Below are 72,089 nucleotides of genomic sequence, written 5' to 3' on the forward strand. Positions count from 1 at the left end.
AGCAAGACCTGGGTAATATCCAGGCTTGAACTGACAAGTGGCAAGTAACATTCATGACATACGAGTGCTAGGAAATGACCATCTCCAACAAGGGAGATTCTAACCATTGCCCCTTGACACTTAATGGTGTTACTATTGCTGAATCCCACCACCATCAACATTCTGGGGGATATCATTGATCAGAAACTGAACTGGACTAGTCATATAAATACTGTGGCAACAAGACCAGGTCAAAGGCTATGAATCCTGCAGTGTGTAATTCACCTCCTGACTCCCCAAAGCCAGCCCACCATCTACAAGGCACAAGTCAGGAGAGTGATGGAATACTCTTCCCTTGCCTGAATAAGTACAGCTCCAGAAACACTCAAGAAGCTTGACACCATCCAAGACAAAACAGCCCACTCGATTGGCATCCCAACCACAAACATTCACTCTCTCTGCCACTGACATACAGTGGCAGCGGTTTATACCATCTACAAGATGCATTGCAGGAACTCACCAAGGCTCCTTAGGCACCACCTTCCAAACCCATGACCACTGCCATCTAGAAGGACAAGGACAAAAGATAGATGGGAACACCACCACCTGGAAGTTCCCCTCCAATCCGCTCACCATCCTGACTTGGAAATATATCATTATTTCTTCGCTATCACTGGGTCAAAATCCTGGAACACCCTCCCTAACCGCACTGTGGATGTACCTATGCCACATGGACGGTAGTGGTTCAAGAAGGCAGGTCGTGACCACCTTCCCAAGGAAAATTAGGTTTAGGAAATAAACGATGGCCCATCCAGTGAAGCCCACATCCCAAGAATTAATTTTTAAAGATGATTGAGGAACCATATGTTCATGAGTATACATACATAATTATCAAGAGTGCTAGATCACTCACTACTGCACTATGGTCAAATTACCAAGCAACGATGTATCAGTCCATTGCACATGGTATAATCTGAGAAATACATTTGTTGAAGCTCCAGCATTTGAGTTTAAAAGTGTGATTTACTGAAATTCTGGAACCACAAGGCATAGCATGTGGCAGCAGATGTCATGGTAGTCATGCTCTTTCTCATCTACATCAGAATAATATGACAATAGCTATTATGTATTTTGTGAATCACAGACAATTCCTTCTGTAAGTGTCACAATCATAAACTCATTTTATAAAATTAAAATTTATGAAGTAATTGCACCTACTGGAAAGAGGAAATCTTCCTACTTACCTGGGAGATAAGAACATAAGAAAATAAGAAACAGGAGCAGGAGTAGGCCATTCGGCCCCTCAAGCCAGCCCCACCATTCAAAAAGTTCATGGCTGATCTGCCTCAGGCCTCAACTCCTCTTTTGCGCCAGCTCCTCATAGCTCTCAACTCCCCAATATTTCAAAAATCTATCTACCTCCTCTTTAAATATCTTTAGTGTTCTAGTCTCCACAACTTTCTGAGGTAGAGAATTCCAGACATTCACTACCCTCTGAGAGAAGAAATTCCTTCGCATCTCAGTTTTAAATGTGTCCCCTTATTCTGTAACTATGTCCTCTAGTTCGAGGTTCCCCAACTAGTGGAAACATCTTCTCAACAGCTACCCTGTCAAACCCCCTCAGAATCTTGTACATTTCAATGAGATCACCCCTTATTCTTCTAAACTCTAATGAATAAAGGCCCAACCTGTCTAACCATTCTTGATAAGTCAGCCCCTTCATCCCAGGAATCAGCCTAGTGAATCTCTTTTGGACTGCCTCCAAAGCAAGTATATCCTTTCTTCAATATAGGGACCAAAACTGTACACAGTACTCCAGGTGCGGCCTCACTAACACCAAGTACAGTTGTAACAAGACTTCCCTATTTCTAAACTCCAACCCCCTGGCCAAAATTCCATTTGCCTTCTTAATTAGTTGCTGCACCTGCATGCTAACTTTTTGTGTTTCATGCACTAGAACACCCAGATCCCTCTGAGCTGCACTTTTTTGGAGTCTCTCTCCATTTAAATAATAGTTTGCCTTTTGATTTTCCCTACCAAAATGCATGACTTCTCACTTTCCTTTCTGCCAAGTTTTTGCCCATTCACTCAACCTGTCTTATGTCCTCATCACAACATGCCCTCCCACCTATTTTTGTATCATCAGCAAATTTGGATACATTACACCCTGCCCCCTCCTCCAATTCATTAATATAGATCGTAAGTAATTGAGGCCCTCGGACTGATCCTTGTGGCACTCCACTAGTTACGTCTTTCAACCTGAAAAAGACCCATTAATCCTGACTCTCTGTTTTCTGTAAGTTAACTAATCCTCAATCCATACAAATACATTACCCCCAAAACTGTGAGCTCTTATCTTGTGCAATAACCTTTTATGTGGCACCTTATTGAATCCTTCTGGAAATCCAAATACATTACATCTACTGGTTCCCTTTTATCAGCTCTGCTTGTTATATCCTCAAAGAACTCTAGCAAATTTGTCAAACATGATTTCCCCTTCACAAAACCAAGTTGACTCTGTTTGATTGCGTTAAGCTTTTCTAAACGTCCTGCTATTTCTTCCCTAATAATGGACTCTAGCATTTTCCCAACAACAGATGTTAGGCTGACTGGCCTATAGTTTCCTGCTTTTTGCCTCCCTTCCTTCTTGAACAAGGGCATCACATTAACGGTTTTCCAATCCACTGGGACCCTCCCAGAATCCAGTGAGTTCTGGAATATTTTGACCAACGCCTCCACTATCTTTGCAGCCACTTCCTTTAATACCCTTGGATGCAGGCCATCAGGTCCTGGTGACTTGTCTGCCTTTAGTCCTATTAGTTTCTCAAATATTTTGTCCCTTATGATAAAGACTGTTACAAGATCTTTCCTTCTATTAGCTCCTTGCTTATCTGATATCTTTGGAATGTTTATAGTGTCCTCCACCAAGAAGACCGATGCAAAATATTGGTTTAAATTATCTGCCATTTCCCTGTTCCCCATTATCAACTCTCCCATCATACCCTCCAAGGGTCCCACGCTCACTTTAGTTACTCTCTTTTTATATACCTGTAGAAGATCTTGCTATTTGTTTTTATATTTCTTGCCAATTTACTTTCATAATCAATTTTCTCCCTCTATATTAGCTTTTTAGTCATCCTCTGCTGGTTCCTAAAAAATTCCCAATCCTCTGACCTACCATTAGATTTCGCTGCTTTGTATGCCTTAATTTTTGATTGGATGCTCTCCTTGACCGCCTTTGTTAACCACGGGTGGTTCATCCTTCTCATTAAGTCCTTTTTGACCGGGATAAATTTTTGCTGAGTGTTATGAAATACCTACTTAAATGTCTGCCACTGCTCATCCACTGACCTTCCCCTTAGCCTATTTTCCCAGGCTGCTTTAGACAACTCTTTCTTCATACCTCTGTAATTGCCCTTATTTAAGTTGAGGACGCTCGCCCTCAACCTGAATGTGAAATTCTACCATGTTGTGATTGCTACACCCTAGAGGATCCTTAACTATGAGATCTCTTATTAATCCTACCTCATTACACATTACTAGATCTAAAATAGCCTGTTCCTAGGTAGGTTCTGCACGTATTGCTTTAAGAAACAATCCCTGATGCACTCTATAAATTTGTCTTCCATGTTACCCCTGCCAATCTGATTTGTCCTGTCAATATGCAGATTAAAGTCACCCATGACAGTTGTAGCACCCTTCTTACACTCCTTCATTATTTCCCGATTTATACTTTGTCTTACTGTGAGGCAATTAAGCGGGGGCCTATAGACGATTTCCACCTGTGAATTCTTTCCCTTGCTATTCCTTATTTCCACCCAAATTGATTCCACATCACGATCTATTATACCTATATCACTACTCACCACTGCACTGATATCTTCCTTTATTAACAAAGCAACTCCACCTCCTTTTCCTTTTTGCCTATTTTTCCAGACCGTCGAATACCCTTGAATATTGAGTTCCCAGTCTTGGTCACCATGCAACTATGTCTCTGTAATAGCTATCAAGTCATGTCCATTTATTTCTATTTGTGCCAGTTTAGAAGAGTAAGAGGTGACTTCATTGAAGCCTTTAAGACCCTGAGGGGTCTTGACAGAGTGCATGTGGAGAGGATGTTTCCTCTTGTGGGAGAATCTTGAACTTGGGGTCACTCAAATAAGGGGTCACTCATTTAAGACAGAGATGAGGAGAATATTTTTCTCTCGGGGGTTGTGAGTCTTTGGAACTCTCTTCCTCAAAAGGCAGTGGAAGCAGAGTATTTGAATATATTTAAGGCAGAGCTAGATAGATTCTTGATTAACAAGGGGGTGAAAGGTTATTGGTGGTAAGCAGGAATGTGGGGTTGAGGTTACAATCAGACCAGCCATGATCTTATTGAATGGCAGAGCTGGCTCGAGGGGCTGGATGGCCAACTCTTGCTCCTAATTTTTATGTTTGCAACTTCTGCTACATTTTTGCAATGTTTTGACCAAGTTTGGAAAAAATAAGTGATTGCAAAAACTTTAAGGAATCACAATGTGATGAAAGTTGCTATTTTCATGTTTTCAGCTCTTTCAAGTCATTGTTTTCATTGTTAACATTTCTATGCATGACCCAGAAACTTAACAAATTTTCATATCAGTCATCAACTGGTCATCTCGCTGTTTTGCAAAAAGATAAACACAAACCAGCTCATCGGTTCTTACAAGTGCCACCAACCCCTGTTGATAGTGGATATCATGAAATGCTAATTCATAAGCCATATGCATCATGATGCTCTTGTTTGCATATTAATAAGGCACTTAGCTGTGCACTTTTCGGAATGAGTGTAAAGATATTGAAAATGCAATTCAGAAAATCTATGCAAAAGGTACAGCTTGAGCATAACTGCACCTGTGTAGTGCTGTCTTTTGCAAATAGCCTATAAAGAACATTTGTGAGATGGATGCTCATCTGTTCCTAAAAGTCTGAAGTGTATATTAGTATTATAGATTTTAATTTGAGGTGATGTCAGTCTTTTCTTCCCTGCATTGTAGTGCAAGAGCCTGCCATCTGCTTATAGTAATGGGTCTGACAATCCAAGGAAATGTGATTTGCTGCTTCTTTTGCTCACATAATGGCCAGGGTATTGATCTTAATAGTGGAACATTTGCTGTCATTATATCTTAAAAGAAAGATAGGACATGATGGAAAAGATCTGATCACTGAACAGGAGCTCGCAGATGGGACTGACAGCCTGTCCTCAAGGGCTGCTTCCTGACTTTGGAGAGATTTTCCTGAATTTTATTATCTGAAATCTGACGGTCCTTTCCAAGTTGTTACTTTAGGTCTTTTCGCCCTGGTAGAATTTGTGTTGACAACAAATTCTTATATATGTGCAGATGAATAATATTGCCTGTTTAAAACATACACTGCTGTAGTTTTAAATACAAAAATCAGCATGAAATGAAAATTTAACCCCGCAATGTATATCTTTGATATTTTAAAAATAGACATTTAGCCAAAAGCAAAACATAACATATATAACATTTTACACAACTGAATAAAAGCTCAAATAAGTTAAAAAGAACTCAGCTTTAAAGAAAATTAAGACAAAACAAATCAAAATATTGAGTCACTTTCTCCAATGCTGCAAGTGAAGCAAATACACAACACATTTATAAAAACACAATGAGGGAGACTGTCAGATAGGGCAACGAGCATGCATGAAATCTGCAGTGTGCCCACAGCATCTGTCCAATGCCGGCAATTGAGGGGGTCACACCTTTCACTGAGCTGCAGGCACCAGTCTTACCGTTCTGTTGGGGAAGTGCAGCTGGACATCAGGTTAGTAATATTAGGAGAGGGACAAGATTCCACCTCCTGGTTCTCTTGTTCCTCAGCTACTTGGGCAATAGGTAGTGACAAGGGATGCTCCCTCATAATGGCATGGCAGTGCAGCATGCAGCATACAAGCACAAACCTTCAGACATGCTCACAAGTACTGCAGGGCTCCTTCAGAGTGGCCAGGCAGAAAAATTGTTGTTTCCGCACGCCAATTGCCTGCTGTATTACATTTCATGTTGCGGCATGGTTCTCACTGTATGCATGCTATGCACGTGTGGATGGGTTGTGAACCAGAGTCATGAACCATATCACCTGTAGATAGCCCATGTTGCCCAATAGTCATCATTTGGTTTGTCATGGTGATTGATGTACAGAGGGCTACCACTGAATGATTGTTTCCAGTGTACCGTACCTGTTGTAATATACCAGCCGCCTGTTGAGATAGTGGATATCGCTTTCAGTTCTGGTACATGACAACGTTGACATGCAGCACCTGAAAACCAAAGTATGTGTAACCAATGGCACTCTGCATCATGATGAGACCAGCAAATCCTGCTTCCCTCTGGCACAAGGGAATGAAATGAAGTCATCTCTCTATGCATAGAGAGCCTCAGGGATATCTATTAAGCTGTGAAATGTTGCTGATACCTCCAGCACCACCCTGGAAGAAACCAGCTGCATATAAGTTCAAAATCAGGGCCACCTTCACTGCACTGAGAATGCGATTCCTGCCCTGCTCTGTGGTTGGAGGTGCAGTTGCAGCAGGTGACAGATTTCAGTGAGGACCTCCATAGTGAAGTTCAACATCTCAAATACCACTCATCACTGATATTCAAGTTGGAGAATTTCTTCCTGAACAACGTGGGCAGATATAAACTCCTGCTAAGAGCTCTCCTCCTCCTCCTCCTCCCTTTTCCAGTAGCTTGTTCTACTCTGCATTACCTATGCTCATTTTCCCAGTCATACTTGATTTCAAGAAGGCCTACAAGTACATTCATGCCTTGGAACAATTGGCTTTGAAATTAGCCAGACATACTTTATCACCTGTTATGCCACCTGCATGTCGACTTCTGATACTGGAAATAGCCATGAAAAGCACCAAAAATGTGTAGGCTTTAGCAAAAGAAGAGGTCAATGAGAGACTAGCCTGTAAGTAGCTGTTAATCCCTTTAAATGAGACTGGCAGGGAGATCCTTCATGCTGCTAAATGCATGTTCAGCTGTGTGAGGTTAAGACAGGGCACTTACTGGGCAGGGGAGCTCAAAAATGGCAGTGCTGGCATTGGGCTGAGACTCAGTAACGAGTAACTCATCTCCTGACTCCCCAGAGCCTGTTCACCATCTACAAGGCACAAGTCAGGAGTGTGGTGGAATACTCTCCACTTGCCTGGATGAGTGCAGCTCCAACAATATTCAAGGAGCTTGACACCATCCAGGACAAAGCAGTCCACATGACTGGCACCCAATCTACCACCTGAAACATTTACTCCCTCCACCACCAGCACCCAGTGCAGCAGTGTGTACCATCTGTAAGATGCACTGCAGCAACTCACCTAAGTTCCTTTGAGAACACCTTCCCAACCTATGACCTCTACTACCTAGAAGGACAAGGGCAGCAGCTGCATGGGAACACCACCACCTTCATGTTCCCCTCCAAGTCACAAATTATCCTGACTTGAAACTATATTGCTGTTCCTTCACTGTTGCCGGGTCAAAATATTGAACTCCCTCCTTAGCAGCACTGAGTGTTCCTACAACACCTGGATTACAGCTGTTCATGAAGGTGGCTCACCATCACCTTCTCAAGGGCAATTAGGGATGGGCATTAAATGCTGGCCTAGCCAGCGACACCCACGCCCCATGAACAAATAAAATAAAGCATTTCATGCTGTTTGACATCTTGATGTGCCTGCTCTGCATGCTTCCGATGGATGTTATGTGTGCTTACGCTAACCCCTTTACCAAATGACATCCCATGTGCTTCACATCAGAAATGTGCACAGGTGCCACCGACACAATTTTGGAAACCTAAGGGCATTCATAACAGTCAAAAAATAAATGCTGCTTACTCAATTTTGCCATTCATCATAGTAAAACAATTTCTTAAACTTCTTAGTTCCACTGTCTGACTATGTTCAGTTCACATACTGCATAGTGTAAGAAATATTTTTACAAATTAGTGCATTATAAATGTAACAATAGGAAATGTACGGCGCAGTGGGTTAATAAGTTATTCCTTCATTTTCCTTTTTCTGTGGCGATAGGATAAACCTTTAAATAATTTGTCATAGACTAAGACACAGCTGGCTAGCTCACCATAAGAGGGCATGAAAATACTATTTTGTGGCATGAAAACATTTCAATGGCATTTTCTTGGGCATCTGGGCGTAAAGCCCAATATTAAATTAGGTGCTCAGGAGGAGCTGTACACTACTGCTGACCTAGAGCTAGGAGTACTTAATATTGACAATAAATGACAAAAATGAAAACAGGTTCCCTTCCCCAGCACTAGTATCCCTCATGTTGATTGGTGTTGTTTCCTACAACATCTGCTGCCCTGGGCCCAGCCATTCCAGCGTGACATATTATTCTATACATAAAAAGAAAACAAATTGGAAGCAGCAATCTGGCATCACAGAAGTCTAAACAACTTTCCAATTAGTTTTGTGAAGTTATGGTGTCATTAATTATCAATTAGAGCAATATGTATTGCACTGTTAGAAAAGACAAGTTCACAAGCTATAATTGATCTTTTACTTCTCCCTTTGTATTCACTGTTCACACCACTGAGCCATTTACACAGTCACCATTTGCAGTAAAGTCTCTTAAACAACAATGTGATAAATGGCCAGATATTCTGTTTTAGTGATCTTAACTGGGGAAACTCCGCTGCTCTTCCACAAATCATGCCAAGTGAGAAAGCAGGCAAGGCTTCAATGTATTTCCTCATCTGAAGGGGTAGCATCTCCAACACTGCAGCACTGCCTCTGTGATCTTTGTGTCACTCTAGATTACATGCTCAAGTCTTTGAAGTGGGGCTTGAACCCATGACCTTCTGAGGTGAGAGTGTTGCTTCTAAGCCAAAGCTGATACCTCAGGAGGCCTGCGCCTGAGCCTCTGTCAATATGACTCTCCAGCCAGTCAGCAGGTACTGAACTGGCTATTTTGATCTCTATCAGACAGCCCTGAATTGAAGTTGCAAAATCAGCATCTAGGAAATCATCAGGATGGACCTAAACTTTCACTTTCAAAAAATGTCAACTGCACTTAGAAAGGTAATAGATAATAGAAATTATCCCTTATTTTATTTCAGATAATAGTTTTGATCCTTTTATCCTGGTGCAGATCTGAAAGTAGCATCTTTGATAGATGTCAGAGCCAAATTCTACATGGTTATGTCATTTACATGTAACGTTAATTACTTTACACCACAATCAAAATCATTTCTGTTAAAGCAATGTGGTAAATCTTACGTAGTGGTTCTCCATAGCTTCTAGCGATGCCCCAATTTAAATTTAACCTGCCTGGTGGGAATGGGGTGGGATCAGGCTGAACCTTTGACTTACATCAGGCCTGGTTTTACATGTCCTAGAGAGTCAAAAGAATAATTGCCTGTAAATTGGGCATGCCAGGAAGATTGGGTGCAAATCAGAGCTTAACTGAGGCAGAGAAAAGTGCACTGAAGCTCAGTATTTCTTTGTTATCTGATTAACCATTACGTTACTGATCAACTTACTGTGGTAATATTCTCTGTCACTTAAACCCAAGTTTAAAATGATGAAAAAGAAACTCTTAATTTTGCATACAGTAAGTCTCCAATTAAAAGTTCCTTGCTTAACATTGTTTTGCTTTAACGTTGGTCAGTTAATGGGGCCTGTCAGCTCGTTTAGCATTGCAAGGTTTGTTTTAACATTGTTTCTCTCAATGCTACTGAGAACGTTCTCACTGAAGAAGTGCCATTCCAGAATTTCCTGTCATGGAGGAGCTGGACAATGAACCCACCATAGTAGAGCTCAACAAGGCCATCGATCATCCTGCCAGTGGTAAAGCCCCAGGAAATGATAGCATTCCACCTGAAATCATGAAAAGTGGAAAGCCAGCACTGCTGCAGCATCTCCATGAACTTTTTTGTCTTTGCTGGAAGGAAAAATTTGTTCCTCAAGACAAGCGTGAAGCAAATATCTTGCACAAAAACATAGGGAATTGCAGTGACTGCAACAATTACTAAGGCGTCTCCTTGTTAATTGTTGTGGGGAGGGTCTTCACTCGTGTTGCTCTGACCAGATTGCAGACCATGGCTCACATCTACTCTGAACTTCAGTGCGGCGTCAGAGCTGGCAGATGGACTGTTTACATGATTTTCTTACTATTGCAGTTACAAAAGAAGTGCCAAGAACAGCACAGACCACTCTACCTTCATAGACCATACTAAGGCCTTCAGTCTTGTCAACAGAGATGCACTCTTGAAACTCTGTGGAAAAAAAGGCTGCCCACCCGGATTCCTGGGCATCATATCTTCTTTCCACAAGAACATGCACAGTTCCATCAATTACAATGGAGCAACATCAGATGCTTTCAAGATCAGCAGTGCGGTAAAACAGGGCTGCATCCTGGTGCCAACTCTCTTTGACATATTTTCTTCCCTGCTGTTACAGTGCACTTTCAGTAACTCAAATGAGGGCGATAACCTGCATGCAAGAGCTAATGGCAAGCTCCCTCTTCTGAACCTTTGCTGTGAGTGAAGGCTCTGGAGTTGAGCAGCAAGGGGAAGGAGGAGCTGCTTTGACTTCGAACCATAGAACCATAGAAAAGTTATGGCACAGGAAGAGGCCATTCAGCCCATCTTGTCTTCAGCAGTCGAAAAACAAAAACAAAAAAACTAGCTTCCCATTCTAATCCCACCTCCCAGCACCCAGTCTGTAGCTTTGCAGGTTACAGCACTTTAGGTGCAGATCCAGGTACCTTTTAAATTAGTTGAGGGTTTCTGCCTCAACCATTAATCCGGGCAGTGAATTCCAGGCACCTACCACCCTCTGAGTGAAGAAGTTTTTCCTCATGTCCCCTCTAATTCTTCCATCAGTCACCTTAAATCTGTGCCCCCTGGTAATTGAGCTCTCCGCTAGGGGAAACAAGTCATCCCTGTTTACTCTATCTAGGCCCCTCATAATCTTGCACACCACAATCAGGTCACCCCTCAGCCTCCTCAGTTCCAAGAAAAACAACCCGAGCCGATACAATCTTGCCTCAAAGCTGCAATTTTCAAGCCCTGGCAACGTTCTTGTAAATGTCCTCTGTTCTCTCTCCAGAGCTATTGTGTCCTTCCTGTAATGCAGCAACCAGAATTGTACACAAAATTCCAGCTGTGGCCTAACCAGCATTTTGTACAGTTCCATCATTACATCCCTGCTTTTGCATTCTACACCTTGTCCAATAAAGGAACGTTTTATGTCTTGAGTCTATGAGATCACTAGTCGAGTAAATTTGAATTGCATAACTACATAAAACTTTTTAGTTGATACTCGCTAACAATAATGGAGAGAGACCGATGTAAGAACAAACTGTGATTGTTTATTGCAACAGAAGAAAGAGCACTAAATCCTTGCATGCTCCAACAACCACCTCCAGCTCTAGACTTAACCAGTAGCCCGCGTTGTACAGTGGTTGGTCAGTAGTGTCACATGGTTAGTCCACTTGCAATCTCTTAAAGGTAAATGGTACTCCACTTTACCACATCCCTTCCCCTTTACTTAAAAAACACAGTTGACAAACTTAATAACATGAACTATTTACAGTAATAACTTTTTACAAATAAAGTATCTCAGGAGGCATCCTCGGACGTGTTAAGCGTCATAGTTCAACAAGCTCAGCTGGTTTTCCGAGACCTCCTTTTCAGGGGGCAGCTGTCCTCTAGGTTCCTCAGTGGAAATTGGCAAGTTTGTCTCTCCAGCCCCTTCAGGACCCATAGGCCCCACCGGTACTTCCAAATCGTGTGGCCTGTCCTCTACATGAGGAACAGACTCAAGCGTAGATGAAGACTGCATTTCTTCCTGTGGGACTGGTGTTCTTCTGCAGAGATGATCCATGTGTCATCTAATTATTCGGCTGTTAACCGATATGCTATAGGAGAGGGATTCAGTTACTGCACCCACCTCGCCTAACAGCCAACTGAGCCCATCTCCAAAGTTCTTTGCGAGGACCGAATCTCCCGCCATGAAAGTTCTTTCACGGCCATGACCATCGTGCCTGGTCTTCTGCGCCTCTTGGCTTTTCTCCACCCTCCCCTCTAAATTCGACCGGATAAGGGTCAGGCGGGTGCGGAAATGTCTCTTCATTTGTAGTTCTGCAGGGACAATGCCAGTCATTGTGTGTGGCATGGTCCGGTATGCAAACAAGAACCAAGACAACCTCATGCTGATGGAATTTGCTTCCATCTTTTTCATTTCTGATTTAAAGGTTTGGACTGCCCGCTCAATCATGCTGTTCAATGCTGGGTGGTAGGGTGAGGTTTTGTTATGGATAATGCCGTTAAGGGTCATGAATCTGTGGAACTCCCCGCAGGTAAAAGCAGTCCCGTTGTTGGACACAAGGACGTCCGGCAACCCATGCACCACAAAAATCTGCTGCAAGCGGTCTATGGTAGCAGCCGAAGTGGGTGATCGGACTTCATAGACATCCAACCATTTGGAGTGGGAGTCAATCAGTAAAAGGAACATTGTGCTCAAGTAGAGTCCCACATAATCAACGTGGAGGTGGACCCATGCCTGCCCCGGCTATTCCAATTGGTGCAATGGAGCCAAGGGGGAAGCTTTTGCACCTGCTGGCATTGAGGACAGCTTTTGACCAGTGTTTCTATAAGCAAGTCCATGTCTGACCATCACAAATAGCTGCGTGTGAGCATCTTCATTCTGATAATGCCCGGGTGAACGCTGTGTAGCTTGGCTAATAACAGCCTTCACCCCCTCGGGGGCACGATAAACCTTGCTCCCCAAAGTAAAATGCCTGGCAGAGGAGCTCATATTTGTAATCAGAATAGGTCTTTATCTCCTTGGATTTAGATCCACCTGACCAACCATTCACGACCTGCTCCCAGACGTTAGACAACAGTGGGTCCTGGCTTGTCCACTCACGGATTTGTCTGGTCTGAACAGGGAAGGATTCCAGAAAATTTTGCACTAAGACCAGTTCCTGGGGAATTGGAGCCTCCCTGTTATTAGCTGGCAGGGGAAGGCGGCTTAGTGCGTCAGCATGTGCGATTTGACTACCCGAACGGTGAACAAAAATGTATTCGTAGACGGCTAATATTAGTGCCTATCTCTGGATGTGAGCCGGTGCGATAGGTGGTATCGCTTTATCCTCTCCAAATATCCCAGTAGACGCTTGTGAAGCTAATATGGAAATGGTGACCATGGCGATATTGATGAACTTTCCGGACGCCGAACATAATAGATAAGCCCTCTTTTTCAATTTGGAAATATCATTGCTCTGCGACACTGAGTGTGTGAGATGTATAACCAATGGGTTATTTGGAGCCATCTGCCGTCTGATGCGAAAGGACAGCCCCTATTCCATAAGGGTACATATCACTTGTTAAAATTAATTCCTTCTTGGGGTCAAAGTGGACCAACAAGGCCGACCATCTTAACAATCGCTTCACTTTCCGGAAGACATCCTGGTGTGGGGCTTGCTAACTCCATTTCTGGTTCTTCCTAAGCAGGCCGTACAATGGGGCCAACACAGTCGAGAGATTTGGGAGGAATCGGCCACAGTAGTTTACCATTCCTAAGAAGGCCTTAAGCTCTGTGGCATTTCTCAGGACAGGTGCCTCGCGAATGGCCTGGACTTTTTCTTCCACAGGATGCAGGCCCTGTGCATCAACCTTGTGGCCCAAGTAAACCTCCTCCTCAGCTTGGAACAGACACTTCTCTCATTTTAACCATATCCCCGCTTGTGAGATGCATTTGAGAACCTCTTCTAGATTTGCTAAGTGTTCATTGTTGGTCAGTCCCGCGAATAATATGTCATCCAAGTAAACGATAACATGGGGCAATGCTTGAAGAAAGTTTTCCATCATTCTTTGGAAAATAGCACATGCCAAGGAGACCCCAAAGGATAGATGTGTGCATTGATACAATCCTTGGTGTATATTAATGGTGACGAATTCTCGAGAGTCCTTTTCCAACTCTACCTGCTGGTAGGCATGGTTTATGTATAATTTTGAATACGTGGTGCCCCTGCCAACTTCGAATACAATTCCTCAATCTTGGGTATTGGGTGTCTATCAAGTTTGGCCACTTTATTGACAGTTTATAGTCACCGCATAAACACACGCTTTGGTCCGGTTTCAGTACAGATACAATGGGTGCTGCCGACTCAGAAAATTACACTGGTTGTAGGATGCCCAATTTTTCCAGTCTGTCCAGATCAGTTTCAACCTTGTCCCATAGAGCATAAGGGACTGGTGTGGCTCTTATAAATCTGGGGGCTCGCATTTGGGTCTACATGGACCTTGGCCTGTAGCCCCGAATCCTTCCTAAATCGTCATTGAAAATGGAAGCATACTTTTACAACAATTCCTGTAAGCTTTTCATTGTAATTTGAAGAATTTTGACCCATTTCAATTTAATTTTTTTGAGCAGTTGCAGCCTATTAAGCTGGGGTCCTCTCCAGCTACCACTATCAAGGGTAACCTTTCAGATCGATCTCCATATGTCATCAAGGCTTGACATAACCCTTTCAGTCTTGTTTCTTCACCTGTGTAAATTCTCAGTTTAGTGTCTGAAACTTCAAATCTTAAAAGACGGATTCCTTTATTCAAGTATCTGAATATATGTTCTCTAATGACGGACATCGACGCTCCAGTATCAACTTCCATCTTAACGCGTTGTCCATTGACAATAATGACTACTTGGTTTGGCTCGGTTCTACCCACTTTCAGGTTATATAACGAATGGATGTCTGATTCTATTTCTTTTGGTTATTCCATGAGACATATGTCACAATTTCTCCCTTTGTCTTTAAAACGCTGTCTCAGCCTATCTCTGCAGTGCCACATTATGTGACCATAGCGGTGGAAGAAAAAACATTCGACTTGTTTGAATTGTCGATCACCCACTGGATGCCTGGATGCATTTCTCTTATTCATTTTGTGGGTTTTCAATGTGGTACTGCTGTTTTTTACTGATCTGTACACAGGGGGCATTTCAATAAAGTCTAAACTTTAAGATTTGAAGTTGCGGACACTAAACTGAGAACATACACAGGTGAAGAAAACATACACGGGTGAACGGCTGCAAGGGGACTGTGCTTCTGATGGCTTCCCAGTTAATGATAAATTCAGGTGTTTGGCTTACTGTGGCTTTCTTGACTGCCGTCAATCGATTCATGTTTTGCCTTCCGCAGAATTGCCCTCTCTCAGGGGCCTCTGATAATTTTCTGTCCATAGCCATTTTTCTCTTTTTTTAAATGTTTTGCAACTTTAAGAACAGTCAGCGTTTTTTTTCCAATTCCGTCTCTGCAGCTGTTAGCTTTTCTGTGCTGTGTTTCACGCTCTTTTTGAGGTTTGGCAGGATCCCAGCGATCGCGATTCTGCTGGCTTTTTTTTCAAAGTTAAACTGCTTTCTGCCCTGATTGCCGCCTATTTTTCAACTTGAGTACAGACTCTCTTTCTAATGTTTTGCTCACCCATCTTGTGGATTCTCACTCAGGGGTCTTACAATTTAGCTATTTTCATCCTCGTCGCCAGTTTTATGTCTTGAGTCTATGAGTTCACTAGTCGAGTAAACTCGAATTGCACACCTCCATATACACTTGTTAGTTGATACTCGCCAGCAATAATGGAGAGAGAATGACATAAGAACAAACTGTGATTGTTTATTGCAACAGAAGGCAGAGCACTAAATCCTTGCACGCTCCCACAACCACCTCAAGCTCTAGACTTACAGTTAGCCAATAGCCTGTGCTGTACAATGATTGGTCAGTACTGTTAAATGGTTAGTCCACTTGCATTCTCTTAAAGGTACATGATACTCCACTTTACCACAGAAAGCATTCTATATGCTTTCTTTACCAACTTATCCACCTGCCCTGCCATTTTCAGGGACCTGTGGACATGCACTCCGAAGTCTCTCACTTCCTCAACCCCTCCCAATACTCCCATTTATTATGTATCGCTCGCTTTGTTTGCCCTCCCCAAATACATGGCCTCACACTTCTCTGGATTGAACTCCATCAGCTGCTTTTCCGCCCATTCAACCAAACCACTGATATCATTCTGGAGAGAACAGCTATCCTTTTCACTATCAACTACACAACTAATTTTTGTGTCATCTGCAAAATTCCCAATCATGCCACCCACATTTAAGTCCAAATCGTTAATATACACTGCAAACAGCAAGGGACCCAACACTGAGCTCTGTGGAATGCCACTGGAAATCGTTTTCCATTCGCAAAAACATCTATTGTCCCTTTGTTTCCTGTCACTAAGTCAATTTTGGGTCCAACTCGCCACATTCTCCCATATGCCATATGCTTTTATTTTTCTGACCAGTCTGGCACGTGGGACCTTGTCAAATGCCTTACTAAAATCCATGTAGACAACACCCACTGCACTACCCTCATCAATCTTTCTTGTTACTTCCTCAAAAATTTATATTAAATTAATAAGACATGACCTTCTCCTAACAAAACCATGCTGACTATCCCAATTAATCAGTTTCTTTCTAAGTGACAGTTTATTCTGTCTCTCAGAATTGATTCTAATAATTTGCCCACCACCAAAGTCAGACTGACTGGCCTATAATTATTTGGCCTACCCCTCACATCCTTTTTTAAGTAATGGTACATCGTTCACAGGCCTCCAATCCTCTGGTACATTGCCTGTATCTAGTGAGGATCAGAAAATGATCCTCAGAGCATCCGCTATTTCATCCCTGGCTTCCTTTAACAACCTGGGATACAATCCATCCGGCCCTGGTGATTTATCCACCTTCAAGGTTGTCAGTCCCTCCAATGCATCCTTTCTTTATGCTTATTATACCTAACATATTTCACACTCCTCCTCTTTAACTGGAATGTCTGCATCATCCCTCTCCTTAGTGAAGACAGACAAAGTACTCATTAAGAATGCTGCCCACATCTTCAGCATCAGAGCACAAGTTACTATGTATATCTCTGATAGGCCCTACCCTTTCCTTAGTTATTCTCTTGTTCTTGATGTATTGATAAAACATCTTTGGGTGTTCTTTGATTTTACCTGCCAATATTTTTTCATATCCTCTCTTTGCTTTCCTAATTACCGTTTTTACTCCCTGTATTTCCTATACTCCTCTAGGCTTTCTACATTATTAAGTTTTTTGTGATTGTCATAAACTGCTTTATCTTACTTCTAGATCACGAGGGGGCTCTAGATTTAACAGTTCTGCCCTTTTTCTTTGTGGGGACATGTCTAAACTGTTCCTGCAGAATCTTGCTTTTGAATGCCTCCCACTGGTCTGTTACTGATTTCCCTTCAAGTGGCTGTAGCCAGTCCACTTTCACCAGATCACCTCTCAGCTTTGTAAAATTTGTCTTATCCCAATTTAGAACTTTTACTCCTGTTCTATCTTTGTCCTTTTCCATAATTATGCTAAATCTAAGGGTATTACGGTCACTATCTTCAAAATGGCTATCCACTCTCGTTGGGCTTGTTACGTACTGGCTAAAAAAAGGTCTCTTGAATGCAGTTCAAGAATTTTGTGCCCTCTGTGCCTATTGCGCTGTTCGTATCTCCTTTGATATCAGGGTAATTGAAGACCCCAGCTATTACTGCCCTATTTTTTTTTTGTACCTGGGGGTCGGTTAGCTCAGTTGTCTGGATAGCTGGTTTGTGATGTAAAATGATGCCAACAGTGTGAGTCCAATTCCTGTACCGGCTGAGGTCATCCATCAACCTTGCCTGAGGTGTAGTGGCCCTCAGGTTAAACTCACCACCAGTCACCTCTCTCTCCAAAGAGAGAGCTACCTATGGTCCTCTAGGACTACAGCGACTTTCGCTTTCATTTTGCACACATAAATTTACCTACATATTTGCTCTTCTATCTCCCTCTCACTATTTGGGGGTCTATAGTACATTCCTAGCAGTGTGGCTGCCCCTTTTCTATTTCTGAGCTCAACCCATCTAGCCTCATTTGATGATTCGTTTAATATATCATCCCTCCTCACAGTTGTAATTGATTCTTTCATGCTACACCCCCCCCCCATCTTTTTTAGCCCTCTTTCTATCCTGCTTGAAAACCCTATATTGAAGGGTGTTGAGTTGCCATTTTTACCCCTCTTTAAGCCAAGTTTCCATTATAGCAATGATGTCATGCTGCCATGTGTCTATCTGTGCCCTCAGCTCATCAACTTTGTTTGCTGTACTCCTTGCATTTAAATAAATACCCTTTAACATTGCCAAATTCCTGTGCTGTAAACCTTTTAAGCTTTGCTTCTTCTGTCTTTCAGAGTCATTTGCTAATTTTCTGTCTTCTGCTTCCTGCTCTGAATTTGCCCTATCTGAATCTGCCCTCAGGTTCCCATCCTCCTGCCAATCTAGTTTAGACCCTCCCCAACACTAGCAAATCTGCTTGCAAGGACTTTAGTCCCAGTCCTATTCAGGTGTAGGCCGTCCGGCTTGTACAGATCCCACCTTCCCCAGAACCGGTCCCAATGCCCCAGTAATCTGGAGATTACTGCCTTTGAGGCCCTGCTTGCTAACCTTTTTCCTAACTCTCTGAAATCGGCCTGCAGGACCTCATCCCTTTTTCTACCTATATCATTGGCACCAATGTGAACCACGACCTCCAGCTGTGCACCCTCACCCTCTAGAATTCTCTGAAGCTGCTCGATGATATCCATGACCCTCACGCCAGAGAGGCAACAAAACATCACGTCTGTGACCACAGAGTACCTGTCAGTTCCCCTAACTATAGAATCCCCTACCACTATTGCTCTCCTCTCTTTTCTCCTTCCTCCCTGCACAACTGAGCCACCCATGGTGCTCTGGTCATGACTCTTGCTGCCCCCTCCAGAGAAACCCTCTCCCCCATTGGTGCTCAGAAATGAGTGCCTGTTGGAAAGTGGAATGTGCCCAAGGGTCTGCTGCACTACCTGCCTTGTCTTTCTTGTCTGTCTGACAGCCACCCAATCCCTCTCTGTCTCTTCATTCTTAAAACTGCAGGGTGACCACTTTCTGAAATGTGCTATACACGTAGCAATGATATCATGCTGCCATGTGTCTATCTGTGCAGAAGGTAAGTTCTCTTCAAGTGGGTTTGTGATCAGCTTCACCCCTTTTCGATCAGAAACCTCCTGGTAACAGATCCCTGATCCTGACAATGAGACAATTTACTCAACAATGGTTTGAATATGTTGGGCCACCGGGCTGGGACATGACTCCTCTCCACTGTAGTAAAACCAGCTGGGCAGCGGCCTTGGTTACTCTGCCTCTGCCTGAGCTATGGACAGGGGAGCCGCTCCCAGTGGCTTTAAAACCCCAGGCAGGGGTGGAAAGGGAGATTTCTGCAGAGCAGAAGGATTAGGGAGCATGAGGTTCAGTGAGAGGAAGGATCAGTGAGAGGGTGGATTAGGGAGTGGGAGAGGCCTCAAGTGCAGAGTGTCGGCAGCGAGAGCGTGGGTTAGGGAGCCAGAGAGGCCAAAATTCTGAGGATTGATGAGAGGTTGAGTCAGGGAACGACAGAGGCTGCAAGTCTGAGGGGCGACAGCAAGAGGGTGGGCAAGGAGGCCCAACAGGCCGCAAGTCCGCGGATCAGTGAGAGGGTGAGTCAGGGAGTGACAGAAGCTGCAAACCAGAGGGCTGGTGAGAGGAAGGGCCCATACCGAGCAGGCAGGTCAGAAAGCGGGATGTGTGGTGAACAGGATTGGTAGCTAGCGGGAGGTACTGTAAGTAGAAAATTACCATATTTCTTTTATATTTTTAAGTTTATTTTATTTTAAAAGCTATTTAATTTACCAATATAAGAATTTAGCAGTGTAAGGTATTTCAACTTAAAGGGTATGTTGTTTTATTTTTTATTTGATGAGGAAAGTCCTACAGAACTAACTACAGCTTTTACCTTGGTTTTAATGGATATATGCTTGACAATTTGGACTTCTGTTTATCACTAAATTGGGCAGTCACATTCATACAGCTTAGTGGTTGTATGAGAACATTTCAAATAAAATGACTTTTTCTAAAGGGTTTGTCAAACAAAAGTGCAAAATCTAGTCGAGTGAAATATTGGGAAGTAAAGTGGTTTGAGCAGCTACTCCAGCAGTAGAAGAGTAGCATTATGTTCAAAGGTCCAGGTTTGGTCATTTTCCTAACAAGTTTGATTCTCTTTAAAGGATATGCTCTGTCAACTCCTGGTCAGGTCCCTATATGGATGCTTCTTGAAAGTGCCTCTTTCTGCTTCACAGGGGCAACATAGCCAACCCTGCCAAGTAGACATGTGACAGCAATCAGTCAATCAAGTGTCAGCGTTAATGGTGGACATGATAACATTTGTGGTCCTCCTAACTAAAAGAGGAAATATGGCAGTAGGAGGCAACAGTGGGGATCTAATGGGTCTGGGGTGGGGGGGCAAGTTGGAAATATAAAGGAAAGAAGTAAATGTTAAGGTTGATACTAGGGTAGAGTCAGCAAGCTGAAGGCTTGTCAATTTGCACAGAATTTCATTGCAAATATTACTAACAAGGAGAACTATGAAAGTATGAACTGACAAACTTTAAAATCTCTGATGAGGCTCTGAGGAAGTAAATGAGAAATTCTTGCAAAGTAAAATGCATTGTTAGCTCCTGAGCAGCCGGAGCAATCCATACATACATTAACACTTCTTTATTTGACCATTACACAGTTTTAGGTGGTGCACAAAGACAAAAGAGAAAAAAAAATGCTGTGACAAATTCAGGAATCAATTTAACACTAATAATTGAAGGATGCGAGGATGGCCTGCTATGTTTGCTGTTTGGTGAAAGGTACGCGTTTCAGCTCCCCTGGAGTGTGATCTGGTTTGTTTTGCTGACTAAATGGCTAAAGAGATGTCTACTTACAGCTGTCAAAAGGTGTAGGAAATGGCAGGCAGGCCATTCCGCCTGACCTGCTTCTGACCTCTCCCACTCAAAGGTCAGAGTGTGGCCGTTACAAGAAGTGGAACCTGCCAGACATGGTGGTGAAGAAAGATTCTAATTTAACCACATTCTGGAGCACTGAGGTCAACAACTTGATATACCAAACAATGAGTTAAAAAATAAAAAGAAGTAAAAAGACCTCATTCCAAAAGCCTTTTGGGCATTTCAGCGTCCATTGTTTTTCAGGAGATTGTTTTCAATCTTTTCTTTCAGCAAAAGTGTACAATCTATAACTTTCTTATCATACATTTTTCACAAGATGTAAATCAATTTTTCTTAGAAATATGTAAAATATAATTGAGCAAATAATTGTCATTCAGCTGTGGCAGCATTTAATTTTTTTGTATTTAAATATTTAGTGAAAAGTATTGGTCTAAGGTTTGTGCAGTGACTCCTAAGTATGGGATGAAGGACAGAATTATATCAGCCCCTGGGTGGTGGGCTGGGAGGCATGGCGGAGGGTGTGCAGTGAAATATTGGGGAACCGGGTCAGGGCAGCTCCTGGGGCAGTCATCCCACTGCTGGGGCAGTTTCCCAGCGGCGGGCTGCAAGGTGGAATGGCTGCCCTCTCCAAGGAAACAGACAGCCAATTTACATATTTAAAGACCACTGTAAGGTGAGGCCGCCAACTTCATACAGGCCGCCTCCCTGTGGTAGCCCGAGGAGAGGGAGACATTGCAATTGGAGGGTCCATGGCCAAAAGACGGGATCATGGGCCTCATCCCACCAATGATCCCTGCTCGTGAGGTTTCCTCTTTGAACCTAATTGGCCTGCTGAGGTTTTCATTTTTAATTTACATACATCTGGAAGCGTCCTGAAATTACCTCTTCTGATGGCACTGTAGAGGCTCCAGAGCTGCCCTCTGATTGGGCCGACAGCATTATGAGCCTGCCTACTGCCCTTAATTGGATGGCGAGCCTGTAGATGGCCAGTTAGAAGCCCACCTTCAGTAAAATGGCCGAGCTGGTCCTGCTGCCAGGACTCGCTTTTTGCCATTGATGTTGGGTCCCGAAGTCTGCTGTAAGGCTCAGCCCGAAGCAACAAATGTGATTTACAACCCAATTTAGAAAGCTGGGGTGGGTCTAAGTAGCTACCCATTCCTTAAACTCACTCAAAAGAGAGCCCAAAACCAACATTGTCTATCAGTCATTAATTAAGAATCAAATCCTTCCTTTCCACTGAGAAAATTTGTTCATCAAACAAAATAGTAGCCTCAAGTTTGTGAATGCAGAGTTCCAGGAGACTTGTGGCAGCATCTGAGGGAAACGTACGCCTTGGCAATCTGCCTTGGCGTTTAAAGCCATCAAACACCACTTACTCATCAATAACCAGCTCACTGATGCCCAGATTGGGTTCCACCAGGACCACTTGACTCCAAACCACATTTTGGTTTGCTTCAAACATGAACAAAACAACTGAATTCCAGAGGTGTGGTGATAATGACTGCCCTTGACATCAAGGCAGCATTTGATTGCCTGCACCATCAAGGAGCCTTACTAAAGTTGAAGTTAATGGGAATAATGGGGAAAATTTTCCATTGTCTGGAGTCATACCTAGAATAAAGCTAGATGGTTGTGGTTGTTGGCAGTCAATCAGCTCAGCCCCAGAATATTGCAGCAGGAGTAACTCAGGACAGTGTCCTCAGCCCAACCATCTTCAGCTGATTCCCTCCATCATAAAGTCATAACTGAGGATGCTGCTGATTGAACAGTGTTCAGTTCCATTCACAACTCCTTAGATAATGAAGCAGTTCATTATCTATGAAGCAATACCTATACAGCATATAGGCTTAGGTTGCGGATAAGTGGCAAGTAACATTCACGCCACATAAATGGAAGGCATAGGCCATTTCCCATAAGGGAGAGTGCAAATACTTTCCCTTGACATTCAACAAATTTACCATCACTGAATTCCCCCACTAGCAATATCCTGGAAGTCACCATTGACCAGAAATTTAATTGGACCAGCTACATAAATACTCCGACTACAAGAGCAGGTCAAAGGCTAAAAATTCACCTCCTGACTCCTCAAAGCCTGTCCACTATCTCCCAGGCACAAGTCAGGACAGCGATGAAATACTCTCTACTGCCTGGATGAGTACAGTTTGATCAACAATAAGAAGCTCAACATCAACCAGTACAGAGCTGCCACCTCAACTGACACCTCATCCACCACCTTAAACATTCACTCCCTCCACCATCGACAAACATTGGCTGCAGTGTGTATGTTCCACAAGATGCACCATCACAACTTGTCAAGCTTCCATCAACAGTACATTCCAAACTCACGACCTCTACTGCTTAGAAGGACAAAGGCAGCAGATGTATGGGAGCACTATCCCACCTGTATATTCCCCTCTAAGCCACAATCCTTCCTGACTTAGAAATACAGTGTCCTTCCTTCATCACTGGGTCAAAAATCCTAGAACTTCCTCCCAAACAGCACTGTGGAAGTTCCTATACCAGACAGAGTGCAGTATATTTTCGTCTGGTCACTACGGTGAATGCGAGTCAGTGTGATTATAAAACAGAGAAAGCATAACCCAGTGTTGATGTAACATACTGCCCCATTACTCTACCATCTTTATGATCATTAAGAATAAATGTAAATGAAAATAAAACAAATTTATCCAACAAGAAATTTCTCAATGTGTATAAAGTTTGCATTTCCTTCTCTTATTCTATAAAGGCACATTCTGGACTGCTCTCAGTTCGAAGGTTTCCTATAGTCACAGAAGGTGGCGTTCTTTCAGGGTCAATGTTGCTATGGGCCATGATTAGCCATGTTGTTGTTTTACAACATGTCCTCTATTGCATTACACTAAAATGAGGGAAGTTTTCATTAGTAAGTGAAGTGCAGACAAGGTGATAGATGGCCTTTGAAGGTGACCATCTGCCCTGAACTGTGAAGGTGCTAAACTGTAGAAACAGACACAGTCTCAGTAATCCCAGATGAACTTTGTAAAGGGGCCTCAAGACAAAGGTTTCTTGCAAGTGGAGAGGAAAATAGTCCAGGGGTAAAACTTTAATGTATGATGGATGAGGCTGTGAAGAAGGTCACAGAGTGATGAATAGGAGATTGATCAAGAAAGGCAGTCAGCTAGGAGTTGTTTGAATCCTTGTATCAATAAAATTTGTTTCACATCAAACTTCACTGATAATTAAGCAGTTAACTAATAAACTATGACTAGAACATTATAATCTCAAGTGAATTAATTTCAGATTACCATTTCTTATCTTGTTGGTAAAAACTAAATATGTTATTTCTTGTATCTGATGAAAGTTTTATACCATTTCAGATGTAATCTTTTTCTTTAGCTTTTCATAAATACAATGAATTTGCAGATAAAAATATCTGTCTATATGCCATTCTTTAAAAAAAAAGTCAAATTATTTGATAAGTAGAGCAGGTTTACCAAAGCAATCACTGCCATTTATTTATGAAATGAGCTCGTTACTTTCGGTAGGTTGAAGAATCTGCATTTGTAAAGAGATAAAATGGGCTTGCACTGCTCTTTTAGTGAACATTTTGAACACTTGTATTTCATCACAGAATGGCACAATCAGGTTAAAATAACCAAGGCTGCCACTGCCCTTTCTAAATTATGTTTGGTCACATCATCCATACTTCACCATCAGCTTTCAAATTTCCTACTGAGAAGTCTTTTTTGTCTCAACTGGCAAGAGTCCAGAATAGGGTAATGGAAGACAGACCTTTGTGAAGGCAGAAGAGATGACAATAAGATCACAGAATTGACCTTTGACCTAGACACGATTCTTTCAGGTTACTGTTGTGGGCTTCTCTTTCTTCTTCACCAGCTTGAACTGTAGCCCAGGCCTATTATCTGTGTTTCTTTTGTTCAGGAAGTGGTCACAGCAATCTGGAAAAAAATGCTGATGTTACACAAAACAAGTTGGTTGGGAATAGCTAAAACTAGGGCAGGGTTTATCAAGCAGCGCAAAAGAAATAATAGTCTTTTCATCCCTCTGACAACTGGCTGTGTTTGTGTGTTCGTAAAATCAATGTGTGGCTATTGTCTGTTGTTCCTTAATAGAAAAACTCTTCCTGAAATATCTGATACACTCACGTTAAGCAGTATTTCTTTGTGATAACAATGCACAGCCCAAAGGTTAATGGTTGTCTGCTTATTCTGTGCTCTTGAAAGAAATACCTGCATACTTGTTACAAACTGTGCAGGCAAAAAGCCTTCAATTTAAATGCATTTTATGCTGCTATTGTTATTATTATTATTAATCATCCTGAAAAAGAGGTGTGCAGACATAAGGCTTCACTCATTTAGGAAACATTACCTGTGTCTAAATGACTTTAAACTGTTAAGGTTTGTGGAGCTTTAATAAAACCTGAGAGAATAAATTTTCTGATTCTGTTTAACTCTCTGAGTCAATGTGCATAGTCTGCTTTTTCCTCATTTAAGTACTGTTTATTCTTCTTTAACATAGGTTAACCAGAATGTTACCAGGGCTCCAAGGATTATTTTATAAGGAGAAACTACACAAACTGATTTCATATTCCCTGGAATATAGAGAATTAAGGGGTGATTTGTTTGAGATTTTCTTTTGGATTTTGAAAAGAATTGATAGGGTAGGAGATTTATTTCTCACTCTACCAGTGGATCAGTCCAGAATAAGGGCACACAACCTTAAATTGGGAGCCAGTCCATTCAGAAGAGAAGCTCAGAAACTTTGCACAAAGGATGGTAGATGTCCCACAAAGAATAACAATAGATGTAAATTCAATTGATAATCTGAATCCTGAGTTTGGTAGATTTTTGTGAGTTAGGATATAAAAGTATATGTACGTATATGGAGGGAAGATGCAGATTAGCCAGGATAGTATTGAATGGCGGCCACAGACTTGAGAGCATAAATGGTCTATTTCTATTCTGATTTCCCTAATTAATGATCAAAGTTCATTACAATGTTTTTTTGGTATGAATCCCAATGATCAATAGATCAAAATAGTTTACCTCATGCCTTCGTGCAGTGAGATGAATTAGCTATTATGGGAAGTAAATTAAAATAATGCCCACAAACAACCTGGTTGGAGTTTTTATTAATAATATTCTCAGTATCAGCTATTTTCACCTATATCTGAGGGCATTCTCCTGGTAATGGTTATCTTTTGACATGGGGGTTGTCAGTTGTGGTTGGATTGCACTTAATGGACCAAAGAGCTGACAATGTGTACACCTATCTTATAAAATTGGAAGATTAAAAGTCATCTACACGCAAAGGCACAATTGGCTAATTTAGTATGAAAGGGACAATCAATTTATTTTTTTTTTAAATTGCCATGGAGAAAATTTCATTTTCTTCTGTATACTTTTGACAATGCTGATACAATCTTAATTTAATGAATATTATCATTCATTGTCTTATTAATTTATTTGAGCTGTTAGAATATCTAACATGTATTCATGCTGTCTTTTTTCTACTAACTCCCAAAAAAGACAAACCATCACCCTAATACTGAACTATTGGAGTTATATGAATGATACAGAAGCACCCATACATCTTCTCTAACTCCGTGATATGTGAAGATAAAACCATTTGTGAATTGTAATTTGTATTTGTTTCTGCACATCTTCATAACAAGAGTTGGAGTTCCAGTTGCCTAAGTAAGACACACAAATCCATCTCCAGGAGGTAAATGTACATCCCTATAAGTGCAGATTAATGTACCGCCACCACTTATACCATTGTATTCCATTTTGAGAGCAATCAAATGCAAATTGCGTGAAAATTGCATTCAAAGTTGTTAGTTTCCGATGTGAAATTATGGTTCATGTTTCAGCACAAACTCATTTGGATAATCACAAACATAAAATCTTTCATGAACCAGCTCAGAATGATTAATAACGCAAAGGCTATGGACACTGACAATGTGCTGGCAATAGTCCTGAAGATTTGTGCTCAAAACTTGTGCTCCAGCCCCTAACCAAGCTGTTCCAGTACATCTAAAACACTGGCACCTACCTGACAATGTGAAGAATTGCTCAGGTATGTCCTGTCCACAAAAAGCAGGACAAACCCAATCTGGTCAATTACTGCCCCATCAGTCTACATTTGATCATCAGTAAAGTAATGGAAGGAGTCATCAACAGTGCTATCCAGCGGCTCTTACTCAACAATAACCTGTTCACTGACACTCAGTTTGAGTTCTGCCAGGGTCGCTCAGCTCCTGCCTTCATTACAGCCTTAGTCCAAACATGGACAAACAAGCTGAACTCAAGAGGTGAGGTGAAAGTAAATGCATTTGACATCAAGGCAACATTTGACTGAGTGTGGCTTCAAGGAGCCCCAGAAAAACTACAGTCAATGGGAATCTGGGGAAAATTCTCTACTAGTTGGAGTGGAAGATGGCTGTGGTTGTTGGAGGTTAATCAGCTCAGTCCCAGTATATCGCTGCAGGAGTTCCTCAGGGTAGTGTCCTAGGCCCAACCATCTTCAGTTGCTTCATCAACGACCTTTGCTCCATCATGAGGTCAGAAGTGGGGATGTTTACTGATGATTGCTTACTGATTTTCATTACTGATGTTCAGTATTTACAACTCCTCAGATATTTAAACAGTCTTGATCAATAAGTAGCAAGACCTGGACAACATTCAGACTTGGGCTGATAAGAGGCTAGTAATATTTGTTCCATACAAGTGCCAGGCAATGACTATCTCCAACAAGAGAGAATCTAACCATACCCCCTTGACATCAATGGCATTACCATAGCTAAGTTACCCACTATCAGCATCCTGGGGGTTACCATTGACCAGAAAATGAACTGGACCAGACATATAAATACTGTGGCTACAAGAGTAGGTCAGAGGCAGGAAATTCTGTGGTGAGTAACGCACCTCCCAACTCCCTGAAGCCTGCCACCACCTACAGGGCACAAGTCAGAATGTGATGGAATACTCTCAACTTTCTTAGATGAGTGTAGCTCCAAAAACACTCAAGTTGCTCAATACCACCCAGGACAACATAACCTGCTTGATTGGCACCACATCCATCACCTTGACCATTTACTGCCTCCACCATCCATGCACAATGGCATCAGTGTGCACTGTATAAGACGCACTGCAGCAACTCATCAAGGCCCCTTTGACAGCACATTCCAAATCTGTGACCTCTACCACCTAGAAGGATAAGGGCAGCAGATGCATGGGAAAACCACCGCCTGCAAGTTCCCCTCCAAGCCACACACTATCATGATGTGGAGCTATATCACTATTCCATCCCTTCCTAACAGCACAGTGGGTATATCTACCTGACATGGACTGCAGTGGTGCAAAAAGATGGTTCACCACTGCCTTCTCAAGGATAATTAGCGATGGGTAACAACTGCTGGTCCAGCCAGCCATGCTCACATCCCGTGAAAGAATAAAAATAAAAATAAATTTTGGGAAGTATTTGTTTATTTGTTTTTCTGTGCATTAAACAATATTATTTAATATATTTAATAGCAATATCCCAGTGCAGTTTTATCACCAAGGCTGAAAATGGGTTTATCATAAAAAATATGATTTTTAATAAGAGTGCCTGATGCACTAACTGTGAGTGAATAACCCAATTTTAAATAACTGAAATTGACTTAGAGAAACCTATATAGAACACTTTTCTAGCTTCAAGTACAGTACACAGTTTCTTAGTAAATTAAGTATTTTTTAATTGTTAAAAGCTTTTAAACGGGGTTAATATTTGACTTGTATCTTTAAAAAATGCTTAATTTTAAGAGCAAAGCCCCCAAATAGGCGCAATTAGTGGAAACCCACCCTGCTGGTTAATTCAGTCTGGAGTATAGCCAGATCTGTGGGTTGGGCAGCTTCCAATCCAACAGGCTGAATTTTTCCGTCGGCGAGCTGGGGGCGGGGCCTGCTCGCCAACGCGACAATGATGTGGGATGACGTCAGGCGGAACCCCCGACGTCATCCAGCCCCATTTAAATACTCAGGAAGGCGGGGGGACAGCAAAATCAGCTGTCCGCCCGCCGACCTGTCAATGGCCAATTGAGGCCATTGACAGGGTAGTTAAAACAATTAAAGGCCCTGCCCGTCCAACCTTAAGATTGGCGGGCAGGCCAGGAGCCCTGGCGATCTTCTGAAAAAACATGAAACCTCATCCAGCGGCGGGATGAGGTTTCATGTCGGTTTTTAAAAAGTTTAATAAAGTTTTTGTGCATTTTATTAACATGTCCCATCTCGTGTTACATTGTCACATGAGTGGGACATGTTAATGATTTTTAAATTTTTCTATTTTTACACTTTGACAACCTTTCAGCGATCTCCCTGAGGCAGCACTTAGCCTCAGGGAGATATGTGCTCTTTCGTGCGCGTGTGCAAAAGAGCGCACTCTCGCATTTGGGGAACCCTGCACAGGAAGTGCATAGTGCTTCCCATCGAGCGTCATGCTGGGCGGGCCTTAATTGGCCCGCTCACTTAAAATGGCGGTGGGGCCCATTTTGGCGGCGCGATCGGCTGCCCGCCTGCCGCTGAGTCGGCCGGGCCTGCCCGCCTGTCAAGAGCAAAATTCAGCCCAACATTTTTAAACAATGCAAAAGATCATGGAAACTCAATTTGTGCTTAACGTAACTTGTACTTGAAATTCCCCGATGTTTTCCACCAATTTAGTTAATTTGGCTCTGCCCAAGAGTGTTTTGATAAGGATTGCAGGCTAGAGCCAGTCACGTGCATTTTTTTTTCACCTTCTTCTGCTTGGATTTTATAAACATATGAATAAGGGAATGGGTGGCAGATGGGCTGACAGAGGAGTGGAAGTGATGGATGAAGACTACGGGGAATGAATTGACTAAAAGCAAAAAATGGACATGGGGTACAATATGATTGCGATTACGGAGACATGGCTGCAGGTGACCAAGGCTGGGACCTGAATATCCAAGGGTTTTTGATATGTAGGAAGGATAGGCATAAAGGAAAGGGAGGTGAAGTGGCATTGTTGGTAAAAAAAATGACATCAGTGCAATAGTGAGAAAGGATATTGGCTCAGAAAATCAAGATATGGATTCAGTCTGGGTGGAGCTGAGAAGTAACAAAGGGCAGAAAGCATTAGTGGGAGTTGTCTATAGGCCTCCAAACAGTAGTGGTAAGGTGGGGCATGGCATTAAACAGGACATTAGAGATGCATGTAACAAGGGTGCTACAGTAATCATGGGTGACTTTAATTTACATATAGACTGGCCAAGCTAAATTAGCATTAATACTGTGACAGATAAATTCCTGGAGTGTGTAGGAGATGTTTTTTTAGACCAGTACATCAAGGAACCAACTATGGAATAGGCTATCCTAGATTTGGTATTGTGCAATGAGAAGGAATTAATTAATAATCCTGTTGTGCAGGGACCTTTTGGGAATAGTGACCATAACATGATGGAATTCTTCATTAGGATGGAAAGTGAAGTAGTCCAATCCGAAACTAGGGTCTTAAATCTAAACAAAGGAAACTATGAAGGTATGAAGGGTCAGTTGGCCAAGATAGATTAGGGAACTTCATTAAAAGGCATGATGGTGGATAATAGGCAATGGCTAATATTTAAGGAATGCATGCAGGCATTGCAGCAGTTATATACTCCTTTCTGGTGCAAAAACAGGAAAAGCAGCCCAACCATGGCTAACAAAATAAATTATGCACAGTATTAAATCCAAAGAGGAGTCATAGAAAGTTGTAAGAAAAAGTAGCAAGCCCAAGGATTGGGAGCAATTTAGAATTCAGCAAAGGAGAACCAAGAGGTTGATTGAGAGAGGAAGAATAGAGTATGAGACTAAACTTGCAAAGAACATAAAAGCAGACTGTAAAAGCTTCTATAAGTATGTAAAAAGAAAAAAAAAAGTGAAGACAAATATAGGTCCCTTACAGTCCGCAATTAGAGAATTTATAATGGAGAACAAGGAAATGGCAGAGCATTAAACAACTACTTTAGTTCTGTCTTCATGGAGGAAGACACAAATACCTTCCCAGAAATACTAGGGAACCAAGAGTCTAGTAAGAAAGAGGAATTGAAGGAAATTAGTATTAGTAAAAAAATAGTGCTAAAGAAATTAATGGGACTGAAAGTCAATAAATCCTCACGGCCTAAGAATCTACATCTTAGAGTACATCTCGGAGGTGGCCACGGAAATAGTGGATGTGTTGGTTGTCATCCTCCAAAATCCTGTAGGTTCTGGAACAGTCCAGCTGATTGGAGGGTGGAAAATGTAACCCCACTATTTAAAAAAGGAAGGAGGGAGAAAACAGGGACCTACAGCCTGGTTAGCATCAGTAGCAGGGAAAATGCTAGAGTGATAATAGATCAGTTATAAACTGTCAACGGGATTAGACAAAGTCAATATAGATTTATGAAAGGGAAATCATGTTTAACAAATCTACTAGAGGTTTTTGAGGACATAACTAGTAGAATAGATAAGGGGGAACCAGTGGACGTGATGTATTTGGATTTACAAAAAGGTTTTGATAAAGCCCCACACAAGAGGTTAGTGTGTAAAATTAAAACACATGGGATTAGGGGTAATATGTTGGCATGGATTGAGAATTGGTTAGCAAACAGGAAACAGAGAGCAGGAATAAAAGGGTCTTTTTCAGAGTAGCAGGTGATGATTAGTGGTGTACCACAGAGATCAGTTCTTGGATCCCAGCTATTCACAATATATATCAATAATTTGGGTGAGGGAACCAAATGTAATATTTCCAAGCTTGCTGACTTCACAAAACTTGGTGGGAATGTGAGTGGTGAGGAGGATGTAAAGAGGCTTCAAAGCAATTTAGACAAGTTGAGTGAGTGGGCAAATACATGGCAGATGCAGTATAATGTAGATAAGTGTGAAGTTATCCACTTCAGTAGGAAAAACACAATGGCAGAGTATTATTTAAATGGCGATAGATTAAGAAATGTTGATGTACAAAGGGGCCTGGGTGTCCTTGTTCGCCAGTCCCTGAAAGCAAGCATGCAGGTGCAGCAAGCAGTTAGGAAGGCAAATGGTCTGTTGGCCTTCATTGCAAGAAGATTTGAGTATAGGAGCAAGGATGTGTTACAGCAGCTGTACAGGGCCTTGGTGAGACCACACCTGGTGTATTGTGTGTAGTTTTGGTCTTCTTACCTAGTAAAGGATATACTTGCCATAGAGAGAAAGCAGTGAATGTTCACCGGACTGATTCCTGGGATGGCAGGATTGTCGTATGAGGAAAGATTAGGCCGACTTGGCCTGTATTCACTGGCGTTTAGAAGAATGAGAGGGAATCTCATTGAAATGTAAAAATTCTGACAGGGTTGGACAGATTGGATGCAGGGATGATGTTTCCTCTGGTTGGGTGGTCTTGAACAAGGGGTCACCATCTCAGGATACGGGATATACCATTTAGGACTGAGATGAGGTGAAACTTCTTCACCCAGAGGGTAGTAAACCTGTGGAATTTTCTAAGAAGGAAATAGGTAGATTTCTAGATACTAAGGAATCAAAGGGTATTGGGAGAGAGTGGGAGTATGGTGTTGAGATAGACAATCAGCTATGATCTATTGAATGGTGGAGCAGGCTCAAGGGGCCACATGGCCTACTCCTGAGCATATTTTCTATATTTCTGTGATTCTTCCCTCATCCCATTTTTCCTTCATTCCAAAACCTCTCCTGATTCACAAGCTACAGATGAAGTAAGCACATAAGAAAATAAGAAGTTAAGAAATAGGAACAGGAGTAGACCATTTGGCCCTTCGAGCCTGCTCCACCATTTAATAAGATCATGGCTGATCTTCTTGTGTTTCGATTTCCACATTCCCATCTAACCCTGATAACCTTTGATTCCCTTGTCTAACAAGAATCTATCTACCTCTGCCTTAAAAGTATTCAATGACCCCGCTTCCACTGCCTTCTGAGGCAGCGTTCCAAAGCCGCACAACCCTCTGAGAGAAAAAAATTCTCCTCCTCTCTGTCCTAAAAGGGCTACCCCTAATTTAAAACAGTGCCCTCTAGCTCTGGACTCACCCAAAAGAGGAAATATCCTTTCGACGTCCACCTTTTCCAGGCCGTTCAGGATCTTGTTTACTTCAATCAAGTCACCTCTCACTCTTCTGAACTCCAGTGGAAACAAACCCAGCCTGTCTAAACTTTCCTCATAAGACAACCCACTCATTCCAGGTATCAATCTAGTAAACCTCCTTTGAACCGCCTCCAATGCATTTATATCGTTCCTTAAATAAGGAGACCAAAATTGCACACAGAATTCGAGGTGCCGTCTTACCAATGCCCTGTATAACTGAAGCATAACATCCTTACTTTTATGTTCAATCCCTCTCATAATAAAGGATAGCATTCCATTAGCCTTCTTAATTACTTGCTGTACCAGCACACTAACTTTTTGTGACTCATGTACGAGAACACCTAGGTCCCTCTGCACCTCAGAATTATGCAGCCATTCTCCATTTAAGTAATACTCTGCATTTTTGTTTTTCCTGCCAAAGTGAACAACTCCACTTTTTCCCACATTAGACTACATCTGTCAGATATTTGCCCACTCGTTCAACCTATCTATCCATCTGCGACCTCCTCATGCCCTCTCCACAACATACTTTCCTACCTATCTTTGTACCTTCTGCAAATTTAGCTGCAATGCCTTCACTCCCCTCATCTAAGTCATTGATTTAAATCAGAAAAAGTTGAAGCCCCAGTACAGACCCCTGTGGGACTCCACTCGTCACATCCTACCGATCCGAAAAAGACCCATTTATGCATACTCTTTGCTTTCTGCCAGCCAGCCAATCTTCTATCATGCTAATATGTTACCCCTTACACTATGCGCTTTTATTTTCCATAATAAGCTTTGGTGTGGCACCTTATCAAATGCCTTCTGGAAATCCAAGTACTTTACGTCTACAGGCTCCCCTTTATCCATTGCGCATGTTACTCCTTCAAAAAACTCCAATAGATTGGTTAACAGTGATTTTCCTTTCACAAAACCATGCTGACTCTTCCCTATTGCCTTGAGCTCTTCTAAGTGCCCAGCTATAGCCTCCTTAACGATCGATTCTAATAACTTCCCCATGACAGACATCAAGCTAACTGGCCTATAGTTTCCTGTTTTCTGCCTCCCTACTTTCTTGAACAGAGGGGCTATATTTGCTACTTTCCAATCTGATGAAACACAGTTCTTATTTTCTCCTCCCACCCCAACCCAGTCCTAATACCCTTTTCATTTCAAACACTCAAGAAGTAGAACTTTCCCAGTCAGTGGAGGAAGAGGAAGAAGGTAACAAAGAAGAAGAGCCACCATCATTCAATGTTATGTCCACAGCTCCCAGCTAAGATACTGATACTGTAGATGTTTTAGAGGCGAGGATAAAGAATGAACCTGCATCTGTTGAGAGGCCAAGTACAAGTGAGCAGAAAGCAGAGTGGAGGAAAGGGATAGCACAGGTTCCAGCTCACTGGAGAATATGGGTGCAATGAGTTTTTAAAAATTCTTTCATGAGATGTGGGCATCGCTGACTAGGCCAGGGTTTATTGCCCATCCATAATTGCCCTTGAGAAGGTGAGCTGCCTCTTTGAACCACTTCAGTCCCTGTAGTGTAGGTACACCCCCAATGCTATTAGGGAGGGAGTTCCAGGATTTTGACCCAGCGACAGTGAAGGAACAGTGATATATTTCCAAGTCAGGTTGATGTCTGGCTTGGAGGGGAACTTGCAGGTGGTGGTGTTCCCATGCATCTACTGCCCTTGCTCTTCTAGGTGGTAGAGGTTGTGGATTTGGAAGGTGCTGGAAGGTGTTGTTCCTGCAGTACATCTTGTAAATGGTATACACTGCTGTCACAGTGCATCATTGGTTAAAGGAGTGGAATTTGAAGGTGGTGAATGGGATGCCAAGCAAGAGGGCTGCTTTGTCCTGGATGGTGTCGAGTTCTGAAGTGTTGTTGGAGCTGAACTCATGCAGACAAATGGAGAGTATTCCATCACACTCTTGATTTGTGCCTGTAAATGGTGGGCAGGCTTTGCAGAGTCAGGAGGTGAGTTACTCACTGCAGAATCCCCAGTCTCTGACCTGCTCTTGTAGCCACAGTATTTAAATGGCTGATCCACTTCAGTTTCTGGTCAATGATAACCTCCAGGGTGTTGATAGCAAGGGATTCGGCGATGGTAATGCTATTGAGCATCAAGGGGTGATGGTTGTATTCTCTCTTGTTGGAGATGGTCATTGCCTTGTGTGGCGCGAATATTACTTGCCACTTATCAGCCCAAGCCTGAATATTGTCCAGATCTTGCTGCACATGAGTATGGGCTGCTTCAGTATCTGAGGAGTTACGAATGGTGCTGAACATTGTGCAATCATCAGCAAACATACCCCACTTCTGACTTCATGATGGAAGGAAGGTCATCGATGAAGCAGCAGCTTATGATGGCTGGCCCTAGGACACTATCCTGAAGACATCCTGCAATGAAGTCCTGGGACTGAGATGATTGGCCTCCAACAGCCACAACTGCCTTCTTTTCTGCTAGGTATGACTCCAACCAGTGGAGAGTTTCTCCACGATTCCCATTGAATGCAGTTTTGGTAGAGTTCCTTGATCCTACACTCAGTCAAACCCTGTCTTGATGCCAAGGGCAGTTACTCTCACCTCACATTTTAGGTTCAGCTCTTTTGTCCATGTTTGGACTAAGGCAGTAATGAGGTCAGGAGTTGAGTGGCCCTGGCAGAACTCAAACTGAGCGACAGTGATCAGGTTATTGCTGTGTCAGCGCCACTTGATAGCACTGTTGGCAACCCCTTCCATCGATTTGCTGATGATTGAGAGTAGGCTGATGGGGCAGTAATTGGCCGGGTTGGATTTGCCCTGCTTTTTGTGGACATATCGGAGCAGTTTCCCACATAGCCGGGTAGATGCCAATGTTGTAGCTGTACTGGAACAGCTTGGCTAAGGGTGCAGCTAGTTCTGGAGCACAAGTCTTCAGTGCTATTACTGGGATGTTGTCAGGGCCCACAGCTTTTGCAGTGCCCAGAGCCTTTAGCTGGTTCTTGATATCACGTGGTGTAAATTGTGTTGACTGAAGACTGGCATCTGTGATGCTGGGGACCTCCAGAGGAGGCCAAGATGCATCATCCACTTGGCACTTCTGGCTGAAGATTGTAGCAAATGTCTTGCCTTTTGCACAGATGTGCTGGGCTCCCCCATCATTGAGGGTGGGGATATTTGTGGAGCCTCCTCCTCCAGTGAGTTGTTTAATTGTCCATCACTATTCACCACTGGACGTGGCAGGACTTAGTTCTGATCCATTGGTTGTGGGGTCACTTAGCTCTGTCTATCATTTGCTGATTTCACTGTTTTGCATGCAACTAGACCTGTGTTGTATCTTCACTAGGTTGACACCTCATTTTAGGTATGCCTAGTGCTGCTCCTGGCATGCCCCCCACACTCTTCATTGAACCAGGGTTGATCCACCGGTTTGATGGTAATGGTAGAATGGGGTATATGCCGGGCCATGAATTTGCAGATTGTGGGTGTATACAATTCTGCTTCTGCTGTTGGCTCACAATGCCTCATGGATGCCCAGTCTTGAGTTGCTAGATCTGTTCAAAATCTATCCCATTTAGAATGATGGTAGTATTACACAACACGACAGCAAGTATCCTCAATGTGAAGACAGGACTTTGTCTCCCCAAGTACTGTGCAGTGGACACTCCTACCAATACTTTCATAGATAGATGCATCTGTGACAGGTAGATTGGTGAGGACGAGGTCAAGTAGGTTTTTTCCTCTTGTTGGTTCCCTTACCACCTGCCGCAGACCCAGTCTAGCAGCCGTGTCCTTTGGGACTCGACCAGATCAGTCAGTAGTGGTACTACTGAGCCACTATTGGTGATAGACATTGAGTTCCCCCACCTAGAGTACATTCTATGCCCAAGCCACCTGCAATGCTTCCTCCAAGTGGTGTTCAACATGGAGGAGTACTGATTCATTAGCTGAGAGGGGGTTCAGTATGTGATAATCAGCAGGAGGTTTCCTTGCCCATGTTTTTTCTGATGCCATGAGACTTCATGGAGTCCAGCGTCGATGTTGAGAATTCCCAGGGCAACTCCCTCCCAACTGTATACCGCTGTGCTGCCACCCCTGGTAGGTCTATTCTGTCGATGAGACAGGACATACCTAGAGATGGTAATGGTGGTGTCTGGGACATTGTCTGTAAGGTATGATTCTGTGAGTATGACAATCTCAGACAGTTACTTGGCTAGTCTGTGGGATCATAAGACCATAACATGTAGGAGCAGAAGTAGGCCATTCGACCCATCGAGTCTGCTCTGCCATTCAATGAGACCATGGCTGATCTGATAATTCTCAATTCCACTTTCCTGCCTTTTTTCCATAACTCTTGATTCCTTTACTGATTAAAAATCTGTCTATCTCAGCCTTGAATATACTTAACGACCCAGCCTCTACAGCCTTCTGAGATAAAGAATTCCACAGATTCACTGCCCTTAGAGAAGAAATTCCTCCTCATCTTTGTTTTAAATGGGCGCCCCCTTACTCTGAGATTATGCCCTCTGGTTCTAGACTCTCCTACAAGGGGAAACAACCTCTCAGCATCCACCCTGTCAAGCCCCCTAAGAATCTTATGTTTCAATAAGGTTGCCTCTCATTCTTCTAAGCCCCAATGAGTACAGGCCCAAACCACTCAATCTCTGCTCATAAGAAAATCCCTCCATACTCGAGATCAAGCCAGTGAAGCTTCTCTAGACAGCCTCTAATGCCAGTATATCTTTCCATAAGGGGACCAAAGCTGTTCACAGTACTTAAGGTATGGACTAGCTAGTTCCTTGTACAGTTTTAGCAAGACTTCCCTAATTTTATACTCCATTCCCTTTGAAATAAAGGCCAACATTCCATTTGCCTTCCCTATTATCTGCTGAACATTTATGTTAGCTTTTTGGGATTCATGCCCAAGGACCCCCAAATCCCTCTGTGCTGCAGCTTTCTGCAGTCTTTCTCCATTTAAATAATATTCAGCTCCTCTATTCTTCCTGCCAAAGTGCATAACCTCACATTTTCCCACATTATATTCCATCTGCCAATTTTTTGCCCACTCACTTAACCTGTTTATAACCTTCTGTAGACTCTTTGTGTCATCCCCACCACTTGCCTTCCCACCTATTTTTGTTTCATTTGCGAACTTGGCGATAGTACATTCACTTCCTTCATCCAAGTCGTTAATATATCTTGTAAATAATTGTGGCCCCAGCACTGATCCCTGTGGCACTCCACTGAAAATGCCCCCCTTATCCCAACTCTCTGTCTTCTTTAGTTAGCCAATCCTCTATCCATGCTAATATACTACCCCCAACACCATGGGCTCTTATCTTATTAAGTAGCCTTATGTGTGGTACCTTATCAAACACCTTTTGGAAATCCAAATATATTACATCTACTGGCTCCCCTTTATCTATCCTGCTTGGTATTTTTTATTCATTCACGGGATGTGGGCTTCGCTGGCTGGGCCTTAATTTATTGCCCATTCCTAGTTGCCCTTGAGAAGGTGGTGGTGAGCTGCCTTCTTGAACCACTGCAGTCCATGTGGTATAGGGTATACCCACAGTGCTGTTAGGAAGGGAGTTCCAGGAATTTGACCCAGCGACAGTGAAGGAACGGCGATATATTTCCAAGTCAAGATGGTGAATGACTTGCAGGGGAACTTCTAGGTTGTGGTGTTCCCATCTATCTGCTGCCCTTGTCCTTCTAGATGGTAGTGGTTGTGGGTTTGGAAGCTGCTGTCTAAGAAGCCTTGGTGAATTCCCGCAGTGCATCTTGTAGATGAAACCCACTGTTGCTACTGTGCGTCGGTAGTGGAGGGAGTGAATGTTTGTGGATGGGGTGCCAATCAAGCGGGCTGCTTTGTCCTGGACGGTGTCAAGCTTTTTGAGTGTTGTGGGAGCTGCACTCATCCAGGCAAGTGTGGAGTGTTCCATCACACTCCTGACTTGTGCCTTGTAGATGGTGGACTGGCTTTGGGGGGTCAGGTGGTGAGTTACTCATCACAGGATTCCTAGCCTCTGACATTCTCTTGGAGCCACAGTATTTATGTAGCTAGTCCAGTTCAGTTTCTGGTCAATGGTAACCCCCCAAGAAGTTGATAGTGGGGGGTACAGTGATGGTAATGCCATTGAACGTCAAGTGGTGATGGTTAGATTCTCTCTTGTTGGAGATGGTCATTGTCTGGCACCTGTGTGGCGTGAATGTTACTTGCCACTTGTCAGCCCAAGCCTGGGTATTGTCCAGGTCTTGTTGCATTTGGACATGGACTCTTCAGGATCATGGAGTCGCGAATGGTTCTGAATATTGTGCAATCATTAGCAAAAATCCCCACTTCTGACCTTATGATGGAAGGAAGGTCATTGACAAAGCATAGCTTTCCTAATTTTTGCACAAGCCCCCAGATGTTAGGAAGGAGGACTTTACAGAGTCGAAAGGGTGGGGTTTGTACCTGTCATTTCTGGTGCCTAGGTTGACGCTAGGGGATCTGTTTGGTTTCATTCCTTTTTGTAGACTTTGTTGAGGTTTGATACAACTGAGTGGCTTGTTAGCCCATTGCAGAGGGCAGTTACAAATTGACCACTTTTCTGTGGTCTACAGCCACATGTAGGCCAGACCAGTGAACCAGATGTTTTTTTACAATAAATGGCAGTGGTTTCATGGTCATTATTACCGAGACTAACTTTTTAATTCCAGGTTTATTAACTGAATTTAAATTCCACCATCTGGCATGTCCCCAGAGCACTAGCCTGGGTCCCTAGGTTACTAGTCCAGTGACATTACCTCTATGCTACCGCCTCCCTGCTATTCTGCTACATAGGAGACACATGAAGACTTCAATGGTCCAGGATACAGAAGAAACTGCCAGAATGCCTGCCCTTAATGTCAAGGAGCATGGAGGAGTCATCTGACAATGTGATGGCCGGTAAGAGAGGAAAGGTAAGGAGGGATGTGGCTACCATTACTGGTATTGCTCATCAATTATTTAGCATGTGGAGCCCAGTGAGAAAGGGGCTATTGTAACCTCCCAACCTCTTCCTGTTCCTCCATTTCCTCCTCCTACGCCTTCCCCGTGTGCTTATCATTGACCTCATCCTCCTGCTCCGCAGCTTCTCAGCTGATAGGTGGTGACAAAGACTGTTCAATTATACTGGTCAGGTGCAGCATCCGGCGTATTACCACAAATCTTGATGCTCAATCAGCTGAGCACTACAGGACTCCAGAGCATTTCAGCTAGCAAAAGCATTGCTTGAGGCATTGTTTGTGTGCTCTATAATATTCCTTTGGCAGCATAGCTCTCATTGTAGGCCCATTATACACATACATCGGGTTCTTGACCAGAGTTCTGAGCCAGGTCATGAATGGATAATTCTTGCAACCCAGTAGCCAACCTTTGAATTGTCATGGTGGGTCTAATACAGGTGGCACAGACGCCTGTATGATACACTACCTGTGGCTACACATCAGTTGCACACTAACGGAGTAGAATGCCTTTTGTTTCAGGGCAATGGCTGGGTTTAGTTGAGACATTTGCAAGGCAAAGCACAAGCAGTCAATGACACTCTGAATCCTGGGGAAGCCTGCAATCCATGAAAACCCTCATGCTTACTCCACCTTGCTTGTCTGTGGCAAAAACAAATGAGATTCTTTGTGTATAGAGAGAGCCAGTGATGGCACTTATGGAGCAGTATACTGCAAAATGAGATGCTGCTTATGTCCCCTGCAGCAGGCCGAATAGAGCCATATATATTTCAGTTTGTATCACAACCGCCTTGACAGCCACAGATAATCCAGCTCTTGCCCTGCTTCGAAGTTGCAGTTGTGGCCGCAACAATTGGTAGATTTCATTTCTTTAATGAAGTAAAGTTGTCTCAAGCATTGGTCCTCACTGAAGTTGAGGTAGAAAATTGCTCCCTAAGAACCCTCGACAGATAAGTCCCCTGCTAAGACCCCTCCCCCTCTCATCTTCAACAGTTTCTGCTGCTCTTTGTGGCTTCTTTTCATTCTCCCAGCCATGTTAATTACAATAGGAAGGTCTACCAGGCCATCCATGTCTGGAAGCAACTTGTTTTAGCACAAGTCTTTAAATAACTATTGAACCATTAGGCAAAGGTAGGAAAGCTCCAAAAATGCATGCAATTGCACCAGCAACCACAAATAATTAAACCTTAATTAGTTCATGATCCCTTTAAATAACGCTGTTGCCGGAGGTGGGTTTTTAAAAAATTCTTTCATGGGATGTGGGCATCGCTGGCTAGGCCAGCATTTTTATTGCCCATCCGTAAGTGTTCAAGAGAAGGTGGTGGTGAGCTTCCTTCTTGAACAGTTGCTGTCCATTTGGTGTAGGTACACCCACAGTGCTGCTAAGGAGGGAGTTCCACGATTTTGATCCAGTGACAGTGAAGGAATGGTGATATAGTTCCAAGTCAGGATAATGTGTGCCTTGGAGGGGAACTTGCAGTGGTGCTGTTCCCATGCACCTGCTGCCCTTGTCCTTCTAGGTGATAGAGGTCACGGGTTTGGAAGGTGCTGTCAAAGTAGCCTTGGTGAGTTGCTGCAATGCATTGTAGATGGTACACACTGCTGTGTTGGTGGTGGAGGGAATGGATGTTGGAGGTGGTGGATGGGGTACCAATCAAGCGGGCTGTTTTGTCCTGGCTGGTGTCAAGCTTCATGAGTGTTGATGAAGCTGCACTCATCCAGGCAAGTGGAGAGTATTCCAACACACTCCTGACTTGTATCTTGTAGGTGGAGGACAGGCTTTGGGGAGTCAGGGAGTGAGTTACTCATCACAGAATTCCTAGCCTCTGACGTTCTCTTGTAGCCACAGTATTTATATGGCTAGTCCAGTTCAGTTTCTCATCAATGGTAACCTCCCAGGATGTTAATAATGGGAGATTCAGCGATAATAATGCTACTGAATGTCAACGGGAGATAGTTGGATTCTCTCTTGTTGGAGGTGGTCATTGCCTGGCATATGTGTGGCGCTAATGTTACTTGCATCTTATTAACCCAAGCCTGAATATTGTCCAGGTCTTGCTGCATTTGGATATGAACTGCTTCAGTATCTGGGGAGTCGCGAATGATGCTGAACATTGTGCAATCATCAGTGAACATCCCCACATCTTACCTTATGATGGACGTAAGGTTATTGATGCAACAACTGAAGATGATTGTTCCTAGGACATTACCCTGAGGAACTTGTGCAGTGATGTTTTGGGGCTGAGATAATTGACCCCCTTAACTTAAAAAAAAGTTCATTCATTAGTTTCTCCTATGTTGACAGAAAGTAATTTCATTACAAGCTAATAAAATTATCAATCATTCAGACCCTTTAAAGTATCAATAACAAAAATCACAAACACTTGAAACTACTTAATGTTGTGCAAACAAGCATTGTAAAATTGACAGCAGAGGTCAGAGAGCCTGAGCTGTCAATCAAACAATGTTTCCACTGGGGTGCAGGCATTTTAGTGCTTCAATGGTTGCCTGGGCTCTCAGCCAAGCCTCATTATGTCCACTATATATAGACAGTGTATTGTGAGTCAATGGGCATGAAAGAGCCATAGCTCGGCATAGAGTGCATGGGGGGGGGGGGGGGGGGGGTGTTCCATAGGGGGTGGGTGGAAGGGCAGAGCTTGGCATTGGGGGCATGAGGAGCCATGGGGGTGTGGGTGGGAGGACAGAGCTTGGCATGGGGAGCATGAGGGGCCATAATGTGTAGGTGGAAGGACAGAGTTTGCAATAGGGGACATGGTGTTATGGGTGGATGGGGGGACCGAGGTAAAATGGGGAGTATTTGGAGGCTGAGGGGATGTAAGGGGTGAGGGCCAGAGGGCCTTTGCGTTTTTATTTTAACTGAAACAAAGTCCCATAGCACTGAGGCAGCCCTTTTAAAGAGATCACCTCTGCTGCCTCCAACTTCTTCCTGGGCTGGATGGCCCAACTCCAGCCCACACCTGCACCCTGGCAATGAAGATCCCGCCTTTGTGGGCACTGCCTTCTGAGGCAGGCGGGCAGAGCCGGGCTTCGAGGGATGTTTCAGGTCAATGACTTCTCACTTGGTGAATGGTCATTAACCTGAAACATTAACCATTTTTCTCTCTCGAAGGGTGCTGAGCCGCTGAGTATTTTCAGTATTTTCTGGTTTTAGTTCAGATTTCCAGCACCCACAGTAATCTTTCCATGGAGTGACAATCACAGTCGGATTGCCACTCCGCTCCTTTTCACTTACTTCAGTCGGAAGCTGCAAATTTCTCACCCGGCCATCCAACTGGGGCCTGCTGAGAAATGTGCAGTATACTGGCTCCTAGGACTCTTTAGTGCAGGCAGCATCGTAGAGGGAAATGAAGCTACACCCCCTTTTTACAACACTAGCTGCCATAAAGCAGTTAAGTTTAAAGGTCCCAGACAGTTTGTGAAGCCAAGGAGAAGGTAAATCTCTAAGGTAACTGTGTGAGCGTTGGGGGGGCGGGATCTGGGGGGTAGGATAGGTCAGGGCAGTAGGATGGGTCAGGGAGGATCAGATAATCAGTTGAGCGGGTGGTGGTGTAATTAGGGGGTGGGGGTTAGTCAGGGGATGGAGTGTGTAGTTGGGTTGGTGGGGTCTAGTTGGGTGGGGGGACGAGGGAGGGTAGTCAGGGCTTCCAGCGGGAGGGTGGGGTTGCAGCCAGGTGGTTGGTGGGGTATTCAGATGGGATGAGGGGTAGTCAGGGGATTGGGGGATGTTTGCGCAGTGGTGGTAGGGCAATCATTGTGGGGTAGGGGGGTTGAGGGGTAATTGGTGGAGTCCTTTGGAGGTTGTTGTCAAGGAGTCCAGTAGGGGGTCATGGGGGTTCAGCCTTAGAAGTGGTTTTAATCCTTCTAACTTTTCCTCGGCAGCTATTCTGCTAAGTGAGTCAGAACCATCTGAAATCTCCAATTTAAATTGAAATTTTGGATTGTTCCCAGTGGAGGATAATTACCCATAGGAAGTTTGAACCTCCCGGGCAAATGCCATGCTGTTGTTGCCTGGGGACCTCTGAGGGGTCATCCAGCGCATACCTCTCAGGTATGACCTCCCCCAGAGATCAGAAGTTATGAGCCAATGTATGTTTACAAATAAAATGAAGTCTTGTAGTACTGGCATAACAAACATGTGTATGATATTTTTCAGAGGATTAAGTTATTTCATTTTTTAAATATTGCAAAATACCATTCTGATCACCTTTTATATTTGTTTTGAGAAAAAACTTCAATAAGTAGCTCTTCTTTTCATTTCCCACCCTCAACAAAGTGATGTTGAATTTGCTCAGTGTGACATTAAAGGCAAACAAATTAATACATTGATATGAAATTCATCTCTAGCAATGCATTCAAAGTTCCTTGACATGAAGTGGATTAGTCGAGCGTAATATCAAGTCCTTTACCTTGAACAATCCCATTGAGTGGAAGTGAACTTACCACCAACATTGGTTCAGGAAGCTATGCAATGGAGGCACTGATTATCTTGAGATTTCATTAAGAAGCACAACCCCCTCTGCCCACTAATTCTGATTTTGTACCATTTTTGATAGAAGTTGTATCTAATTATGCTGGTGTAACAAGTAAAAAAAATCTGTAGTCTCAGAGGTGCAAACAATAGACATGGCATCCTTTAAACTCACTGGAATGCTCTTTAAAAATTATTGAAGACAACCCCGCCGAAGCCAACCAGTTAATTAATCAGCACCACTCCTGACACTTGCTCCTCTGATTCAGGTTGTTTTACAAATGTTCTTCCACTTGTATTGACAGTAAGAATTGTAACATAAACAAGAGCAGTATGAGCTGTGAAGGCCCACAGATAATTGCACAGTGTTACTGCACCTTGCTCTTGATTGGCATTTGGGAAGAATCAGATTTGTGTCTTCTGAGCGCTTATAGCTGCTAACACTACAGACTGATGAAAATACACAGTTGTGTGTATGAGCTGGCACTTTAAATAGCAAGTTAAACTTATGTAACTAATATATTGTATAAAGCTCCAAAAGCACAGAGAGTTTCATGAGTTTCAGCCAAAAAGGCACTTCTACATAGTAGAGTCCGACCAGGCCAAGAGCTCATCATGCTGATGGAATGAGGTTTGAACCTAGGAAATTCAGTGTGGTCAACCATTTCTCATTTATAGAAGTGCAAAATTTATGATGTACTGAGGCCTCAGCCAGACTGAAAAGCTTATCCTTGCATGGCACAGCTGGACGTACTGGCCTAGATGTTTATCTACATCATCCTGCCATGACCACACTCTCCATCTGAGCTGTACCTCAGTCGAATAGAGTTGCAGATCGCAGCTGTTCTTACTTTTTATGCTAGTGATGGTTTGTCCATCATTGTCGATGATGACAGTCTGTGATTACAGCTATTGTTACTAAACCCATGATTCTCTCTTACGATATGGTAAACCTGTCCATTGTTGTAAATGTCCTAACTATATGATATATAGCATAGCTAGACTTCCATTAATATTCAGTGAGCCGAAACTAATGTTAGCAATCCAGCATGATTTCAGCATTAACCAATTATTGATCAAGATGTACCTTTAGGATTGAGTGTGAATTGCAAGTTTAAACATTGAGAGAGATTCTTTACAAAATTCTCTTGACAAATTAGTTAAATCTTCGTCATAATATTTTAATAATGCAGTCTGATGGGTTTTTGCTTATGTAAGAAATTGGGGTCTTGAATAAATAAAAAAGGAGCTCTCATTTTCTAAGCAGCATTGATTGCCTCTCTTTCTAAACACTTCGACCTCTGAACAGCCTTAGTTCAGGCTGCCATGTTGACATTCCTGACTTGTTAGATGGCACCCTCTTCACCCCTTATCTCTTAAGTGTTTAGAAAAGACCAAGATATGACCTTCAGTGTGATGCAAACTAAAAGCTGACCTCGAGCAGGGTGACAAACTGGGGAGGTGGTAACCACCCCTGATGTTTGGGTACCTGTCCAGTATCCATTGATCAGAATAGTTTGAATAGATGACTGATGCTGGGTAAGCTACCAGCCTCCAGGAATAGGGTATATTAGCAAGTGCTCATGCACAGTGGCGAGGTCCTGGTGGGGCTAGGTGCTGGTGAGGTGGCAGTGCTCATTGAGCAGCTGCCTTCTTCAGATGGAAGATGGACCAGAGGAGGAGGAGAAAGATCGATAGATTGAGGGAAGAGTTTTCTAACACTTTGACTAGAGAGCGGAGTTTTGTTATCACAAGCTGTTATGGGTTGTATACTTTTTGTTTCTGTCTAATTAGTTAATGTATCATATCTAAACTGTTGTTTCGTAATGAACTTACTAAAGCACTTTGAAATTACTTATGACTAGTCGACTGCCTATTTAGGTATCTGCGGCTCCCGAGCCCCGAAATCTTACAGTTATATCATATCATTCAGTGTTAATTGCTGAGGCTCTGGAGGTTCCATAACATTACTGCTTTAGGGAATTCAAACCTTGATTCGTTATCAATTTCCAAGGAATATCAAGTTTATTATCAACTTAATCCATTGTGAAGACTGATAAAAAGTAATTATTCAACAAGTGTTCTTTCCTTATTTTTATTTGCAATATTAAGCCTATCCATTTTTAAAATGTCCACATTACCTTTTATTTTCCAATATCTTTGTAAAAATTTGAGTTAATCTTAATATCTTTCACAACTTTCTTTTTGTATTACCTTATTTGGAGCTCTTACTGTCTTTTTTGCCTTCCCTCACTGCTCTGTGTAATTTTCTCAGTCTCGTGGATTTTATTTCATGGATATCATTATTCTTTGCATTAGTTTTGTATACCCATTCTTAGCATGTTTTATGTTACCTCTCACCTCTTTTGTTGACTGTGTCTGTTTTATTAGGTAAGTAGGCTCTTTCTCCTAAAGAGTATTAAGCTAAATTCCCCTTTGAACACCCCCCTCCCACGGTTCATGTGTAGTTTTACTGAATATCAATTTTTACCACTTTTCAATCTCTGTCGCATCCTGTAAAAGTTATTCTTGCCAAAATCTAAAATCTTCGGAACTGTGGCCAGTTTCTACTTTTCATGCCTAATATTGAATTCAATCATATTGTGGTCACTGTTGGATAAATGTTTGCATTAGTGTTGGATTATTAACTAAATTTGGCTCATTATTAAATCTGGAATAGCTGGCCCTCTTTTTGGTTCTAGAACATGATGCTCCAGAATACTATCTAGAATACACTCAAGAAATTCAATACATTTCTGGATTCCATTCTTCCCAATCTATGTGAAAATTTAAGTCTCCCATTAAGCAACTTTGCTACAAGCCTCTCTAAGCTTTGAATTAATATATTCTGCCACTTCATGCTGTTATCAGGAGACCTTTAAACAGCTCCATTACAGTTTTAAACTGTCATATTTCTTAATTTTAACCATGAGCCTTAGCTGATTTGCTTTATCTTGTCTATATAATCTTTCACTAAGGTGTAACAGTATCTTTAATCAGTAAAACTACCCACCTCCTCTTCCCATTCTCCTATCCTTTTAAAATTCCTTAAGCTTTAACTCCCACCCATGGCCAGATTGCAGTCATGTCTTTGTATATGGCCAACATGTTATATCCTCTAAGTTATACCTGAGCCTCATTCAATTTACTTCACATACTCCATGGGCAGGATTTTGAGGTAATCGGGTGGGCGGGCCCGGGAGCAGCTGGGAAAGGGTACGCGATTGGACCCCAACTGCGATTTCACGCTGGCTGGCCAATTAACGAAAGGCACATTGAGAACCTTAGTGCTGCTGGGGTGGGGGCAGGAGGAGTGCGAGCGCTAAAGTCCACGCATGCACGGGGTAGCGAGCACTGAAAGCTCCCTGAAGACAGTGAGCTGCCTCCGGGAGCTGAACAATTTAAAAATCAAAGATAAAGGTTTTTAAATTCTGAAAAAAGATGTCCCGAAATAGGATTCACTCACAATGACATAAACAGAACAAAAATTCTGCCCCAAAATTTATATTAATTTATTATTTAATTGTGGAAACTTCATCCTGCCCATGGATGAGATTTCCTAAAAAATCAAAAGGCCACCTGGCCGATTCGCCCGACTGCGAAGGTTGGATGGGCAGCAAAAAATAGCTTTTAATTAACAGATTAGTAGCCTTAATGGGCCTCTTAATTATCGGCAGGCGCATTGCCAACCCTCACACATGCCTGCCAATTGAAATATCGCGCAAGTGCGCGATGACATCCAGACACTCGCCCAATGTTATTGCGCGTTATTTTATGCCTGACCGGGTTGGGTGTGCGCCCGCCCACGGTATGTAAAATCTTGCCCCATGCTTTAGTATATGAAACACTTATTTTGGGTCAAGGTACCCAAACCTGTCCTTCTAAATTGATGCTGCCTTTGTTTGCCTTTGAAAACAATGGGAGTGCACCAATGAAAGTGTGAACGCATATGCTACTTTTACCTTTGTGATTAATCCTATGTTGGTCAACAGGGGCATACTTGGCAACATGCTGGAAAATTCAATTGTTAACTGTGACCTGGTGTTGCCTGATTTAATATTGTTTTACATTGACCATCAAGTGAGTGCTGTGTATTTACTTATTATCCTAATAAAAATGACTTGCATTTATGTAGCACCTTTCATGACCTCAGGATGTCTCAAAGTGCTTTAAAATCAATTAAGTACTTTTAAAGTATCGTCTAGAAATTTAGGAAAAATGGCAGTCAATTTACACAGCTATGCTCCTACAAATAGCATTGCGATAATGGCAAGATATTTTTTAGTGATAATGTTAAAGAGGTAAATACAGGCTATGATATTGGGGCGAGCTCCCCTGCTCTTTATTGAATTCATGCCATGGGATCTTTTATTTCCATCTCAGTTTAAGATCTTATCCAAAGGAGAGCAGCTCTGACAGTGCAGCACTCCATCAGGATTACATTAGAGGTTGAGGCAAGATTTTGCACTCAAGTGATTGAGAAGACACCTTCTGATTAAGAAGTGAGAGTGCTACTTTTGAACCATATCTGACACCAGTGATGAATATCACTTGTTTCAAGACAGTTTGGTTTAGTTACATGGGATTGCAATTACTGTAGTAATTATACTTTTGGAAAATGTTGGACTGTAGCTTTAAGAATAATCCCATTCTGTAAAATCACATGATCTGTGTAAACCAATGGATTAGCAGCGCGGGGAACCTCTACAGAGGTAGAGTACTTCTTAGTTATGGAGTTTGATGAATGTGTGTAGTTGCTGCTGCTTTCTTGGAAATACAGCCATATGTTTCCACTAAGAAAAGTTGTCTGAAGATCAACTCCATAACAAACTGGCGACGAGGATAAATCCTCGTTTATTTGTACCTCGCTCAGCAATTGTGAGTGCCTAATTTTGTTAAAAATAGCTGAAGATATATTCATCCAAAATGTCATAGTTTGGCAGAATCGATCCCTTTGAGCCAGCCACAGATGATTGGTCTCAGTATATAGAACATCTTGAGTTCTTCTTTCAAGCAAGTGAAATCGCGGTGGAAGAGAAGAGGAGACTGATCCTCCTGAGTGCTGGTGGGAGCAAAGCCTACAGTTTGATTCAAAGTTTGACAGCCCCCAGGTCCCCAGATTTGAAGACTTTCAGTGAATTAGTAGACTTTGTTAAGGGATATTTTCAACCCAAGCCCTCAGTCACAATGCAGAGGTTCAGGTTCAATTCATGAAGTAGAACCCCAGGTGAGAAAATTGCTACCTATGTGGTGAAATTAAAACAACTAATGGAATATTGTGATTTCAGTGAAACCCTGAACAACATGCTCATAGATCATTTATGACGTGGCGTGCAGGAAGGCACTATACAGCCAAGATTGCTGGCTGAAGTGAATCTTCATTTTAAGAAAGCGTTAGAAATAGTGATGGTGATGGAAAGTGCTGTAAAGGACTCACAAGCAATTCAAGGGGTGCCAAATGACACCGTACTCCAAATTGAGCGGGAATAGTCAGCTGAAAGTGGCGTGAAAAGCTGGGGCTCCGCTGCAAAGCTAACCAAAAAATGAGAGGAAGCAGTTTAGCAACTAAATCGAGAAATAACTTTCAGCGACGTGGAAACAATCATCCTTCCAGCAACTGGCAATATAAAAAAATAGAATGTTATTTTTGTCACAGAAGTGGACACATAATGAGACAGTACAAAGCGAGATTTAAACAGGCTTCCAAACAACAAACAAAGTCCAATGAAGTCTATAGTGTAGAAGAACCTAAAACAACAAATTCTGACATTTATTCACTATTTAACATTAAAGTTGGGAAGGCAGAGCTGATATTTGTTACAGTGCAAGTGAATGGTAAACTATTAAAAATGGAAGTAGACATGGGTGCTTCTACCACTGTAATAGGAGAACACACTTTCAGATATTTAAATAAAGGCGATCAACAATTAAATTTGGAACAAAGATCTGCCAAGTGGAAAACGTACACAGGCGAAGAAATCTAAGTAAAAGGTATCATCAGAGAAACTGTTCATTATAGAAACCAATTGGCATATCTACAAGTGATGGTATTGAAAGGCAAAGGACCAAGCCTTCTAGGGTGAAATTCGTTAAAGGAAATCAACCTTGACTGGCCAGTGAGATTTCAAAAGGAAGCTGGAAGAGTTCCTGTCTTGAAAATAAGAACAAGACAAGGTATTGCAGAAAGAGCCTGGGGAGCCCAAAGACCACAGCAGGATGAAAAAGGAGTGCATAAGGATTCAGCAACCTGAAGAAATTAAGACTACCTTAAACAATGACATGGAAAAACTCAAGGAGACCCTGCTGAATGACAGGGTTCAAGATGAAGTGAATAACCTTCATAAAGAAATGGAAAACCTGTTGAAAGACCTTCACGTACTACAAGATTCCCTCAGGTCAAAGTTTGTGCCTCTGGAAAAGTACGAAGAAAAACAGGAAGAATTTACCGTCACTCTGAACAAACTGAATAACCAGTTGGCAGAGAAGACACAGCAATGCTCAAGTTTCCAGGGGGAAGCGAACAGATACAAGAAGGAGACAGAAGAGCTGAAGGATCAGCTAATTGAAGCTAAAAAGGCATTGAAAGCCTAAGTCATAGAACTTTCCAAGAGGCGAGTAGATAATGAAGTCTTGGGTGACTCGGCAGCTGAAATAAGACAAGTTGAGATTGCATCTCAGAGAAGTCTGGCTGATAGTGAAGTCAAAAACAAGGCCGAGACTAAATTCTGTGGTAAAAAGAAGATATATAGAAAGGAGATGCAGAATTATTGATGAGGTGCCATCTTCAAACAAGACTGAGCCTAATACGTTCCAATTTGGAGGGGAAAGTGGAGAAAAGTCAAAGGAACTAAAAAGCAACTCATGATTTGCATAGATAAAAGCAAAGAACTGCGGATGCTGGAAATCCAAAACAAAAACAAAAACAAAAATACCTGGAAAAACTCAGCAGGTCTGGCAGAATCGGTGGAGAGGAGCACAGTTGACGTTTCGAGTCCGCATGACTCTTCAACAGAACTAATTAAAAATATAGAAGGGGTGAAATATAAGCTGTTTTAAGGGTGGGGGGGGGGGGCGTTGGGACAAGAAGAGCTAGGTAGAGCGCCAGTGATAGGTGGAGATAACCAAATGATGTCACAGACAAAAGGGCAAAGAGGTGTTGAAGGTGGTGATATTATCTAAAGGAATGTGCTAGTTAAGGGTAGAAAGCAGGATAAGCAAGGTACAGATAGCCCTAATGGGGGTGGGGTGGGGTAAAGGAATCGAAAAAGGCTAAAAGGTAGAGATAAAACAATGGATGGAAATACATTTAAAAATAATGGAAATAGGTGGGAAAAGAAAAATCTATGTAAATTATTGGAAAAAACAAAAAGGAGGGAGAAAATCGGAAAGGGGTGGGGATGGAGGAGAGAGTTCATGATCTAAAGTTGTTGAACTCAATATTCAATCCGGAAGGCTGTAAAGTGCCTAGTCGGAAGATGAGGTGCTGTTCCTCCAGTTTGCGTTGAGCTTCAAAACCATATAACTTCAATGCAAACTGGAGGAACAGCACCTCATCTTCCAACTAGGCACTTTACAGCCTTCCGGATTGAATATTGAGTTCAACAACTTTAGATCATGAACTCTCTCCTCCATCCCCACCCCCTTTCCGATTTTCTCCCTCCTTTTTGTTTTTTCCAATAATTTACATAGATTTTTCTTTTCCCACCTATTTCCATTATTTTTAAATGTATTTCCATCCATTGTTTTATCTCTACCTTTTAGCCTTTTTCAATTCCTTCACCCCACCCCACCCCCACTAGGGCTATTTGTATCTTGCTTGTCCTGCTTTCTACCCTTAATTAGCACATTCCTTTAGATAATATCACCACCTTCAACACCTCTTTGCCCTTTTGTCTGTGACATCTTTTGGTTATCTCCACCTATCACTGGCCCTCTACCTAGCTCTTCTTGTCCCAACCGCCCCCCCCCACCCTTAAACCATCTTATATTTCACCCCTTCTCTATTTTTAGTTAGTTCTGTTGAAGAGTCATGCGGACTCGAAATGTCAACTGTGCTCCTCTCCACCGATGCGGCCAGACCTGCTGAGTTTTTCCAGGTAATTTTGTTTTTGTTCATGATTTGCATAGTCGTGGGAGACAATATACTGTTGGAGAAGCAGTATATGTAAAGAATTTTGGCAGAGGACCGAAATGGTTACCTGGTAAAGTAAGTTCAGTGACTAGACCATTGTCATACCATGTGGAAGAGGAGGGCCGGTTCACTTGTAAACATGTGGATCATTTAAGGAAAAGAGAGATACCAGAACAAGATATTGTTCCGCCTGTAACCATTACTGAACCAGTGGCTCCTGTTGAACATTCTCAACCAAAGACAGACATGCCCAATGTCTCTTTTGGAATGGAAGACACTGAACTGCAAGTGCCTAATGAGGTACCTAATGTTAATGAGGTTCCAGAGAATACATTTCCAACAAAAGAATCTGATGTTGTGGAGCTGCGACATTCCATACAGATCAGGAAATGGCCTGAAAGACTGAACTTGTAATTTCATGACCTGTGTAGATATCATAATGTCATGAGATAAATATCCTTATAAATACAAAATGTGCACAAAAGTTAAAGGGGGAGGAATGTTGTAATTATGGTTTTGGAAAATGTTGGACTGTAGTCTTAAGAATAGTCCTGTGCTATAAAATCACATGATCTGTGCAAACCAATGTGTTAGCAGCGCGGGGAACCTCTACGAGGTAGATTACTTCTTACTTATGGAGTTTGATGAACGCGTGTAGTTGCTGCTGCTGTCTTGTAAATAAATTCAAATGTTTCCACTAAGAAAAGTCGTCTGAAGTTCAACACTATAACAATTACTTTATTGTATAACTACAGCATGCTTCAGCTTTAACTGAGCTACTAATATTAAATAGCCATCGATGACTCCTACTTAAATTTAATTCAGGGAACTATGAAGCTACTCAAGTGCTACATGTCCCTACTGTGTGGCAAGCAGACAGACAAACAGATGCACTAGCAGTGGCAAAGTCATTAATAAAAAAACACTTTGGTTTGTTTCGCACTGTGGTGAAGCTGGAGCATCTGTCACCTCTCACCTGCAACTGTTCATCATCGGCATATCCTACCCACCTGTAATGACAGGATAAAATGCAATGAGTATGAACCTAACAATAGAAGATAATTAATGTGCTGGGTTAATCATGTGTCTGTGCCATCCTTCCTAGAGATTACCTGTCTTTGCCTGGGACAAGCCACTTTCTGCTGTTAAATTGTCTGTTTGCAGACAAAATAAGGCTTATATTTGCCAGTTACCATGTGTCCTATGCTGCCTCGTAAAACTTGCAAGAACTGTGAAGAAATGAAAAGATGTGAATGTTAAAAATCTGGAATAAAAATAGAAAACATCCCAAATGCACAACAGGTCAGTCAGCATTGGAAAAAAATGATAGCTAAATCGCTTCCTTTGGAATCCTCCATTGGAACTGTAATGATTGTTTTACCTCCCATAAGTTACGTATTGCCACAAAATCAAATTCTGTTAAATATACTATCTCTAGTTTTATTGGTTTAACTGCAATGCCTGTGTGAGTTTGAAAATGCATGTAGAGAACAGTAGTTCATTTATGCTACAAGATTATTTTGGTGTACATTTTTTGTTTTGTAATCCTGTACGATGCCAGTTACAAACAAGAAGGATTTATATTGTGCTTCTATCTCAGCGAAGTTATCCCAGGTGTGCTGCCCAATATTGTTGCTCAATCCAAATCACAAAAACAGATTAAGTAGTCTTTATCACATTGCTGTTTGTGGGAGCTTGCCGTGCACAAATTGACTGCCATGTTTCCCACATTGCAATAGTGACTACACATAAAAAACTCTTCACTGGCTGTTAAAGGATGCTTTGAAACATCCTCTGGTCATAAAAGGCACTGTATAAATGCAAGTCATTCTTTCTTTCTGACATCGCAAGATGTTTTGCAAAGGCAGGAAAGATCAGGCATTATACAGGAGTATGAGAAAGAGTAGGAAAGGTAATGGAAGGCCTGATTAAAGTGATAGGTTTTGAGCAAGCTATTTGAAATTAATTATTTCAGCAAAGGAATTCCAGACTGCAGGTTTGTATGGCTAAATGCCCTATCACTGATGGCTGAACTGAAGAAGAAAATCAGAGGGCGTGAGCTGGCTCATAGGGTTATGTGTATGCCAGCTCTCACCCTTTGCTTCTTTGATTCAGGTCTACTGCATGGTCCCATTCCCCCCAACCTTCATACCACTAGCAATGGCCCAAAGCCACAGCGGGATTTGTATCTGAGGGCAAGAGTTTTGAAGTCGTTGGGCCGAGTTTTCATGGTTCAGGGAGACTCTGCAAACCTTTAAAAATAATGGATGGGACCTGATACCATGATTCCAGTCCCCATTCCTGGTGCCCCCAATCTTTTCTACCCTACCTGGCCGGCACCATTGCAGGGTAGGCATCTCCTAGCCACCTGCAATTTTCATGTAGTCAGGTCAGCTTCTCAAGGACTCATAGTTCACAGCCCCTCAGAGGAGTCATTAATTAAAGTCTTGATGCAGGAATCTTTTGAAAGATAACTTCAAAAGATCCATGCACCCCATGCGAACTCATGCCCCTTCACCCACCCCAATAGCCCTTCAAACCCTCCATTCTAACCCATTCCCCCCACAAATGCCAATGGCCCATCATAACCTTCATGCCAACTCATATAACTCCCATATCCATTCACTAAGCTTACACTCTGCACAGAACCAATGAATCCTATAATAATTACGGGGTAGGTACGAAAAACTTTAAAAACAGCCATTCATAAATGTATTTAGAAACCTATGGTACTACAACCCTATAAGAGTGTCAATCAAACAGACCTTTAAAGTATCAATAGCAGAAACTATAAGCACTTGATGCCTCTTTATCTTGTGTAAATAAGCATTGTGCCATTGACAAAATAGATCCCAGGAAACAAATTGGCAATCAAGCAATATTTTCCCTTGTTATTTTTATTAATTTTCCCTGCTATAAAAGATAAAGAGGTGTCAAGTGCTTATAGTTTCTGCTATTGACACTTTAAAGTTCTGTTTGATTGACAATTTTATATGGTTGTAGAAACAGCAGTTTTTTTTTAAAGAAGGCAACAAATAACTGGTTTTTAAGCTTTTCCACACATGCCATTGTTATTATAAGGTTCATTAGTTCTGTACAAAGTGTATACTGGATAATGATCATGGAAATGCTATGAGTTGGCATGAAGCATATGAGGGACTATTGGGGGTGGGTGGGGGACATGGTTTGCTATGGAGGGTGTGAAAGGTCACTGGGTGTGTGTGGGCATATGGGTTGGCATGGATGGTGCATGGGGATTTGGTGGTGTGAGGGCATGTGAGGGGCAAGGAGTTGAGTGCCTAATATTTAACAACATGACTGGGATGAAGTCCCAGAGAACTGAGGCACGCCTTTTTAACCAGCCTGCCTAAACAATCGGCAGTCTCTGTGGCCTTGTTCAATCTGCGTCTGGGAGCAGCGGGCCCAACTCCAGCACGCATTGACACCCACGAAAATCATACCATTCAAGGCACTTTCTCCCAGGATGCACTGAGTTTGGAAATTTCCCAACTCTTGCTGCCCACCTCTAAGATGTGGCAAGAGTACGGAAGCCAGTGGAAATCAGCAAGAACAGGGTTAATAAAATATGGGATATGATGTCAATGACAATGATCTGAATGAACTGCAGCTTGGGTATAGAACATCATGGGAGATTGGTCCAAATTATTTTGAAAAATCAAGCCTGGAGATAGTAAAGGCATGGTTAAAGATTTCAACAGCAGTGGAGGTGAGGTAGTGAGAGAGGTGGGTGATGTTACAAAAATAGGTATGTGCAGCCTTGGTGCTGATATGGATGTGGCATTTGAAGTTCATTAGGCTATTGTTGCACACCTTGTAGCTCAACCTGACTGACAATGCAGGTAAGGAAATTCAATCGGGAGTTAAGATTCAGAGTTTTTAATGGGAGCTGAAAAGAATGGATTCGATCTTGCTATTATTGAACTGCACGTGATTCTGGCTCATCCATGATTTAACATTCAGCAGTTACTCAAGCAACATAATAGTAATTATAAACTTGAATTTGATAAAGAGATAAAAGCTGAGTGACATCAATGTAAGTATGGAAGCTATGTCAATAAAAAGGAGCGCATAGCTGAGGAAAAGGTGATACAACGAAACCGTGATATATTCCAGAACTAAGCACATGAACATGCAGTATAAGCCCTTTAAAGAGGCATGCCAACTGTACTAGAGTATGCAGGAAAATATTTATGATAGAGTAGTACTGTTGTGAAGGAGTGGTAGTGGAATAAGATGGAGTGTATGACTGGTGAAGTTTGTGCAGAGGTAAAGGAAGAATAACATGCGTTTCTTACAGCTTAATGGGCTATTGGTACTTTGATCAGGGCAATTTTGACACTAAAGGAAGGGCAGAACTTAAACTAAAGAAATTCTAGCAAGGGGTGGTGAGGGAAAAAAAGAAACAATTGCGCTCTAACACACTGCCTGATTGCACAGGCTCATGGAAAATTTTTCATTTGTGATTATGCAAATAAGTTTGAATGGCAATTTGAACCATAATTTCTCTTCGAAAACTAGAGCAATTTTGAGCCCAATTGTGCCCACAATGGAAACTCTATACCATGAATTTCACTCATAGTTTATATCAATGAGTTATTCTAGATATGATACAGATCAATAAGAAGTTTCATAAGGTGCTTATAAGGAATGGAAATTTTAACAATGAATTCTTAAAACCTAAATTGGTTTATTAATGAATAATAATAATTTTAATTAAACCAATATGAGTTCATTATTCCTTATTTCCAGATTCATAAATGATATTATTTGATATCATTTTGTTTTTGATTCAGTATTAAACAGAATAATGTAAGGTTTTGCATTTCATTTTATTCCGTGATCACACAGCTATTGCTACAACTAAATACAGCATTTGAAAGCTGATAGATGGTTATGTCTTAGTGCACTGCTAAACAAACTAAAGTACATCATATAACTTCACCTCTACCAGTGAGTCAGTCTCCCTAAAAGGGCACAACAGATTCCTTATATTTGTAATTTTAGGACTTTTATTATAAACATAAAATAATTTAATATTTTTAGCAATTCAGGAATAATTTTGCTGAAATAAAATATATAGCAGAGCTACCTTTAATATGCAACATTATCTTATTTACCTCTTCAATGTAATGTGGCTATCACTATCTTAATAGTACAAGGTAGCTCCCTTGTATTTATTGATGCTGCACACATCTGGGTTATGAGTATAGGAAGTCTAAATTGCCAGTAAATCTTGAGTAATTACAATTAGTGGAGAATCGCAATTTTATTTATTTGTCAGGGAAATTTATTTAATGATAATTCAAAGTAAAATATGAAATTAATTTGTAGAACTCTTATATATTTTCAGTTGTAACAGTAAAGATTTATGCCATTGTATTTTAATAGGAAGTCAACATCCATTTAATACAGTTTGTCATGTGGGACAAGATCCTTATCTCAATGTCAGTTTTTAAAACATAATGGTCAAATACATTGTCCAAAATAAATACATGTAGATACATTGTCTGCAATATGCTGCAAGACAGTGTACAAATTAACACACTTGGGAACAAGTTCCACAGCAGCAACTTAAGACAGCAAGGTTAATATCAATCTAAGCTAAATTCCAATTTTTTACAATGAAGCGAATGATCTTCCAGACTTATAAAATTATTTTTTTCAGGGCTTGAGAGGTTGTTCGTCAGAAATCAAGAATTAGTATGCCTTTGAAAACACAGTTACACCTTAATTCAACAATATTTAAATTTTTCAATAGTTTTACAGTGAAAATAATGTGTAAAAAGTTGAAATTCGTGTCAAATCATTAGTTTTACTCTGATTGTACCTATAAAGCTGCAATAGCACAGCCTGTAAAGAGCAGGGTTTTCCTGATAGAAGCTTCCAGATTTCCACATTTAACTGCACATGCAGAAACTAAATTTTTCTGACAGTTTTATAGAGCATTGATAGAAAATGCTATCAGTTACATTGGGTGGAATCGTTCGGTCCCATTGGCAGCGGGCATCATGGCGGGCGTGAGCAGACAATATAGCAAGAATGCCAAAAATCAGTTGCACGCCATCGTGAAACCAGTTTGCGATCATCCATTCCGCCTATCAATGGTAGGCTGCATTTTCTAATGCCCAAGGTCGAGAACTTAATTTTAATGCATTTGCATCTCATTATTGTGCCCCCATGCTGGAATCATCTCCCCACGTTAAATTTACTGCCCATGTCGACGTGACTTCAGAACGATATTCTTCACGACTGCCTTTAAAAGTTGTGCACCTAATGAGCTAGTGTTCGAAGGGAAATCAGAGGTGAGTGCACACAACCTTGCGCAGCGCTCATAAATATTGCCCATGGGATATCAAGGAAGAGGTTTCGGGTGGGTGGAGGGTGGGCGGGGGTTGCAGGCACAGGCAAGTCGCTTTGTCCTGGCTGGCTTTCAGTGCAGTGCCGGGGCCAGGGCTCCAGTATGGGTGAGATAGGGTTGGGGGGAGGGGGGGTGGGGGTGTAAGGCAATGCAGACTGAAGGGAGTACACAAGAACATGCCGGGGGGAGGGGGGTGAAGGGTGGCTGAGGAAAACGGCCACACACTTGGAAAACCTTGTCACAAGTGAACATTCTTCTGCAGCTGAGGCTGTTCAGCAGCAGTTTTATTGACATGCTTAGAGTCGGGCCTCTCAACCACTTCTGCTCACTAAAGCAATGCAAAAGCTTGAAGGTGCCACCAAATGCTCCAGAGCTTTTTATCCCTCAGGCACTGACTGAAAATTAATGTGCGATCTAGGGGGTAGCAGAACAACTGGCCGACTAGGCAAGTTGTAGAATACCCTTGCGAAAGGTGACCATGGTGCAGTCACTGGTGGAGGTGCTCAGATCCCCTTGCGGCGTCTTTATTAAGGATTGGACCAGCATCCCCAATGGTTCAAGCTAACAGTGCAGCCTTGCAGTGTGGGTTAGGAGAATGCCTGCACCTGAGCTGAGAGCACAGTATTCAGTCCAGTGGGCAAAGCTGCCGCCAATCGGTCAAGTGGAGTGGGGTAGAGGTGGGTGGGGTTTTAGACAGCCATAAAGTCATCCAAGTGGCACCCATCACTCTCTGGCATGCGTGAAGGGGCCTTCAGACTTAACCAAGAGAGGTTCTTAGGATATATTCCAACCCATGCATCTCTCTCTTTGATCCAGCAGGAGGAGAACATCAGGATCATGGAACTTGGTGATTTAGCGGTATGCCTCATGGCTTACAGGGAGCAGAGGAGAAGAAGAGTGCTGCGGAAGGAGCACCTCCCTCAACTTGAAGGGGCGGCAGAGAACCATCACTCGTAGGCACCTCACTAGGCCCAGGGTCATTCCTGCAGATGACTAAGAACCAGTGTCTCCGAAGGCTGCACATGTCTAAGGGACTGGGCGATCACATATGCCACCTGTTTCAGTGTTTGGCGCCACAGGGACATGGAGGGCATCCACTGCCAATGGCCGTGAAAGTAACCATGGTGCTCAATTTTTACACCAGCGGCACCATCCAGGGCTCCACAGGTGACCAGTATGGGATCTCACAAGCCTCCACAAGGCCACCCAGAGGTCATGGATGCCATCTTCGTGAAGGCAAAGAGCTTTGTACATTTTTCCCGGTATCAGGAAAGCCAGGAAGCAAGAACGCTGGGATTTGAGCAGATTTCTGGTTTTCTACAGGTGCAGGATGCCATCGACTGCACTCACGCTCAGATCACTGCGGCAACAAGCAGTCAACTACATCAACTGCAAGGGCTTCCACTCACTGAATGTTCAGCTGGTCTGTGACCATCACAAATGCAGCCTATAGATCTGCGCACGATTCCCCGGGAGCATCCACGGCTTCTACATCCTTAGCATGTCTCAGATCCTTGACATCTTCCAGGGTCCAGAGAGGCTGCAAGGTTGGTTCCTCGGGGACAAGGGCTACCCACAGAGGCCGTGGCTGATGACATCAGTGTGGTTTCCTCAGACTGCAGCAGAAAGATTGTGTAACGAGGCTTATGCCGCAGCCTGGACTTTGATGGAGTAAACAATAGGTAGCTTGAAAATGAGGTTCCAGTGCCTCAACGGGTCCAATGCAACACTGCAATAGAGTCCCCAGAGGGTTTCACACATCATCATAGATTGCTGTGCGCTACACAACCTGGTGCTGCAACAGGGGAGGAGCTGGCTGAGGAGGAGTTGGAAGAGCTGCACGTCTCCTCCGATGAGGAGGCACCAAAGGGGATGACAGTGATGAGGTCCTTGAAGGTGAGGATTCTGGCGATGAGGCCATTGCATTGGCCAGGTGAGGCAGGTGTACTCAGGAGGCCCTCATAGCCGCAAGATTTGTGGAGGATGATGACGAGATGCAGTGAGGACAGTCTTGACATCCTCACCATACATCTGTCAACGTTTGGCTCCTTTAAGGCTGATGGCAGCACACATACCCTCAGTGCTCAGGCTCATGTCAAGGAGATGCAGCGGAGGCCCTAACATTTGCTCGATTCCAGGAAGATTCTGATGACATGCAATGAGGACACTCCATAGATCTTCACATTTCCTCTGTGAATATCTGACATCTGTCTGGTTGAGGGTAGCTCGCTTGCGCTCTGTGATCAGGGTCAAATCATAGAGATGCAGCCATGAAACTTTAAATGCATCTGATCCTTTGTCAACCTTCAGCACTTGACCCCTTCAGGAACACAGCGTCACCGGACACAGATGCTGAAGAGATGGGGTGCCAGCCCCACCTCAAAGATGCTGAGAGCGCACAGAGAGAATGATGGAACTTTGTGATGTCTGCCCACGACATTCTGGCAGCAATGGCAAGCACCATCGAGGTGCAGGCATCAGTAATGTCTCCAGGGAGTGTGAAGCCAGACCATCACTTTGCTCTGAAGGTTACACACTGCACAGGGAAGAGGCCCTGGACTGTGACACCTGCCTTTATCTAGTTCAGGAGCCAAGGTTTCACATCTGAGAGACACGAGCACTGTTCATCAGAACAAGGAGCCATAGATAAGGAGACATTCTTGTGAGTTTATTGACAATAGTGAATATTATGTACAAGTGATTAACACCCATGCCCGGGCTGTGAAACTACATCTTCTTCACCTTCCTAACCCTGCCGCTACATCTTGGTGCTCCCCTGACATCCACAGCAGAGGTGGAGGCAGCCTGCTGACTGCTACACCCTGTCTGTGATGACTTTGGTGTGTGATCCCTGGAGGACCAATACCTGGAGGGCCCCAGCCTGCTTTGGGTGCCCTGCTGTGGGCCAGCTGCACCCACCTCAGCCTGAGTTGGAGTTGCGGGGGTCAAAAGAAGAGGGGGATTGGATCGGATAGACATTCCCGGAGTCACCTGGATGGATGGCCTCAGATGTCGAGCTGCTGGTCCTCCTCCCTATGAGTACCCGACAGCCCCTGGCTGACTCCTTGAGGAGAAGGGGAAGCTGGAGTGAGATCGAGCTGCCCCACACCCCTCTCGCATTGACACTGTTGGAGGCCAACTATAGCATCAGCGATGCACTTCAGACCACACAGCAGCGCAGGACCGAAGTCTGAACTAAGGTCTTCATGGTAGCCGCCATCCTGCCAGTGTTGACCTTGCTGCGTAGGCATGCCAGCACAATCACCTCAGACCGTAGGTGGATGGACTCCTCCAATGTCCCTTGAAATCTGAGGAGTGCACCAGACATCCCTTCCTGATGTTCCCGTGATTGTCACTGCAGCTCCACCAACTGATTGAGGACCGAGTCCAGAGGCTCATCATCTGACTCAGGCTCAGCAGATTCCTTGCCTCCAGCAGCCTCCAAGTTGCCAGTGACCAAGGATGTCCCTGCCTGCGCCTGCTGTGGAACAGACTGTGTGCTGTGCTCACCAGATAGTGAACCTGCGCCTGCTGTATATGTAGGTCCCACCGAGGTGTGTGTTGCTGTGCTGGTGGAGGGTGTGGGTAAGCTCCGTGATGGGTTTACAATGGTGCTGCTCTCAGGACTCTCATCTGAGGTGCTCTCAGTGCTGGGTTCGGGGTCATGGTTTCCTGAGGGCGACATACCTAGGACTGAAAGTGGAGATTATTAGTGCTGGGCAGCTGTGGTGAGGACAGAACAGTGGACTCAGAGCAGTGTTCAGAGAGCGATGATGTGGTGCAGGATCTTTATGTGGGTGTTCGCCGCCGACTTCACCATCACTGCAGGAACGGTTGACGTCCTCTCCGGCCAGCTCCAATGTGCGATTCTCAAATGGAGTGAGGACCTTGTTGTCCGGCTCTCCAACCCCTGGTCTGGGACCTCTCCTGTTGATTGTGCACGACCTTGTCCTGCATAAAGATAGTTGGACAGAGTGTGAGCAAGGCGCATGCCAGACCAAATAAGAAAGATGCCAGGTGTGTGTGTGCTGAGTGGAGCCATGGACGGGATGAGGAGGCAGTCTCCAGAGAAGATGAGGACAGATGGAGACGTGAGGGTGTGTGTGAGAGAGTGATTGATGATGTCTCTTAAGCTGACAGTGATTGAGATGCCAGTGAACTTGTGATGGGCATGTGAGTGGGTGAGTTGAGATTGATGAGATGGCTGACTTACCCTGGTGGCATGGATGAGGTCATTCATCCGTTTTCTGCACTGGATGGCCAACCTCTTGTGTGCAGTGTTGGCACTGACCACCTCTGCCACCACCTCCCAAGCCGGGGTGGTGAGACTGCTGGGCCTCCTGCAGCCAGAGCTGGGGTAGAGGACATCGCGGCAGGCCTCCATGGCATCCAGAAGACATCCCAGGGATGCTTCACTGAATCGGGTGGGGGGGGCTGCACTCTTCTTAGCTTTTGGGGCCATGTCTTCACCGGAGCAGTCCTGGGCTGCAAGCATTGAGAACTGTGCATGTGGCTGCAGTTTAAACATGGCGTCTGGTGTGAGGAAGTGGTGAGGTGACGGCCCTGGTGGGCAAATCAGAGGCCGTCCGCCTGCAATCCACCATGTTTCCCGTGACTGCATAATTTATGAGGCAGGAAGGGGAATTTACGGAGTGAAAACCCACCATTGCAGCCAACTGGTACAACATCTTTTTTCATGCCTGCTGCCGCACTTAATGCAAATCTGGGATGACTCTGCCCATTGTCATTACACCAAATTCTGGACCAATGATATTTCTAGGAAACTTCAGTGCAAGCTGCCATTGGTAATACTCATTGCGATGGGCATTCTCCCAGGCATGAATTGCGGGTTACCAATTTCCAGGAACTCTGTATCACAGTGTTAGAATGTTAAACAACAGCAAATAATGTTGTTGCAAGAGGAGAGGTATGTTCTGTCCCTTATGACTTTATTGCACACGTTTACCTTTAGCCCCTGACAGTTACAAAGTAAATGCCAGAATGTACTGTCAAGTATTGCTAAAGGGCTGATAGAGTTCTCAAGGGACCATCTTTAGGCAAAGGCAAAAATGTAAGGAAAACCCCAAGTGAAAAAGCATTGGTTGTGACTTTGTAATAAAAGCATGAGTGGGTACAGAGTCAGAATTTCCAATACTGTGCAGTGTACATAGCAAATATTAGCTTTAACACAGCAAATAAAATAAATGAGAAACATCATTTATTATGCTGCCAAGCTGTGTATATAGCCTGAATCATCTGTGCATGTGCCAGCAGTTGCCCGTGCACAATGGAAATTTGCAAGCGCCAGTCTACGGTTTTCCAATGTCATCTGGAAGTGACCAACATTCCTTGCCATTCACCCATGATCAGAAAATTTACCCTCTACATAGTTTCTGTATGAGCTGATTCCACCCCCCCCCCCCCACCCCCCCACATCTAACATGAAAGGTTGCTTGGCTCCTCCGATCACTAATGAGAGCATTAGGTGGCAGTTTGAAACAAAAGTCTGTGGTTATGTGATTTGCAGTCCACTCCTGTTAATTTAGTGATTGCTGAATAAAAAGCAATTAAGTTACATAACAGTTTCAATTAAACAATTTCAACACAAGAGCTGATTTTTGCATGATTTCTATTTAAATGAGCAGTTTGCATCAATCAACTTAAGGTTAGATTGTATACTGCCCTTTAATAACACCTAAAAGACATTATTTCCTTTGTTCAAAAAATGGCAAAACATCTATTTTGTTTGGAATTTGCAATCCATTGACAAAATCATGACAACACAAGGTATTGAAGAAACCAATTCCTGAGATTGTATTTTTGTTTCCAATTACAAAAAACATGAATATATAGATGCATCTATAAAAGTGACTCTTTTAACACTTTTTAAGCTGCTATTGAACCATTTGCCTGGCATAAGTGTTGACATGTTAGTTATCCAACTGTGGTAGTGTGCAATATTTGTGCAGAATGTTTCGACAAAATGTAAATAAAACCCAAATTTTAGGTAAGACCTTAAATGTACTGATAACTACTGTAAAGGACCATTGTATGTAGCGTTTTGATGGGGAAGGTCACCCTTTCATCAACAAGTAAGTGAGGCAGAATGCATTGCATTAGATCAAATAAACAATCAATGGGGTAGATTTTCAACTAGTTGATCAGCCATCCATTATGGAAACCTCTTTGATTTCAATGGGATTGAAAATTGAGCTTTTTATATAACATCGGCTGATCCACAAAGGCCTGTTTCATACCACAGAGCTAAGAATATATCCCAGTGTCTTGCTAGCTGCTGAAGGGACCTAGCAGAAAGTCAGGAAGAGACTGCATGAGTTGAGGAAGGTAAATGTTGAATATTACTGTAAAATAACGGCACAGGAGAAAAATGGACATTAAATCAGATGTACTGTTACACATGCATGGAAAACCATCAAACTGACAGCGAAATGCTAGCAAGGGTGTAAAATGTAAATTTATAATAGAGCAAGGTTTTACAAACAGCTTCAGGGCTGCAGAGTGAATGTACTGTGTGATGGAATTTCCAGGCGCCAATCGCGCCTCAACTCTCATTGCTCTTATGGGTAAGAACTGAACTTGAATATAATTGGAAGCTGTTTTGTAGAGTAAATGGTGGACACCAAACAATATACAACTTGTGCAACACGTTTGTTCAAGAGGGAAAACTTGAAGCAGCGTATGTATGCGTGTGAGTTGGAGAAGAATGTGGAATGCACACTTCCTAAGAATGTGATTTGGTTAGTGGCAGTAAAGAACTGTCAAGCAGGATGCTTGAGGCAATGATTAATTAACTTTTTTTTGAAAAATATACTTTATTCATAAAATATCTGGAAGAACATTCCAAACCATTTCAAAATCACCATCACATAAGTACAATCAGATTCAACTTTTACACATGGATCACAAGGTGCATCAATACAATCAATGAATATTACGATCATTTCAATATGGTCATTACACACAGTCAGACAATGGTATTGGAGTTATCAACATACATCATGTTGCACTCTGAGGTGCTTCAATACAATTATAATACAATTAGTATTCACTGCATACATTTATTTTGAGCTGTACAGCCCGAGGGGCTCTCAACAGTTCCCAGCCCTTCGGTGCACTGTGGCAGAAAGGTCTTAGACAGCGACCTTTCCCCATTGTGCCTTTGCGGCGGCTGCCCCAAGCTTTAGTGCGAGCCTCAGCACGTAGTCCTGGACCTTAGAATGTGCCAGTCTGCAACACTCGGTTGGGGACAACTCTTTGTGCTGGAAGACCAACAAGTTTCGGGCAGACCAAAGTGCGTCTTTCACCGAGTTGATGATCCTCCAGCAGCAGTTGATGTTTGTCTCAGTGTGTGTCCCTGGGAACAGCCTGTAGAGCACAGAGTCCTGTGTCACAGAACTGCTCGGGATGAACCTCGACAGAAACCACTGCATCTCTCTCCAGACCTTCTTTGCAAAGGCACAATCCACAAGGAGGTGAACAACAGTCTCATCCCCACCACAGCCACCTCGAGGGCAACGTGCCGAGGGGGTGAGACTCCTGGCGTGTAGGAAGGATCTGACGGGGAGAGCCTTTCTCACCACCAGCCAAGCTATGTCTTGGTGCTTGTTGGAAAATTCTGGTGATGAGGCATTCTGCCAAATGACTTTGACAGTCTGCTCGGGGAACTATCCCACAGGATCCACCCTTTCCTTTTCCCGCAGGGCCTCTAAGACGTCACGTGCTGACCACTGCCTGATGGACTTGTGGTCAAGGGTGTTTTTCTGCGTAAATTTTTCCACCAGGGACAGGTGGTACTGCACGGTCCAACTACTTGGAGCGTTCCGCGGCAGCGTGGCCAGACCCATCCTTTGCAACACCGGGGACAGGTAGAACCTCAGCACGTAGTGACACTTGGTGTTTGCGTACTGAGGGTCTACGCACATCTTGATGCAGCCACACACAAAGGTGGCCATCAATATGAGGGCGATGTTGGGCTCGTTTTTTCCCCCTTTATCTAGAGGCTTGTACATCGCGTCCCTGCGGACACGATCCATTTTCAACCTCCAGATAAAGCGGGAGATGGCTCGGGTGATCGCCATCATGCAGGAGCCTGGAATGGGCCAGACCTGCGCTACGTACAGCAACAGCGAGAGTGCCTCACACCTGATGACCAGGTTCTTACCCACAGTGAAGAGGGAGCGTCGCTCCCACATGCCCAGTTTTCTTTTCACCATAGACACTCACTCCTTCCAGTTTCTAACACATGCCCCAGTCCCTCTGAATCATATCCCCAGCACCTTCAGGCCGTCAGCCCTGACAGTGAAGGGGACAAAGGATCGGTCAGCCCAGTTCCCAAAGAACATGGCCTTGCTCTTCCCATGATTTACCTTGGCTCCCGAGGCCAGTTCGAACTGGTCGCAGATGTGGATCAGTCTGCACACCGACAGCGGATCCGAGCAGAAGACGGCGACATCGTCCATGTACAGGGAGGCTTTGACCTGAGTGCCTCCACTGCCTGGGATTGTCACTCCTCTTATGCCCGGATCCTTCCTGATGGACTCAGCAAAGGGTTCTATGCAACACACAAAAAGAATAGGAGAGAGAGGGCAGCCCTGCCTGACTCCGGATTTAATCGGAAAGCTATCTGATTCCCACCCATTGGTTAAGACTGCACTACTGGTGTTAGTGTGGAGCAGTTGGATCCAATTGTGAATTCCCTCCCCAAACCCCATTTTGGAGAGCGCATCCACCATGTAGGTGTGCGATATTCTGTCAAAGGCCTTCTCCTGATCCAGGCTGATGAGGCAGGTGTCCACACCCCTGTCCTGCACATAGGCAATCGTATCCCTGAGCAGCGCGAGGCTGTCCGAGATCTTCCTGCCCAGCACAGTGCAGGTCTGGTTAGGGTGTATCACCAATTCCAGAGCGGACTTGACCCGATTGGCGATGACCTTGGACAGAATCTTATAATCCACGTACAACAGTGAAATGGGTCGCCAATTTCTAATCTCCTCCCTTTCCCCCTTGTGCTTGTAGATGAGGGTGATGATGCCTTTCCTCATAGATTCTGACATGCTGCTGGCCAGAAGCATACTCTTGTACACTTCTAGTAGGTCTGGGCCCATCCAGTCCCACAGAGCCGAATACAACTCCGCCGGCAAGCCGTCGCTTCCGGGAGTTTTACTGTTCTCGAAGGACTCAAGGGCCTTAGTCAGTTCGTCAGGAGTTAGCAGTTTGCCCAGGCTCTCCCTTGTACTGTCGTCTAAGACTTCCATGATAGAGGTGATCTTGGAGGCCTCCGAGGCAAAGAGCGAGGCTTGCTGGCTCTTCACCTCTTGGAGTTCCTCCTTGACATCGACCCCCATTGACTGCAGCCTGAGCAGATTCTGCATGTTTTTCTGGAGTCGGGACATTTCCCTCTGTTCCTTTCTAGCTTTCTGAGCGCCTTTGTGGATGAAAAACCTCTTGATGTTTCCCTTGATCGCTTCCCACCAGTGTGTCAGGAACTCACAGTTCTCCAACCTTTGTAATCCCTCTTGAGCTCCTCAATGTTCTCTGGGGTCAGCAGTTGCATGTTTAGCTTCCATGCCCCCCTGCCCACCCTCTGGTCCTCCTCTAAGTGACAGTCAGCCAGTAGGAGGCAGTGGTCAGAGACGAACACCGGCTTGACGTTGGTGGATCTGACCGCGAACGCACGGGACACAAACAGGAAGTCTATCCTGGAACGGATGCACCCGTCTGGCCGCGACCAGGTGTATCTACGCTGCACTCCGTCAGCAGGGTTGCTGAAGACGTTGTGCAGCTTGGCATCCTTAACTGTTTCCATCAGGGATCTGGACGTAGCGTCCAATCTGCTGTCAGCCCTGCCAGATCGTCCAGCCGCATCGATGATGCAGTTGAAGTCACTGCCCAGAATGACCGGCCTGGAGGTCGCCAGCAGCAGTGGGAGCTGCTGAAAAACCGTCAGCCGCTCGCCCTTTTGTGCCGGGGCGTACACGTTAATTAACCGGAGTGGAGCATTCTTGTACATTACGTCTGCTACGAGGAGGCGCCCGCCCACCACCTCCTTAACCTCAGAGTCGGTGAATTTGCCTCCCCGCAGCAGAATACCCAGGCCGGAGGAGCGAGAGTCGTTTCCTCCCGGCCAGATCAATGGCCCATGGGACCACATCGTGACCATTGCCTGTAGGAGCTGAGGTGCGGTATCGCACACTCCTGCAGAAACAACAGGTCAGCTTTGACCTTGGCAAGGTAGTCCAAGATCGTAACACATTGCGTAGTAGATTTAATGCTACACACATTTATGGATACAATCTTTACACTCATTTTAAAGCAATTAGTCTCTTACCAAACCTGTTGTCTCTGAGAGTTTCAGACCTTTGGTCTGCTCCTGCATACCCATAGTGTTCACAAATTGCCTCACTTTGGATGGGCTGAGGAAACTGTCCTGAACATCCCCATTGACAATGTTCTGCTCAGGTGGCATCTGGGGGTTCGTACAGAGAACGGGATATGAAATGTCCTCTATTGGAGAAGCTTCTCCAATCCTCTCCCCCTCTGGGGCGTTGCTGCTCCCGGCTTCCCGGAGCTGGGGTGCGCTGAGCACTTCACTGCTCCCAGATTCCTGGGGCTGGGGTGTGCTGGCCTGTTCAGGTTGTGGGCAAATTTGGGGTGCGCTGGTCTCCTCATTGTCTCCAATGTTCTGGAGCTCAGGTGTCTAGTCCTCCAACTCCCTAGAGCTTTGTCGCTTCTTCTGTAGATGCAGCCCTTTCCCTTCTTCGTCCGAAGAGCAGCTGCCCTTGTCATCCGTGTCGGATGGGAGACGCCTCTTGCCACTTGTCTGGGAAGTGGCTTGGTCCCTTCTTAGCCCCTTCTTCCTTTTGGCTCTCTTCTCCAGCTGCCACTCCCCCTGCTGATTTTCCGCTGCTTCCTCCTCCTCCATTGATTCACTCTCCTGAGGGGTGGGAGGTTCAGGGGGCAGTGCTGTTGATTGGCTCTCTACTGCCTCAATCTTTTCCTCCACCTTGTCTCTCTCTGTGTCCTCCTTTGTCCCGTTGTTCTCACTGGGGTCATGGTGGTTGGAGTGTTGCAAGTGTCCTTGGTAGTAGTGACACAAAGCATTTCTTCTGCTTCCCCCTCGTTGGCTTTGGCTGCCTGTGCATAAGTGAGGCAGCATTTGGGGCAGGTCCTGTAGAGGTGACCTGCCTCACCACACAGGTTGCAGCACTTAGTCTGTTTGCAGTCCTTTGTCTGGTGCCCTTCCTGTTTGCAGTTCTTGCAGTGGGCAGCGCTGCAGTTGGCCGCCACGTGACCAGACTAGCCGCATGAGCAACAAAGCTTGGGCTGCCCAGCGTAGGCAAGGTAGCCACGGCTTCCACCGATAGCGAAGCTGGAAGGAGGGTGGAAGATGGCTTCCTTACCATCGGTCTTGAGCGTGACCGTAACCTGGCGTTTGCATGTCCAAATCCCGAAGGCGTCTCTAACCTCGATGCAGCTCCCAACCTTGTCGGCGTACCTGGCGAGGAAGGTGAACACGTTGGCAACAGGGACGTAGGGGTTGTAGAGATGCACCATTACCACACGGTCCCGTTGCAACGGCAGAGCAAAGAGCGGCTCCACCGTCAGGATCTTCATCTCCGGCTGGTCTCTCTTCTCCTCGAACACCTTCAGGAACTTGACACAAGCTGCCACATGCTTGAAAGTCATGTCGAAACATCCAGCGCTGGGGGAGTCCTGCAGGGAGTAGATCTCCTCCGCTTCAAATTCACACACCTTCAACAGGATCCGCTTGATGAAGAAGGCCCGATCCATGGGTGCTCCTCCTTCGCTGTCTTTCACCGTCACCCGGACAAACAGTTAAGTGTCACTTAATCAGTATAAGTTTTGAAAAGCTTATCATTCCAGCTGTGATTGTTATGGTACACCTTTAAGTAGGTGAGGCTATGATCCATGTACATCAGCAGATAAGAAATTATATAAGTTACATAATAGATAGTCTGCAGTGTGTAGTCATCAAAGCATGTATTGCTTTCCAGAGCTCTCCAAGATTGCACATGTGCTACTTAATCTTCATGGATAAAGAACCCACATTTAAGTTTACCAATCCTGTTTGAGTGGTTAGTGAGTTTGTGTTCAGTGGTAAGAAAAGGAAACACAAAGTGATGAACACCAAATTTGCTGAGTGTGGAGAATGGATTTACAGCATGTGATGAAGGCTCACTGTTCTATGGCTGAGAGGGTAGTGGACAATGTGAGGTGAATTTGCAGGAGTGGTATTAATGGAGCAGTACAAGAGCAGTCGGTTGCAATGTTTAGAAGCTATTTTGTGTCATTGTGTGGCTGTGCACAGTGACCTTAGACAGCATCTGTGTAAGTAATGGGTAAATACTGATTGCAACAAAGCAGATCCCTTGCACAGACATGCGCATCAGGTTTTGTTGCACACACACAGTCTTCTATGCAAGATGAGGCACATACTCCAGCAAAACAAATGAAACATAAAACCTATTTACTATTGTATTACTGAATAAAATTAATCCACTGGTTTCATACATCACAGTTGGTTATCCAAAAGGTAACCAAATTAACATATGGCTGAATTTTTTTTTGTGCCTGGAAGAGTCCTGCCACATAAAAGTTAAGACGAGTGATATGTCACAATGCCATATATTGTAGGTATCTGACTATTCTTGCAGCTTGCAATGGACAAGCTATTTACCTTACTCACATCTTACCTGGTGCACCTGAAGCTCCTGGTTTATTGCTCCTCTGACTTGCCTGGACAGCTGAATGTTTTGCAGTAGATTTGCATCCTGTGTAGCAATGCCCTCTGTATATGTCCCCCCTTGCAATACACCTGGCACCTGGTTGAGGTGATAGTTTGAATTCTTATTACATAGGATTACATAGAATATATGGTGCAGAACAGGCCATTGGGCACAACTAGTTCATGCTGGAACTTATGTGTTACTCAAACATCTTCCCATCGTTCCTTATCTAAATCTATCATCATAACCCTCTATTTCCTTCTCCCGCTTATGCTTGTCTAGGTCCCCCTCAATGCATTTGTATTATTAGCTTCAAAACTCCCTTTAGTAATGAGTTTCACAATCCCACCTTTTTGGATAAAGATTTTTCTTCTGAATTCC

The 72,089-nt window shown here is 43.5% G+C and overlaps 1 long non-coding RNA gene across 1 annotated transcript; it reads right to left on the reverse strand.

The window, feature by feature from the left end:
- Positions 1–5,249: 5,249 nt before the first annotated feature.
- LOC144673400 (uncharacterized) lies at positions 5,250–43,289 on the reverse strand. Its single transcript, XR_013574302.1, has 3 exons — positions 43,196–43,289; positions 24,645–24,811; positions 5,250–5,356 (listed from the first exon to the last, which is right to left on the reverse strand). It is a non-coding gene; the product is annotated as an uncharacterized LOC144673400 (long non-coding RNA).
- Positions 43,290–72,089: the final 28,800 nt, after the last annotated feature.

The sequence above is a fragment of the Cetorhinus maximus genome, chromosome 3, assembly GCF_964194155.1.
Source record: "Cetorhinus maximus chromosome 3, sCetMax3.hap1.1, whole genome shotgun sequence".
Taxonomy (NCBI): Eukaryota; Metazoa; Chordata; class Chondrichthyes; order Lamniformes; family Cetorhinidae; genus Cetorhinus; species Cetorhinus maximus.